The following is a 72,089-nucleotide window of genomic DNA, read 5'->3' as shown; positions in this document are numbered from 1 at the left end:
TCATCATTAGTATTATTTTTTTTTCATTAAATGCTTGTCTGCAGTAAAATGACACTTTGCTGAGAGGAAAGCCAGCTTTTCCTAGGACTTTATGTTTCAAAATGCCTGCAAGCAAAATCAAGTCAAAGAAGATAGGGAATGATCTTTTGTCTTTTGCCTCCAGCGCATGTGATTGTCACAGACAGTGAGCTAATACACCAATTCCCTCAGAGACACCTGCTGGATAATACACTCTAATGGGGCAGCATGTCAACAAACATTTTAATTCTCCTGGAAAACTCGTGGTGGTTTTGTACTGCAGACAATGTGAATGAAAATGCCAGTCTGGATCATCTGATGTGCGCAACTTCAGCCAATTTGTGTGAGGCAATTTTGCATGTGCCCATAAGTTTGTCATGGTTGACAAACTTAATCTCTTTTTACAACAAGATAACCCACCCATCTGGTCAATGGAGGCCAGTTGATGTAATCTTTTTTTGACTTCGGTAAAGCTTCTGGCACTGTCTCTCTCAGAATCCTTCTGGACCAAATGTCCAGCATACAGTTGGATAAACATATCCTGTGATGGGTGAGCAGCTGGCTCATGGGCCAGACACAAAGGATTGTAGAGAATGGGGTGACATAAAACTGGAGACCTGTAACTGGTGGGGTTCCACAGAGTCCCCCGCCTAGGGCCAGTGTTCTTCAATACTTTAATAAATGACGCAGATGCAGGACTCGAGAAGCGGTAAGTTTGCTGAGGATACAAAATTGAGAGTAGCTGTTGACTCCCTCAGAGGCAGAGAGTCCCTGCACAGAGGGCTGGGAAATCACCGACTATATGAAGTTTAACAATGACAAGTGCTGGACTCTGCACCTGGGATGGGTCAGTTCTGGACGCACAGACAGACCGACTGGGGAATGAGATGCTGGAAAGTAATGCGTGGAAGGAAGATGGGGACACTGGTCAATGGAAAGACTACAACTTCCTCATGAGGGGAAGCAGAGGAACGTGTACTGATCTCTTGTCTCTGGTGACCAGTGACAGGACCTGAGGGAATGGCATGAGACTGTGCTGGCGAGCATTAGGCTGGATACCAGGGGGTATCAGATACAGAGGGCAATTGGTCACTGCATCGGGTTCTCCAGGAAGTGGTCAAGGCACTAAATCTGCCAGAGTTCAAGAACAGGTCAGGTAATGCTCTCAAGCACATGATGTGATTTTTAGGTTTGTCCTCTGTCCTGGGTTGACTATATGATGCTTTTATCCCCAATCGTCTTGTCTTGTTTATACTGAATAATAAGTTTTACACCTTTAAGACTCTCTTCCAGAGAGTGAAGAGGGGAGGGAAGAAGCGCGCAGTTTGTTTTCAGACTGCACTCACTCCTCCACATTCCTGCTCCTGGACTGTGTTGTCTGCGGACGTACAGACAGCAGGACAGAGCTCCTCTTTTCCCCTTTTTTTTTTGCTTTTAGTTAGTTTTAGCTAGCTGAGGCAAAGAAGTTCCCTGGACTGTGATTTTTCCTTTTTCTTGGATCTGTTCAAGCCTGCTCTGGACTGAACACCCAGAAGAGCACCGGCAGCTCCACCTGAGGCCCCTTGGCCGGGCCTGGGCCGCGGCATTTCCAGCACCAGAGAGACTGATCAGAAACTGAGTGAGACGAACTGCAACCTGGGGAGGGGACTGTTCTGAGTTTGTTTTTTTGGAGCAGTGAGAAGTTATATTGTTTGGGTTCTATTGTTTAATAAACAGGTTTCTTTCCACTTTTTCTCCAAGGAGATATTTTCTCCCGAACCGGTTGGGGGGGAGGGGGCAATTGAATCTGCTTTCGTAGAGAAGCCCCTTTGGAGGTTATCTCCCAAACTTGCCCTAAACCAGGACATCCTCGATGTACTTGATGATTCTTGCAGGTCCCTTGATATTCAGGATATTCTATGATTCTGTGACCTTTTTATACTCCTTCAGAATTTAACATGGGAACTTTACTATCGTGAAAAAAGTTGCAGCTCCAGAGCCCACTGCTCCCTCCTCCCTGTGGGAAGTCAGCTACAAAGGTGGGGCAATACACTCCTGTGAGAACTATCTTAAAAATAGAACACTAACTCAGAAACAAAATATGAGGCAATTCAGGGCATTGTCTGAGAGATCTGTGGAGTGCCTGATACAGTTTAAAGTGTCTGTTCACTCTGTCTTCCCTTTATGAATTATGAATCCCATGGGACATACATACTCCCAGTAACATATGAAGGGGCAATCTGTACTCTGCACCAACATCAGTGGATCTAGTTTTCTATGGGTTACTCCACAGAGACTAGTAAATACTTTTTAATACTGCAACTTATTAAAAAACTTTTAAGATATAGCCATTGCCCCAAGGAAGTTACACTGTATGGCGAGCAGACTTATACATCTAGAAGGAAAATTGAACACCAAATCTGAAGTTTTTGAAAACAATCTTACAATTGCTTTACCAGGATGAGTAGCAAATATAAACAATATTTTGACAACAAAGTATGACATATGTACTTCCTTAACTAATATTATTTTGCATATTTGGGTAACAGTTTTACAAGGTAAAAAACCAGTAATTTGCTGTAAAATAATTTTTGTTGCAAAATCATAACCTTTTCTTGTAAAACATTTACAAAATCCATAATACTGCTGCAGTAAGAGCTGTCAGGTCAGTTTGCTTACAGGCTCTGTGAAACTTCTCAGGTCTGATTTGCAAATATGTGCAACTACATATAAATGTGTTTTAGGATTTCTTTATCCCACTATATCCATACCTTTACTGGATTAAACACATTGAATTATTATATCTTGAACTTCCTAGTACAGGGAATGACTAGTGAAATGCTCCAGAAAAGAAGAAAATAAGTTTTTTGTGTTCAGAAAAGGATGGTGTTCTCTGCTTGTGTTTCGGTTTGAATGTTTTATACTTCTGACTACCAGAAAAGACACAAATATAGTTAAAGTAAATTTTATTCTATGGAAAAGTCATAAACTTGAAAAATCTAGAAAAAAATTCTAAAAACTATTACCACAGGAAAAAAAGTCTTTGTGTGTTATCCTATTACAACAACAAGTATTAGGAAATGTATAGCAAGATTTTTTTAAATTTCCATGTTAATTTGAGAGATATTACACTGACTGGGTTAAGATACATGCCATCACTGGTTACATGCACTACAAGTGGTATACTTCCAAAATGTCTAGGGCAAGCAGAAGCTAGACACAAATGCATAATGTTCCATGCATTTCCAGCAAAAACATGGGGAGACAAACTGAGTTTGGACACTCCCCTCATACGTCACCTCAGAAACATCCTAACAATGCTGTGGTGCTGTCTCAGAGATGCAGAGAGGAAGGAGGTCTGTCAGCTTATAAATTTTGAGCTATGATTTGCCATGTCACTTTTTGTGTGCAATAAGTCTGCATACTGGAATTGAAAACGTGTTTCTGCACAGTAACTGTAATAGCAAGAAAAATATTTTTCAAAACAGACTTGTGAATATCATAATCAATGCTATTGATGCCACAATTGTTACTGCATTGTTGTAATATGTGCTATTGCACATGTTGCTGGCAGAGAGGAGGCTGGAATGGCCTCTGTCTTGGACAGCCACAGGGGCTGCTGGCAGCAATGTGCCAGCTGACAGGTTTTGGTTGCAGCAGTGCCTGGAGACTCCTCCACTGAGGCAGCACCTCACTGTTCATTGCCTTAGTGATTGTATTTCATTTGATTACTAAGACCCACTTTCTCTTAATTGTCTCCTGCTGTCTAGCCCACTTTACGTCCTGGTGTGTGCTGCATACAGCACTTGCCTGGAAGCCTTCAAGGCTAAGCTGAATGGAGGGGTAATCTGGTCTAGTGGAAGGTGTCTCTGCCTGTGGTGGGAGGGTTAGAAACAGGTGATCTTTAGGTGTTTTCCAACTCAAGCCATTCTATGACTCTGTGATTCTCACAGCACCCAAATAGCAAAAAGCCCCTTGTATACCAAGGGGAAGCCAAGCCAGAGAGGACTCTGAGAAAAAAGCCCAGCAAATAAGTGCATAACAGAGACATACCTTATGTGGAGCACAGAGATGCTCATTGCTGCTGGCCTGGCACTGTGGGCCCTGCGGTGAGTAGGGTCCCATATTGCAGCCTGACAGCAGTCCATGACAGCCAGACCGACCCACCTAGGACACCATGGCCCAGGACAAGCTCCCCAGCATGGCCAGACCCAGGGTTGGGAGAGCCCAGCTGCTGGTCCACCCTGTGTCTCGGTGTCCCTGTATGCCCACAGTATGTCCTGCCTGGCAGGCCCTCTGGCTGGTCACCTGCCTGGACCCACCACCTCCCAGTTCCAGGTACAAGGATACAAACAGAAAGGAAACTGCTAATAACCTAGACTTGTTAGTCCTTCCTAGTTTTTTGTGCACCCATGTGTTTGGAAAGTTTTGCCTGCTATTCATAAAATTGTAATTACAGTATACATCAAGCAGCTTTTCCAAAGCGTTGAGTGTTCACCTTCCTTGATGATAACAATATCACATATAGATGGCAAATTAGGACACCTGTTTATACATTTCTTCAGCATTGTAGTCTTCCACTGTATGTGTGCCAATATGGTAATTTACTCTCTCAACCTTTTTAGCCAGCTCATGCCACACAGAAAAGAGAATCCGAAACATGCACTGAAGAGCTGGAAACTGAATGTAGGCAGCAAACAACAATGGTGACAAATTTGTCTTTTTGTTTATAACTTGTAGTATACTGTTGTTTTCAAATACACATTTCAGCACTGAATATATTAACATTTACTTAAGCAGAAGTCAAGAGTGAAAGTCATTAGTACCCTCTACTGGTCTACTTTATAGTGGCAGGCAATCTGTCTGTCCTTACCTTAGTGGCTTCTGTACAACTCATCTTCTTAATAGGATCTATGGCCAATTAAAAGAGATAACTATTCTTGAATATTTTTTTTAAAAAAAAAAGGAGAGGTGGAATCATAAAAAAGAAATTAAAAGTTGAGCACAGTCTGATAGGTGGATTACTCAGAGCAAAGCTCAGCTTCTCAGCTTGGAGTCTGTTACAAAGTCATGCCAATCCAGCTGGATGTACCAGGAGAAAAGCAGACCACAGTCTCTCTGCTGCTTTACAGGAATAATGTGCCAGGATTTTTAAAACTCCCTGCCTTCAAGCCTGTAATAAAGTGCTTAAACATGATGATCATCATGATTTTCCCATTAACGGCCCATTAGCTTTTCTTGCTTTCTATAAAAACCAGTCATGACCACATAGAGATAAGGATATCAGTGCAAAAGACAGAGATGTGCAGAAAGCAGAGCCCCTAAAGTCACTGCTTGTATTGTAAAAACTACATGCTTCCACTGCCAGCCAGCCAACCCACATCAAGCCTTCTGGGTGAGCTCATTGTCCAGCTCAATCCCTGCTTCAAGGCCCTAAATTCAAGAGTGGTGGCCTTTATTCTGTGAGCCATGGTACTACATCAAGGTACAGAGATACATCTCTGAACCAGAATGTCACAGTGGGAAATAAAGGACTGAAGAGAGAGGTGCTAAAAGCTAGTGGGGAAGATACACTGAGCATTTTGTGCTACATTTTCACAGTCTGGAACATAAACAATCTCTATTCTCTCCATCGCTGATGGCAGAGGAAAAGAGTTTTCCAACTAACTAAATTATTTCTGGATGGTTTAACATATCTGTGATGATAGTCAAAAGGAAAAATTACATAATAGCCATCATTCCATAACAAGAAATCACAACCTGTTATGATCCACTGAGCTTCTTTGAAATCTCCTGCTTGAGCCTTTTGCTAAGATGTCATTTACTCCCAGGGAGCAGCAAGCCAGATCAACAAAAGATTAGGTGATTGAGAAGGAATACAGAAAAACTTTGTAACTTTAAACATCCTTCAGCCTTCACAGGTAGTTAGAGCAATTTCTTTCTGTAAGTGCTTAGAAAGAGATGTACAGAGAGGCGAATGAGAATTATATAGTTTATTCAATATCTTAGCAAAAAGCTAATGTGCAGTACCTGCTGACAAAGTTTAGGGTAACGCCAGAGGAAATACCTATATGAAACAACAATTTTAGCTTGTCAAGATCCTTCAATTTCCATAGTAATGCAGCAAAATTTTTCAAGTTTATTAGAGCAGCAAGCTCTAGGAGAGGAGAATCACACTACAGTCCAAGCAAGAGGAGGTGCCTTCTATTTTTCTAGTCTGTGCATTTATTTTAGAAACAAATCTTAAGCCTGAGTAGATCACAAATGTATTTCTGCTTTAATGTTATGATTGTGTACTGTTTGTGTTAATGACAAAAGTACCTGAAGATTCCAAAGATGGTCAGCGCACATAATTCTAGATACTGGGTAAGCACATTTAACTTAAGGCAAGCTGACAAGCCTTATTAATTCATGATGAGTTCATATTTTGATAAAAAATAGTATCAGTATCCACTGTTTCAGAAAAATCAGAGGATGCTTTTAGAAAAACTGTGAACTACACCCTAATCTTGTCCTAAACTGGTCCCTTAGTCAAGAGCTACTCTCTCTGACTCAAATGGAATTGCATTATCTGAGTACTGGCAGGGTAGACAGACACGAAGATGAAATTTTATATAGGATGTATGTTTGTCTATTCAGACATCACCTCACAATCTAAGGAGATCTGGACTGAAAAGCTTTACTTAAAAATAAGCATAGAAAAAGACAACTGAATGTAACTGAAATAAAAAAAATTTATTTTGTTTTTAATAGAGAACACATCTTTCATTAACTTATCATGATTTAAGACTCCTTTTGAGTAAAATTCACATCTTTGTATTTAGTTTGTTCCTGCAAGTCTGCAGAAGAAAACTGCAGAACTGCACAACTGCATCTCACATCATTTTAAAGTCCCTTAAAAACATCAACAAAATTAATTATTTTCCGAATGTCAAGAACTATAGTAACAGCTCCATCACCTCAAAAGCTGTGGTCATAACTTTAGAATGAAAAGTTCTGTCTGTTTTTCACAAGTATTAAAGGAACTATTTTCTTAGGGATTTTGAACTAGTGTCCATAGCTTCCTTTATCATCTGCTATGCATGTGATTAAGTGCCTTGCTTAGTGGTAAATTACAGAAGGTGAAAAAATTAGGGCAAACAGATATATAAACATGACTGGAGACAGATTTTGAGCTTGCAACATGAATTACAGAAAGTAATTTTAAGGTGAGGAATACTATTTCCATTTTAAAGAATCCCAATTTAAAGAAATTCCAGTTTTATACTTTTCCAACCTGAGAGGGTTGGAAAGTCTCTCATCTTCAGGAAAATTTTCCAATCATTGCAACTTAAAAAATGGAATTAGAGGCATACGAACCAAAATACTCTTCAGCATGAGGACTCCACCATTTGCAAGCCTTGCTATACCCATTAAACCACATCTACATTGAGTAAAATTTCAGCATGCCAAAATAAGAGGCTATGCATGATACCATCCACAACCTAATGTCATTGATCTAACAGGCATCTTAACTCATTATGAACACCAGTAGGTGTTCTTCCACTGTGTTTATTTTGATATAAAGGTGGTTTTAGGGTGGGAATATGAATTAAGCCTTCTACAAAAGGCTGTGATTGACAAGACTTTTTGGAAGGAAGTGCTCTCTGCCACAATCCAATAGGTCAGAGCATGAATCTGATCCAACACTTGGCCTGATTTGGATCAAGAACTTGTATAAATTTTCCACACCCCTGGACAATGCCTGAATTGCATGGTAACATGGACTTCCCGTTTCTCTATTTCCCTGTTTCTCCACTTGAGTCTATTTTGCTTCACACAGCTAAAGAGAATTTCCTAGGAAAATTGGTAGGAAGAAGTAGAAGCGATAATACAGTTGTTAGAGCTAGTCTAACCGCCAGCTCCATAAAATATTCATAAAATATTAAATAATTTCACCGAAGGAAAAACACAAGCCTGGAGTATCTGATAAAATGTGGTGTATTAGATCTCTTTGCCAGATCACAAAATACTTTAGAATCTAGCCCATTAAATGTTCTATCCATTAGTTAAAACAAAATAACTTTTGTATTTTACTTTTTCTAATTACATAGGATTGACCCCAGCTTTAGGATAGGGTTTACCACTGAGCAGCATTAGATGTTTCCTTCTATTTTGGGCTTAACTAGCTAATTAGCTGTGTAGAACAGGAATCACACTTTCATCCCTCTCCTTGGTATTCTCTACTTATTAGGTAAGACAGGTCTTTACTTATATTGCTGGATCCAGTGAAGTTCTGCTTCGGATTCAAACTTGCCCATCTTTGATAGAGAAGGCGCTTACTGTTCCAACTAAGCCTATTGGTTGTAAAGGCAGGCACAAGCAGCAGGAATAGCTGACTATACTGAAGACTTGTCCAGGGACTGGGAATTGTGTCTAAATAACATGTAAAGACTAAATGATCTTAACATCAGTGTCATAACAATTCAAACAAATTTTAATTCCTGAGCACATTCAGCTGGAAAATATTTGAATGTCAAATATGTTTCAGTACAATATTTAAGAAGTTGGTGTGAGATCAAATCAAGGAAGAATAAATACCACAGCAGACAAAATTTTTTGTAGTTCTGCCCAAATCAAGAAGTCACATTCCACATTGCTAAAATAGTTGTCATTAGTCTTTAATCCAAATTTTAAAAATATGATAATTTAATTTATATTGCTGCTCATATGCAAAATATTTTGCAACACTGGTGATTGCAAACCCTTTATGATGAGGTGCATATTTGGAACTAGGCTTTTAAGAGAGGTACATTTCAGTTTGTATCATAATGAATCTGATGTAGAACTGAACAAATTCCATGTGAGGCTACCTTCCAAATTGCTTAGTTAAAACTGTAAATTGTGGGTTCAGTTATACACTTTCTTGCACACCAGAGTAGGAATTTCACACTCAAAGGCTTTCTCATTTTTTGTCATGATAGCAGTTTAGACTGATCTTGCCTAGAAAAACAGATTCACAAAGTGTGTGCAAACCTTTTGGTGACAAACTGTATTCTGTTTGAGAAAAAAATCGAGGGTTATTTACACCAGTGGTCCCACTTCACATACCATTTTGAGAGAACGAGCCACACTATGGTCCCAATAAAAAGGATCCACACTGCATTACAAACATTTGAGATATGTGAATATTCAGACTCCAGTCATTTTTCCTGGGTGGAAAAGGCAAATTGTTTGTGAGAGAAGGACTGGGGACTGTATCATTGCAAGAGAGTGTCAGCTGGCTGTGTGGATAACAAACCAGGTCTGAGGAGCTGAACTCAGAAGCAATGACAGAGAAGGGCACTTGGCAAGAGGAAATATTTGGGGCAGAAAATGAGAACATGAAGAAACATGCAAACAGTTTAAGTGTCTCTGTTCAAATAAGAAGCAGTGCAGCACAAGTCCAGCTTGTAAACCACTGCTTTTGCATAACATGAAGAATTCTGACAGCAGCTCACTGACACCCTGCCAGCACCAGCTGGGCACAAAAGCAGGAAGAAAATGAGTGATTGCACAACTGCAATCATACTGAAACATAGAGTGCAGCCTCTATGGCTACCTGGCAGCAAAATTGCACAAAGACAGGTAAAATTCTGAAAAGCTGATAATTTAGGACCTGAGCCTTCAGTTGCTGACTAGGAGATTAAGAGTTAAAAATAAATAATTACAATAAAATGTAAAATCTCACAGAACACATTTAATCTGCACATTTAATTTAATTTAATTTAATTTAATTTAATTTAATCTAATTCAATTTAGGTATTGGTGATAAGGTTGGGAAAACCAGCTAATTAAGCTGTATAAAATGCATGTTTCAACTTTGCATGTTGCAGGAGCTGATGGGATGAATTGACTTTGTAAACAGTCATTTCATTCCACTAGACCCCACAGACACAGTCCAGCTGCATGCTTCAGCATTCATTCCTCTCTAAGCATTACTCAATCCAGGGAATTATATTTGCATGTTCAATAAAGGGCTGAACATGTTCCATAAAGAGCATATTGAAGATCCCAGATAGAATGAGTTCTAGTGCAAGGTGGCATTGCCTATATTAGTTGCAGAGTACAAGTGGCAGTGACATGCAAGGTAAAAAGAAATTGACTTGGTATTCAGGATAAACACCACATCTTTTTACTTGCAAATTGAAAGAGTTAGATATGGAAATTAGGAATAAACAAGAACTTCCTGCTGTGTCTTTTGGGAGTAGATTTGTTCTTTGGTTTTATTTTTTTCAATGTTTCCTTCTCTCATATATGTAGCCTGTCTTAAATGCACAAAAAATATCTACATAAGAACGATCTCCAATAGGAGATCTTGCTTTGCACCTGATTATTATTTTTTCTCATGTCTTTAATTTTCATATCACTTTGAGGCATCTCAGCAAGTAAAAGTGAGAACAGTAAAACTTTCTACATTCTATGTAGCATTTAAAATAGAAAGGTTTGGAGTCTTTCTCAGGCTAGTTTTCATCTTTCTCTTCTGTTCTGCCTAACAGAGACGTTCTGCCTAGCTTTTACTCAGTCACATTAATTCAGAATTCATTCTCTCCCTATAGGAGACTTTCACACTGCTGACCACATGTTTTTTTCTTTATGTCAACAAGCAGACTTGACAGAGTTGAAAGGTCAATGTCATCCCTGGCATATACAGTCACTGCACCAGCACATCCATCAATACTGACACCAGCACTTGGACAAGTTAAGCAAATGGTCTGCAAGACATTTTTGACAAATCATCCCAAGAAAGAATTGCCATCTTGTCAAGACAACTTGTTGCAATATTTAATAAACCAAAACTTAGTTTCCATAACATGGAGAAAAGCTAAGTTAGTCCTCACTCATGGAAATATTCTATGTCCCCTTTCACTACTGTGAGAAACTCAAGACAAAAAGTTTTCCATTTCTAGGGTAATGTAAGCATAATGGAATAGGTCACCAAACATTTCATTTTCCTTTCTCATACACTCAATTACAGTCATCAGGCTTGCAAGGTCCATGCATGCAAAATGCATCAAGCTGGACAAGGCCAAGTGTAGGATCCTACACCTGGGCTGGGGCAATTCCCAACACAAACATAGGCTGGGTGGAGAAGGGATTGAGAGCAGCCTTAGGGAGAAGGACTTGGGGGTGCTGGTGGCTGAGAGGCTGGACATGACCCAGCCATGGGCACTGCCAGCCCAGAAAGCCAAACATGTCCTGGGCTGCATCCAAAGCAGCATGGACAGCAGGGGAGGGAGGGGATTCTGCCCCTCTGCTCTGCTCTGCTGAGAGCCCACCTGGAACCCTGCATCCAGCTCTGGGGGCCCATCACAGGAGGACGTGGAACTGTTGGAAAGAGTCCAGAGGAGGCCACCAAGGGGGAATCACCTCTCCCATGAAGGGAGAGATGCGGTTGTTCAGCCTGGACAAAAGAAGACTCCGAGGATACCTCACAGCAGCCTTTCAGTACCTGCAGGTTCCTATGAGAGAGCAGGGGAGGGATGTTTTACAAGGGCATGGAGCAATACAACAAAGCATAATGACTTCAAACTGAAAGAGATTAAGTTTAGATTAGTCATTAGGAAGAAAGTCTTCACTGTGAGGGTGATGAAGCACTAGCACAGGTTGCCCAGGGAAGCTGTCCCCTGCTCATGGCAGGAGGGTTGAACTAGACGGTCTTTAAGGCACCTTCCAACACAAAATATTCTATGATTTTATTGTCAGGGACTGAAACAAGGGACAGAGTCAATCTTATATTTTGTCTTCTTTTAAACACCCAGACTTCTAACTATAAAAAGACAATACTGCTAGCAGCAGTGTGATCAGGAGCAACAAGACCCTGTCAGGCATCCAGCACCCACCCAGTCTCCAGATAATGATAGCAGGCCATTGACTTGGCAGCTCTGCACTCTTCTGCCCACCCTCTGGCAGCCATTTCCTCCATGACAGTACTAAACACAGTTGCTGTCATAATGACAAACTGGTCTTTACTGCCTTACCATGTCAGCTAACAAATCACAGAATGAAACTTGGGTAGCTGAAGTCTCCAAACCCAAAGAGTAATTATCATATTTTTCACAGAATGAGCTGTCAGAGCATTACCAACCCAGATGCTACTAGATTCCAAATTGCTTAATATATAATCTAAACTATATTGTTTGGAAATATCTGCAATACATTCTGCAGTACCTGTATTACATATGACAGCACAGCATTCCTCATGGACTGTAGAACTCCAGTTTTGCTGAGGTGTAAATTTGTACATATGTTAAGTTCCTTGCCAAAACAGAAACACAGTCAAATGTGGAGCTGTTTGGGAATGGTTTTGCTGTTTTTTCTTGAGGAAATACAAATGGGTGTTGCAGACCAAAACACCTCTTAGATACAAGATGGATTGAGTAATCAAAGCAGTAGCTCCCGGATCTAGAAAAGGCAGCTGGTCAGAGCATCTACCTGGACTTGGCAGGACAGATTCCTGGCCTTGGTCAAGAAGAGCAGGGTAACACCTGGGTTTCTCATATGCTACATTAGTCCTCTCTTTCAGACATCTTTTCCATTTTTCTGCAGAAAAAGAAATCTTAGAAGACCAAGGTTTTTTTTCAGTGTAAGTTGTCTATAATCCCAGATTTCAAGATTTTATGGAGTAAAAAATCTCTACTGTCTGGGTTTTGTAGAATATTATATACTTTCCCTGGGGTATTATGAAAGTATTTCAGTCTTAGGGGGAAAAAATTGGTTTGGAATGTTTTTTAGGATCAGTTTATTGTTTTATATTGGCTAGAGAACTTCTAGATTTATTGGTCTAAATTGCTTTCACACTGATGACTCAGTCTTTTCAATGCTTCATCTCAAGATTAGAGTTTAAAGAAAAATTTGTAGTTCCTTTCAAGGTGGCAAGTGTCCCAAGGAATGACAGTTGAGAGTTCACTGGAAATAAAATAATTTTAATTATTCAAAACAATTCCACTCAGTTTCAACCACTCCAGATTTTCAAACTTGTTCCATACACATGCTTTTATATGCAGAAAGTAAATACATTATTTGTATGTGCATAACTTTGGCTCAGTGTACAAACCCCAGGGTTAGTATGCAGCTCTGAATACACAGGTTATCCCAAAAAAATTAATTTCTAAGCTTTTAAGGCTGTATTAACTCCATATTAGTTTTTTTCTGCACTTCTGCCTCTCCAGATGTGGAAGCATAGGAAACACTCCAGGAGGAGGTTTGATGCCTGTCAGTATTAAGTGCTTTGAGCTGCAGCCACAAACTCTACTCCACAGGTAAAAATCTGAGAACCTCTGTTTGTGGGTTTTGGGCACAAGAAAAAGTGGGTTTAGACTAGACAGTGCCAATATATTCTGCAGTATACATTTCTGGTAAGGTTCAGCACGGCACCAGAAATAAAACCCAAGCAAGATAATATGTAGGGTGAACACAGTGAGATGTAAGAGATGCAACTGTCAGCTGCTTAATGAGATTGTTCCATGTACAGTTACATGAAGGAATAAAACTCTGTCTGAGCAAAACAGGTGGACTCAGTGCATACCAAATACCTGGCTGCATAATCAGTTATCTTGGTAGTCTGGTGGCCAGAAGGAGTCAAATCCCAAAATGAAATATGAGTAGAGCATTTCCAACACTAATATTCAAGTATCGAATAATGGAAGCAGAACTATTTTGAAAGTCAGTGTGCCTGAAGACTGAAGATCACAGATTTATTCACAAATCATGGAAGAATGGCAGGCTATATCTGCAGCTGACCTGCAGATATCTGTGTTAGCGAAGAAAACTGTTCAAATATTTCAGTTCCCCCAAGAATACAGATATTTGTGCTGTATAGTGTGATAAAGGGTTCATTTCTTACACAGGGAATAGATCATTTTTACAAATTCCAAACATACCAAACAAATTTCCAGGAAAACATTTCCCTGATAACAATTCATCTGCTCGTTCTGAACTGTGAGATTTGAATTCAAAAGATTTTCTACTCTGTCCTGCAGTGAAATAAACAACCTTTCTAACTTTTTCTTTAAAAACATCCCACATCCCAGCATCTAGAGCAATCATGTGGCCTTTAAAATACTCCTATTTAAGTTTGGTCATCTTTGTTGGTTTCAGCTGGAGTAAAGTTAATTTTCTGCAGAGTGACTATCATGGGGCTGTTTTGGATTTGTGTTGAACATAGGGTTGATAACACAGATATGATTTTGCTATTGCTGAGCAGCACTTACACAGAGCCAAGGCCTTTTCTGCTTTTCACACTGCTGTGCTGGTGAGGAAGTTGCTGGTGCAAGGGAGATTGAGAGCAGTCACATCCGGGACAGGTGACCCCAACTGACCAAGGGGATATTCCAGACCGTATAGCATCATGCTCAGGATGTGAAAAGGGGGAAGAAGGAGGAAGGGAGGGATATTTGGTGTGATGTTTTCTGTCTTCTCAAGTAACCTTATGTGTGATGGGGCTGTGCTCTTCTGGAGATGGCTGAACACCTCCCAGCCCATAGGAAGCAGGGAGTTAATTCCGTGTTTTGCTTTGGTTGAGTGTAGACCTTTTGCTTCCCCTATTTAAGTGTCTTTATCTCAACCCACAAGTTGTCTGCCATTTACCCTTCTGGTTCTCTCCCCATCCTTTCTGGTGGGGGAGTGAGTGAGAGGGAGGCAGCACGGGACTGGGTTGCTGGCTGGGGTTAAACCATGGCAACTTCAAATTCTCTCACATACTCTCTATTCTGGAGAGTAATATTCATTTAATATTTTCTTGTTAGAAGGACTTTACTTTCTACAGATAGTTATTTAATTGAGGTGAGGTTTGAACTTGAGTGCTGTATATGAAGTACTGTTGCCCCTTTATTGTGATTTTAATACAAGACTACATCCAATGGACTTTCTTTCTGAAAGTTCAGTCACACCTGCTAAAGCCTCATTAAAATGCATTTTGTCAAAAATACTCATAACCAACTCACACTTTCATTAAACTGTGCCTCACAAAGGTGTCTAAGATGTATGAGGGGAGCAAGGCTTGACATGGAGAGACAATACCAGAGGAAAAAGAGACTCTGAGATATTCAGCAAAGTATTCTCTGATTCCTTTGAAGCAATTTCATCTTTTCTATTTTCCTCTTAAAAATGGGGTCAAAAATGTGGAGACTTTTTTCCCTTCAGTGCCTTGCAGACATACTTAGGTATTGCTGATTGCTTCTTCTTCAAGAGCGAAAGAAATATGGAAGAGTCCTCTGGGAATGAGTCTCTCTATTCCCTTATGAAAGATAACTATATGAAACTTTTCACTTAGAGAGAAACTTATATAAGGGTATTTCATGGTGATTTTGAAAAATCATGCTAGGAAATAACAATCTGTGTGGTATTAGAGACCCATCACCTTAGAAAAGAAGTAAAAAGGGATTCCTACAGGTCTTTTCCTGATTAGGGCCAAAACCTTAGAAACAAATTAGTTATCTAAATCTCTTACACACACTGCTGAAGCACAGATTATTTCCTTAAAAACAGTCCATGCTCATTCCTTCAAGTCTTCTTCTAGCTCTAAATTTAGTATCTTTTGCAACTATAATGCCATCTTTAAATAAAACTGGAAATTCTAAAAAGAAAATTTGAAAGCCAGGAGAGGGAGCTTTAGTAGATGTTGAACAGCTCAAAACAGACATGAAGAACAAATGTGTGATTATACTGGAATTTACACCAATAAATATTCCCAAAAATAAAAAAAAAAAAAAAAAGAAAAAATTTCAAGGGACTATGAAAAGTGTCATGAAAGCCAGTAAAAATTCTTAATTCTTTAGAGATGCCTGTGATTTTTTATTTTCCAATAAAACTCTGAAGTGCAATTGACCAATATTTTTGTGAGAAAACACGCATAAAAAATTTGTGCATAGGAAATATTCTCCTATTTTTTTCTTCCTCAGGATTCACATTCCTGCACTTAAATTTTATTTTTCCTGTTCTTTTAAGGCTGTTTCAAGGCTGATTCTAGAAAGACTATTTTGGCTGAAAGACACCCATTTCCCTACCTTATGGATGACTGACTGTAAAAAGAAAAGAGACTGAAGTAAGAAAGACATTTCATTCTTGACTGCACAACTAAGAAAGTGGGGCAAATGGGAAAACAGGTCTGTGTGGATGAACAAGCACTTCAGTCACTACTCAAGCATTAAGCAGGAAATACACAGGGGATGGAAGTGCTCAGGCCAGTTGGAATGAATATAGAGAATTTGCAAAGTGGAAATTAGATGAGGAATGTGGAATTTAATGTAGCCAAGGATGTCAAAAACAAGAAAGTCTTCTTCAAACACATAAGCAACAAAAGGAAAACAAAAGATAATGTGGGCTCATTACTGAATGGAGGGGGAACCCTGGTAACAGAGGACACAGTGAAGGCAAAGTTACTGAATGCCTTCTTTGCATCAGTCTTCACTGACACAAGAGATCAGGAATCTCGGACAGAGGAGACGGAGGGAGAGGCAGGAAGGTGGGGAGGCAGGGAGGGAGGGAGGCAGGAAAGGAGGAAGGCAGGAAGGAAGGAACTTTCCCTCAGTCAAGGAGAACTGGGTTAGAGAACACCCTGGTGAACTTGATATCCTCAAGCCCATGGGCCCTAATGGGATGCATCCTCAAGTACTGAGAGAGCTGGTGAACACCACAGGAAGGTCGGCCACTCACAATCATCTTTGAAAGGTCATGGCAACCACAAGAGCTGCCTGAGGACTGGAAGAAAGCAAATGGCACCCCAGTCTTCAAAAATGGCAAGAAGGAACCACAGGAACTACCAGCCAGTCAGCCTCATTTCAGTCCCTGGAAAGAAGGCAGAGCACCTCATTCTGGAGTCCATCTCGAGCCACATGGATGACAAGAAGGTGGTTATGATCAATCAGCATGGATTCACCAAAGGTAAATCATGCTTGACCAGCCTAACAGCTTATAAATGAAACAATTTCCTGTGTGGAGAGCCATGGATATTGTCTACCTTGACTTCAGCAAGGCTTTCAACGCTGTCTTCCCCAACATCCTCAGAGGTACACTCAGGAAATGTGGGCTGGATGAGTGGGCAGTGAGGTGGATGGCAGATCACAGAGGGCTGTAACTAGTGGCACAGGATCTAGTTAGAGGTCTGTCATTAGTGGTGTCCCACAAGTGGTGGGCCCATCATTGTTTACTTATGTTTACTTATTCATCAGTGGCTTGGATGAAGTGGCGCAGTAACATCTCAGCAAGTTCCCTGATGACACCGAGCTGGGAGCAGTGGCTGATATCCCTTCATTCAGCAGTGGCTGAATCCCCAGAGGAATGTGCAGCCCTTCAGAGGGACTTTGACAGACTGGAGAGACAGGCAAAGAAGAATTATCTGAAATTCAACAAAGATAAATGCAGGGTCCTGCACCTGGGGAGGAACAACCCCAGGCACCAGCAGAGGCTGGGGCTGAGCTGCTGGGAAGCAGCTCCGAGGAGAAGGACCTGGGGGTCCTGGTGGACAGCAAGCTGTCCACAAGCCAGCAGTGTGCCCTGGGGGCCAAGAAGGCCAATGGGATCCTGGAGTGCATTGGGATGATCTTTGCCAGCAACTTAAGAGAGGTGATTCTGACCCTCTACTGTGCCCTGGTGAGGCACATCTGGAGTGTGTGTCCAGTTCTGGGCTCCTCAGTACAAGAGAGACATGGAGCTACTGGAGGGGGTCCAGTGCAGGGCTACGAGGATAAATTATTGGACGAGGAAGCATCTCTCTTATGAGGAAAGACTGAGAGAGCTGGGCCTGTTCAGCCTTGAGAAAAGATTACTAAGGGGAGACGTGATCAATATCTGTGAGTATCTGAAGGGAGGGTATCAAGAGGATGGAGCTGGGCTCTGCTCAGTGGTGCCAAGAAAGAGGATGAGAGGCAATGGGCACAAACTGGTCCACAGGAAATTCCACCTTGAAACAAGGAAGAGCGTTACTGTGCATGTTACCAAATACCAGAACAGATTGTCCAGAGGGAGTGTGGAGTCTCCCTCCTGGAGATACTCAAGAACTATCTGGACACAGTCCCGTGCCACGTGCTCTAGGATGGCCCTGCTTGAGCACAGAGATTAGAGCGGATGGCCAACTGTGGTCCCTTTCAACGTGACTCATTCTGTGATTGTTGCAATCTCAGCAAAACCCAGTTCCAGTATATAAGGTTGAAAGTCTTCCACAAAGGTGATGTGTGACCAAACCATGAGAACCAGTGCTACTTCCAAATGAAGGGAAGTATTCAACAACAATGTGCCAAAGGAAATTCACAATGGGAAAAAAAAAATGTTAAATGTGTATGTCCTAATAATTAAAGTTAAAACACTAATTCAAAATCACTCCAATTTTCTTACTAATAGGGGTAATTAAGAACTAAGGCTGGTTTCCTGTTTTTTTTCTTCTGATGAGAGATAAATGCTGACTGCTTTTCTTAAGGTCTTAGTTGCCAGAACTGGAATTAGTACACACATTACAGACAAGAAAGCAGGCTCTGCCAATGGAGTCAACAGCTGCTTGGAGTAGGTGTCTCCAGAGACCTAAGTGATCATGATCTATCCCTTACACATATATCTGGCTGCCACTGTGCTCACAGAAGGCAACAGTGGGATAGATGTTGCTGGAGAAGCTGGCCACTTACAATACAGTCAGTGAGGAAAACGCTTGATCTTGCAGATGCCTATTGCTCTGCAGGGAGAAGCTAGATCAAGCTCAAAGTGCTCAAAATTTTTCTTAGTCACTTCCCAGACCAGCCCCAACTGCTTTCCAAACTCATGGGTCTCCAGAAAGAGCACACTAATCAAAATTCACTTTTGGCTTAAATTGTTAGAAAGACAGGATTCTCATATTCTAGAAAAATTTTTTTTTTAAATCTCCCTCTGGATTTGTATGTGTTCTCAGAAAAATAACTTTGAATTCACTCAAAACAGAAAGAAAAACACCAGTTTTGTTGTTTCTCGCAGCTACAATAAAAGCTTATCCTCTAGAAAACAGACACAAAATAATCAATATGAAAACTGCTGTAGTCTGGAAAATACTGTAAGTTGATGGTTTGGTGGGACATTTATTCACAGGTGCATTATTTCTTGTTCAAGAATAAAACAGGCAGTAAAGAAGTACAGTATGAAAAGCTTGCAAATGACTATGTGTAATGCACTGGTCACTCTGGAAGACAGTATTTTTGGGCCTAGATAAATCTTAAACATCCCAATGTCGTTCTTATAGTCAGTCAAATTGCCACTCTTTATATGCAGCCAGCAAGAGTTATTTTCTCTGCTTTGTTTAGTTGTGTAGCTAAGTTAATACCATACAAAGAGCATCTTGTAGCAAAAATATTTATATGTTTAGTGTTAATAGTTTATATTTGTGGCTGACTGTTTCATGATTTGATGATAACATACTCCTCTAAAATAATAACTATGATAAATGTAGGTCTTACTATTAGCACTACTATTAGCAGTGTGAGAAAATTTCTATTAATTTTATTATCTTTTCACTTAACTTGTCTCACATTATTTTAAAGATCCCAGGGTGAGCAGAAAAGCACAAAGAATAATTAAGTCTACTAATCTTTGATGATACTCAAGATGAACAAAGCGGACCTTAATGTAGACAAAAAGAGATATTATGCAGCTTCTGCCATCCTAGAGATTAACAAAAATATCTCATATGTATTGAAAATACTACCAGAAAACCTACCCTGTATATTACTGAACACAGTTTCTAAATTCAACACAAAAATCCTTTTTCACTAAAGGGAAGGAAGAAATATTTTTCCCATCTAAATGAGAAAACTGCAGGGGAAAAAGGGACAGGTTATTCTCTACATTTTGTCTTAAAATTCACATCACTGTGATCAAATTCATTCCTGATTTCACTAAACTCTCAAGAGGGATGAATGTGGTGAATGGGATGGTTACAAAATCTTCTTCCTATAGAAATATTAAAAAAAAAATTAATCTTCCCTCTAACAAAAGAATACGTAAGACAATATCAAAGGCAAAATAATTACTATTTTTGCATTGCAAAATCAGAGTGTTATTCACAGCTGTAATAAAATCCAAAATGAATCAATACTTACAAATCTATGAAAATTTTTATTTCACGACGAATTCCACATTGCTCTCATTTGTCTACATCTCATGCATTAGAAGGAACAATATAAAACTTTCATCTGGAACAGATGAAGATGTACACTGACAGGCAGGATCCCTTCATATATATTCACACCTTCACTCAAGTTAATGACTTGGAGAGTTTAAGAGTTCAATAAAATATCGTTTGCATGAAATTTATATTTAAGTAAATAATTAGGCAAGTAGGTGTGACCTCTGGTGTTCAATTTCAAATGTGAATGCATGCCTGAATTTTTCCAGGCACAGTAAAGAGCCAACCCTCAAAAACAAGCCATGAAGTGTACCAAGTATTTTGTAACCACTAATTTCATATCTTCCAGGGTTTCACAATTACAAGCTTAATTGAAATTATGAAAAGTACATAAAATCTCCTCAGCTGCTCCAAGATAAATCAGTCCCATCAGCACCACTGACTTCCAAAAACCAAATATTAATTTAAAACAAGTGCTTCTGAAAACCTAATTTCCACAATAACCCTTAACTAATTACAGAAAATCCTTGGCAGAGCAATAGTGTAAGAAAAAAAAAAACCACAAAACCACCACCAGCAAGAACAACAAACCATAAAAAAAAGAAACCATTTTCAGTCATAAACTAATTTACTTTTGATCATTTCAATACATTCAGCAAATAAACATTAAGTAATAACACAGGTGCAAACAACTAATAAATATGAAATAAGTGAAGACCTTACAGACCTTCAAAAAATTTTGCTGACAAAGTCTGCATTTCCAGAGGAGATAAAGGGGGGGTTTCCACCCCTATCAATGCATCTTTACCCTACTTATGTGAAAAAATGTTGAGACCTCATCCTGCCATTTGTTCTTTCAGAATTTTACCTCGGGACAGCCAGGAAGCCCAGGTCCTCAGATGGCTTGTCACAACGGAAAAGCTATGAATAGACTAATGTTTTATTAACTTTGGGTTTGTGTTATGCAAGGCTATCAGCCCCTAAAATAGGATTCCTTTGCCACAGAACCCAACCCAGGAACCACACTTCAATCAATGCAAAGGATCTTATGAATTCAGCAATTTTCTACCCTTGAGGGAGGCCACAGAAGAAAAACTCCTCTTAGGAGCTGTTATCATCTCTCATATAGGATCCATCAGTTAAGCCAGTATGTTACAAATTCTAAGAGAGGAATTGTTGCCTGGTGTTTCTCCTGTTCTCCACACACTAGGTGGACACAGCTTCAAGAGAAGCTGTTCCTGCACACTGCAGGCTTGTGCTCATTCCTTCATCATAACTTAGATGTTACAACAGCAAAGGTGCTGAAAATCCTGGCCCTTACATTTAATAATGAAATAGGTTCACCTGGGCTCATGAGGTGTGCAGTCCACATTCTCAGTCTGCTGACACAGACCTTTTAATTAAGCTGTGCCAAAAAAGATTGCACAGCTCAGTAAAATACAGACAAAGCAGATGATCGGCTCTCTTCTTTATCCCACGTTACACTATGTGGAAATGTGTTTTTGAAAGTGCAATCAATATCAGTCCTTTAAAATTTAGCTCTAATAGGGAGTTATAGCCAAAAAAAAAAAAAAATCAGAAGATAATGGCATATTAAATCTTACCTCAGAACAGATTAGTAGTTTTATTCATGAGCAATTTTAGAGTAGAAGGGCAGAAGGAACTACTGAAAGTTACTGCTATGCTCCTAGGATCTATACCATGGTACAGGCCGTGAACCTAAGGGCTCACTTTAATCAAAGAACATCAAAAAACCCTAAATCTCAAACAAATTGAACAGAAAATACACTGTACCGGCTACTACATTGTTCCACAACTTTATTGCCATTGATGACAGTCTTCATTTTAAATCTGAATACATCTAATTTCAACTCCCAAAACTTGGGTCCTCTTTTACAACTTCAATCTGCTCTTCTCATATATTTCTTAGAAGACATCTGTCCCTTCTTAAATACCTGTAAATCAGAATTCCTTCTCTTTCTCTTTTACCAGCCAAATATTTCCTGGAATCTCTCAATTTACAGCAAACTCTTCCTTTTCTTGACTCTTCACTGAACCTTCTTAGACTTAGCAACTTCTATTTTGAATTTTGCACACTCAAAAAAGATCCAACATTATGAAAAGTGTTGCTCTAGAGCTAAATAAAAAAGCAACCTATCTTCTGGTTTTCTTTTTATATATCTCTGACGTCTTATATGGTGCAATTTAGTTCAAATAATTAGGGAAATACAATCAAAGTTGTCAGTACTAATAAGATGCAGAATCAAGATAAAGTGTACTTCATGAGCAGTATTAAAATGATGATTTACACTCTAGCCAATAACTTGTTAATTTTCAAATATCACAGATAAAGGTGAAAAGACAATGGACCAAGAAAAAAGAATTAAAATAATCCCAGTACCTTGGACTCCTGGTTTGGTTTTTTTTTGAGGGGGGAGGGTGGGTATGTTTGAAGTTTTTCAGGGTTTTGTGGAATTACTCTTACTAAGGAAAGAATGAATCAGCTATTCTCAAAAGTTCTCTATTGTTAACATGATATCACTCACACCTTTTTAAGATAGTCTGATAATAGTAATGAAGCACTGTAATAGTAATGAAGAAATGCCTGCTGTATTGCATGCATGTGTGCCCAGCTACAAGTGAGAAACAAAACAATCCTTAGACATGCAAAAGCACAGAGGAAGCTTGATCTCTTTTGTGGTCTGTTCCGTGAGAGCAGACTGTTCTAACTTCAAAAACCCTGGAGTATGCGTCTCAGTTTTAAGTGCTGCTACAGTTTGAGATCACTAGCATAGATTTTTTTCGACATACTCAGGAAAAATACAAAGAAATTCCAGCATCTAGAAATTGAGAAGACTTTTACCTCAGGAATCCTGATGTCAGAAACCTTTGTAATTACTATCAATTAAGCCCATTTTCAATATTAGAAAATAGAGTTATATTATATTAGTAAGAAACCTTTTCTATCAAATCACTAAAAATCTTCCTCATTAATGAAAAATAATGAGCATACTTTTCACAATTTGAGCTCCAGCTTGCTCCTTTGTTTCTCAGTAAGAACTGCCTGAAAATTTATCCAGCACAGAAAGACATGTACTGATTTAACAGTTTCCTAATTTCCTAATTCCTAAACATTTCATTAACCTTTCTAAAGGGAACAGTTTCACCTGAAAGAGAAGGCATGTTTCAGATAAAAGATAAAAGGACAGAGAGAGTCCATGATCAAAGAAAGAGTTTTCATATTAAAGACTAGTTGGCAGGTATCAATAGCATGAAAACCCAAGAAATACAGAAGTAATTAAGTACCAAAACCTCAGCCTTCTTGCTAGCAGTCCAATTGTAGTCAAACTCCACTAGGCAAATCACTGGCTGGAAGTCACTTTTTATTTTCAGATAAAAGCTTCCTATGTCTAATGTACAGTTGTACTTTTCACATATCTATTCCCTCTAAAAGTAGCAATTTTCTCAAAGCAGGGGAATATTCATGTGTAGAAGAGTCCTTTAGTAGCTGACTTCAGTCACTGTGGCCCAGATTTCCCTCTGCATTAAGAGGGTGCTGGGTCACCACTTTGGACTAGCAAAGAATTGCACTCTATGGAACAATTGGCTCTTTAGGCTGAACTTATTCCATGCTGAAGCTGACTTCAAGACATTCTCCTTCTGCACCTCTGCCTTCTAAATGCCTCTGTTTAAATGATTCTATTTTTTTCTTTTTAACAGCTTTGTCTTCACCAGAGCCTTGTTCTTTACTTATTTCTGAAGTTACCAAATGGCAGCATTGACTAGAGTAAAAAAAGTGAATACAAGGGCTGCACAAGACTATTTGATAACTGAACAAATGGCAAACAATATGTTTCCAAAAATCTTAGATATAAGAACCTCAAAACTCTTCGTGCAATAAATCTACATGAAATAATTTCTGACATGAGCATGACTTCTCTTCCATAATACTCTCAGAACTGAAAGCAGGGATTTATGTCACCTTTCTGTTCCCCAGTCTGGCCTTTTCCAGGACAAAATATATGACTTTAAGTGCAAAATACTAAGACCATTTTTTGGTTTTTTGTTTTGATTTTTTTGGGTTTTTTATTCATTTGTCTAAGTGCTTCATTCACTTACATTTTTTTAATTTTAGGAAATAATAAATTCTGACCACTGTATTTCATGCATGTGTGAGACTCCACCTAGTTGCAAGAAAGAGATCTGGCAACAATAAAAGAGTACAGTGAATAATGTCAGTGGGTGTATCTGGTGCATGAGCATAGAAATGTAGTCAGCTTTTTCTGCCATTGGTAGCCATCCTCAGTACCCTAAATTTTTGAATAGTTTTACTTGTTTGTCTCCCTTCATTAATAGTCAAAGGAGACATGAAATTATGCCTTAGGAAGCAAAGGATAGTGGATAGGCAGGAAATAATACAGCTTTAAGACATTTGAATGTGAGGGAAAGGCACTTGAAATAAGTGCAATGAAGGACACCTACACTGGAGTTTCAAAGAGCTGACAACACTGTCCAGGCTATTTGCAGATCATTAGATAAGCTTCATTTCCAACACCCTGGATGGTCTGAGTTAAGTGAAAGACATTTAAAATCAAAATTAAAGCTAAAAACACTGAATCGTAGAAACAAAAGAAAACCTATAAGCAAAGGTTATTACTTTAGAAACTATTTCTGTCCACTGCCCTTCCTATTTTCTTGCTAATCTGCACTGGAGCCTGAGCGGTGAAATATTCAGAACTGCCCAGCCCCACTGAAATCCAATTTCTTTTTCTATTTTTAAAATTAAAGGTCTTGAGTCAAACCATGATGTATTATGCAATGAATCTGTAACAGGAAGAGCTGTATAACATTGCCAGCTAGTGGTCACTTGACTTCAGAGCAAAATAACTCAATTCTAGCACAGTTTAAATATTTTTGAAATGTAATAAAACCTTTTATAGTTGTAGCTTAAGGAGATGACAAATAAATTGCAAACATATTTCAGTACCTTAGCCATCAGAACATTAAATTCTGCATCAAGGTAACATTTAGTTCATGAATATGCTAGTCCTTTGTTTATGTTTATCTTCCCAGTTGAAAATTACATTAAAATTTTAAGTTCATACCAGCACTGATTCCAATGGTGCAGGAAATGATATCATATTTTCATTAATGTTGTTTAACTTTACTATGTCATCTCTGAGCTGTATGTGCTAACACCTGGATAATAATATGGTTTTGGGTTGTTTTTTTTTTTACAATTGTTGCTGCTAAAGACTGTTTATTCATTAGAAGTGAACTCTTACAAAGGCACAGACATCAGTAAAACAAACATGTAACAGATACAAAAGAGACTAAGAACATTCGGAAACCTGTATTTATAACAAGGTGTGCATTTATAATAATTACACTTAAAATATTAATGATGCATCTTTCTGAATTCTCTCTGTAATCTAAGGTTTAGATTCAAACAAGCTGTTTTTATGAAGATGTAAAGGTACAAGAACACCAAGTAATGCACAATACACAGTAAGAGAGAAAAGGAGGAGAGAAAGGACAGATCCTAACATATATGTTATGTCCTGCAAAAACATATTGCTTAACTGTTTCTATAGATAACTTCACTAGATACAATACATTTGCAAAAATTAAGTCAGTTGGCATTTTTGTGTCAGTATGTAAAAGTCATAGAGCACAATATATATTATGGAAGCCAACATTTCCTTCAGACTAACATAAGAAAAAATGGAAATGTCAGGGAATTATAAAAGAAATTAAAGGCAAGTCTATGATGGTGTAAACAGTTATCATCAAAGAGTTCTTATTAAGTCACTGTTGATCTTAATTATGTTAAGGGTTTTATCTATGTCATCATTTGCAGCCAGTTTGAAAATTGCACTTTTCCCACTTGGATCAGAACTGGGAGCAATCATCCCCTTGCAACAAATCAGTGTTAATTCATCCTGCCCTGCAGACAGATCTATTGTGCGGATTTCATTTCAGAGCTGGCTGTGGTTATGGGACCCACACAGGTCAGAAGGAGAACACACCATGCTCATACTGGCAGTCTGCACCAGCAGGACCAATCTGGTCTTGCCTGTAAAGCACTGGGCAAACATATTCTAAAATCAATCTATTTAAGGTCCTTCCAGCCTCAGAACATCATTCTGCAAAGATTTGCATGCCCATTTAATTTAATTATGACTTCAGCAGGACTAGTCATCGATAACTATAAGCATAGCAGGCAGCTTTGCAAATGACTCTGAGAGTCAGGATAATTCTGAGGTGCAACCCAAGATACTGAGTCTGAGGGCAAGTCCTCAGTTGTCTGAAAAATTGCACTGCCATTAAAATTCATGTGAGGACTATCCCTAGAGGAACAGATCTGTCAACAAAGCCAGAGAGGCCTTACTCAGAATCCTTTAAAATTATCCACTACACTTACAATGGAAGACCTAATTTAGAAGATGTTTTTAAAAAGAGGAGAGAAGGCAAATTTCACTTTTTAATTTGAAAGAGGGGTTGAAAAAGGCAAAAGAAAATTTGTTCCCTTTAGGCTAAATCCACACCAACTATTTCAGAGTAGTTTTGAAGCCCTTCCCTTAACTCACTCTACTGAGCAGTTTGCTTACACAGGATGGCTTTCCTGTGCACTGGACAAATGCCTTGGGCATTGCAATTAGTCTCTCTTTCACAACAAAGTCTATCAGCCTTTAAACATTTTGTCTTTAGATATCTCCAAACTACCTGTGTGGTGGAGACTTTTGGCATAGGGGATCAAGCTAGACATAACTCAGAGTAAATCCCCTGAACAATAAGTGTAAACAAAAACAGAAGTCCAGAACAAGCTTCCAAATACCAATTCCTTTCTGATGTACCATATGATCTCCTAATGAAGGATATAAAAATAGGTATTGGGTAAACAAAGCCAAGCGCTTGCTACATTGTTAGTCACAATTAACAAATGTAGGTCTTGAAGCACACAGGCATCATTTGTTAACAAATTATTTAATCAGCCTCAGGAGTGCCAGGTATGGCACATCCCAAGTTTCTGACTGCACAAGCAGACTTCCTGTCCAAGCATTGAAGTTAATAACTCTAGATGGGCTGTAGTCATCCCCACAAGGGTAGAGGGATTACTTAGACTTTCCTAGCCATCACAGTGCACTGCAGAGCTTATCTCGTTCAAATTCTTAGATTCTCCTTCAATACTTGCAAAAGTACCAACCTGCTGGGAAATGTCTATTTCCACATTTTCAGGCTCTTGAATCAGTGACTGACACAGATCATCCTCCATGCAAAGGAAACTCCGCAGTTCCAGCTTACCATGAGTCAGACTTGGCAGCCTTGGTCTTGTTATGATCTATGATCTAGCTCTATATGTCATGGTTTCTTCCTCCATTTCCAGTGCAAGGAAGTTTATATTTTTGTTTTCTTGCTAAAAAGGTATTGGCAAAACTTTTCCAACTAGCTTAATAGTTACTAACTCATGCAGCTACAAGCAGCTTGTGTAAGAGCGCTTCAAGGCTGACAGCCTTACAGACCCAGTGCTGTCCGTGACTGCAGAAGCACATTTGTCACCTCTTGGATCATTCCATGCTGTGCCACCACTAGCCAATTTTACAACGTTTTATATAATCCCCTCCACAGCCTTCAGTTCTCTACAGTACAAAAACTTTGACCAGCCAAAGACTCATTGATCGCAATTTCTACTTTTCACACTCTGTCCCTCATAAATCACTACCTGATCAGGTATTCATTCTCCTCCTTCCAGCAATTGCTACCATCAATACACATACATATGATTTTTTTTTTAATAGAACTTTTGTTGATGTATGCTTTGCTTTTGTACAGAAAGCAGCATTCCTAAATCTTCTGTAATGCAGTTGCACAGCTAGATCATCTGCCGGAGATAAAGGAAAGACACTAAAACCAAACTGTTTCAGAGTTAGCATAACCAGCATTGCCAGCAATGCAAGAAATGATCCTCTGACAGAATTCCTCCTTGGTAGCACCAATTGCCTTTGACAACACAAAGCACAGTGCTCTCCAGTCATCATCCACTCTACTAAAATACCAACAGTCATGGCAAGGCTTTTAACTCACTCCTGTATTTGACAGCATTAATATTGTACGTTTTCCCTTCTTGCTATCTGTGTTGGGTTCGTACAGCCTGGTTTTTTTGGTAGCAGGGGTGTCACAAAGGTCGCTTCTTTGAGAAGCTGCTGGAATGTCCAACAGAGACAGTCCCTGGTGGCTCCAAAGATGGGCATGCCATTGGCCAAGGCTGAGCCAATTATAAATGGTAGTAAGGCCTCTGGGATAAAATATTTAAGAAGAAATCAAAACAAAAGTAGTGGCACATTTTTAATTCCTGCCAAAGAAGAGTAGAGTGAGAACATGTGAGAGGAAAAACTGTACAGACACTGAGGTCAGTAGAGAAGAAAGGGCAGGAGCTGCTCCAGGCACAGAGCTGAGATTCCCCTGCAGCCCCTGGTGCAGACCACGGTGAAGCAGCTGTGCCCCTGCAGCCCATGGAGGTCCATGGGGATGCTGAGATCCACCCACAGCTCATGGAGGAGCTCCACACTGGAGGAGGAGGATGCCTGAAAGGAGGGTGTGGCTCTGTGAGAGATCTGTGGAGTCTTCTTGAAGGACTGCACCCCGTGAAGAGTGACCCAGGCTGCAGCAGTTTTGGGAGGACTGTGTGTCCATGGAAGGCACCCACATTGCAGCAGGCCACAGAGAGCTGCTGCACTTGAAAGGGACTCACATCAGAAAAGTTCATGGAGAACTGTCTCTTGTGGGAGGGACACCATGGTGCAGCTAGGGAATGACTCCTCCCACTGTGCAGCAGGATAAACCATGGCTGATGAATTTATTTACCCTAATCCCCATTCCTTGTCCTCTTGCACCACTGGGGTACAAGGTAGAGCTTGGGAAGAAGGAAGCAGCCGGAGGAAGGTGTTTTCAAGACCTTTTTTTACTTCTCATTATCTGCTCTGGTTGTATTAGTATTAAATTCACTTTATGTCTCTAATTTGAGCCTGTTTTGCCCTGATGATATTTGATGAGTGATTTCTCCTGGTCCTTATGCCAATTCATGACCCTTTTGTTACATTTCTCTCCCCTGTCTAGCAGAAGAGGGGAGTGAGCAAGCAACTTTTGTGGGTGCCTGGCATCCAGTCAGTATCAACACATGACACTATCAGGGAATATGAATGAAAAACTATATACAGCATTCTGTAGCAATTAACACATACCATACCCTTGCTTGGCTGTTTCTAAGGCTTTAATACATTCTTCTGTTAACACTTCAGTTACACTAGTCTTAATATTTTTGGTATAAACATCTACACATTCTCTAAGTTAATTATCTTTGTTTCCATTTGTTTTTCAATAATTTAGCCATCTAACCTCACAGAGGCATGTCTCCTCCTGTGTCTGACTACTTTCAATTGCAAGTTTATTTAACACAACAGATGACTCTTGCCAAAGGTATTCTGATATTTACTACATTTAATTATAAAACAGGAGTGTATTCTACTTGCCATCACCTGTTTCAGCAAACACATTTCTACTGTACAGAGGGTATTTTTGGAAATTATTTATTTTTTTTCAGGTTAATGAAACCCAAGTTAATCTGTATACAAATAGGAGACAACTGTTCAAGCTTACTCAATTTTTGCAAGACTTGAACAAAGACAATACAAGATTGTGCATTAATAGGTGAGAATTTTTAGTCTATCCACAGGATGCATTAATGAAACTGATCTCAGATTTCACAACTGGCACTTTCAAAGAGGCAACAAGGACTTTGCACTTCCTCATCTGTCCTGGGGGTTGTCTTATTTAGCATTAGAACAACAGTTTTCTTCCAGTTGGTAAAGCTTTTTGTGGTCCTTCTAGTTTAAGGATGATGCCAGATATAATTTTATCAAATAGTTCAGTATCTTTTTGATATGACACTGGTGTTGTAACATCTAAAAGAACAGACAAGGTCTCAGACTAACATCGAAGAAGCATGTATGATGTTTTACCCAAGTATTTGAAGCTCAGTGCCTTAAGACACTTTCTAACTCAAATACCACTCTGGAGTTTGTGGATGGATGTACTACTTCCTCAGCTAAGATTTTCTTCTATGACTAATTTCTCTTAGGAATAAAGTGGTACTAACTTTTTACAATGACACCTGCACCTTACAGTACTCTTGAGACCATGATGTGAAAGCACACACTGTGGAAACAAAAGCCAAGGTTTTCTGGTATTTTTTTGCTGCTAACAGTAGGCTTTCTAGACATCTGCAACTAGCAGTGACAGACACTTTCAGTCCCTCCTGCCAATGGGATTATCACCACAACCTTGGGCTGTAAAGAAACAATGCAGGCACATCTTAAGTGATCAGCACATTCAGTGCTCTAAATAGGACTGCTGTGTCAGCCTTTCCTTAGACTTTTAGGTCTTTTTTTATGCAGGACAAAAACTACATAAAACATCACCTAACATTCCCTTGGTAACAAGCATGTGAACACCCCAATTAAAGCATGGATATTTGCTGCTAAATGCTGCCATGTACCAACTGCTACAAACCTCAAAAGTTGCATGGGGAGAAAAGAATTGTCATCTAAGGGCAAAAATAATATTGCATCATGAACAAATAAATAAAAGCCATTTTTGAAGCACTGTAGTTAAGAAATTGTATCCTACTGAAATCAGTTGCAAAATGGACACCTGAGATTTGTGGCAGTTGGAGCCTTCCATCTTAAAGAAAGTGTAAGTTTTCCTCTGCTTCCTGTAAGTTTGTGGCACACAGGGTGTGAGAGGAAAATGGATTTGTGAGATGGAGTTGAATTCTCTTCTTTGAAGGCCATTTCTTAGTTTTCAGAGATCAAGTTTACTATGCAGATTTTCTTATTAGCTTTTTACTCATAAGTTTAAATTCAAAAATCTAGGTATATTTCAGATATAACCTTCACCAAAATCATGATCAATGCCTTGTCAAAAATATTTCCATTCAAAGCTAGGTCTGCAAGGAAAACACCTTTTATCAAAATGGTATTAACAAAACTTCCTGCAAAAAATGTTAATCTTTCCTGTAGCTTTATACAGATAAACCTTGCTCACCTCATGAGGTTCTTTATCAGGTTTGAAAATTCAGTTGGTTAGAAAGTCATGCTGTCTTCTTTCCTTCTCTTTCTTCTGTAATACCACACTTCCTCAAATGCACTTTTAATACACCTAATTACCCTATCTGCACTCTGCTCTAGGTAGCTTGGCATTTCTGGTAATCATGCAAGAAATACCATAACATAAGCTGAAACTCTTAGGTTGAGCCTTTGCAATTAAGGAAAACTTTTAAAAGAGAATTTTAAAAAAATACCTCTAAGGTACACATCTTCACTGTTCCATTTTTATTGTTCTTTCTCCAACTACAACTATGTTTAACACTGAATAAAACCAAATAAATTCAAATATATTTACCATGGGCTCCTTCCATAAACTTAGAGATAAGCTTTTACTTTTGTGTATTTTGTAATAAAGTAAAAGACCTCAACCAACTGCTTCAGGCAACTGTGCAGAACTTTTTAATATGATTGCTACATGGTAGCTTGATGTATTTTCCCCCTAGAGATGGAAGAAATAGGGCAAATGAGTTGTTTTTCATACCTTCAGTTATTACTTGGAGTCATGAGTTGTTTTTCCTTTTGACAGACGCTGTAATGTCAAGGTGGAACCAGCCCACCCTTGGCGAGGCTCTATCCTAGGAAAGTGTTTTGCTCATAATAGGCTGCCTGACAGTCTGACCTTTATCACATTTTTCTTTCCTGTCACCCTCAGGAAGGGCAGCTGTGGTGCTGTTGATGTTATTTCATACACAGACAAATAATTTCAGAATTATTCTAAAATACTAAAAATTAAGTTCTTCTCTTGATCTTGCAACATCTTCTGGTTTTTGTACTAAAATTAAAAAGAAAAAAAATTGAATTTATTTGATTACTTAGTTCCAGGTTCATTAAGAGTTTCTAGTGCTCTGTATTTCCCAAGGTGCTTTCGCAAACATGCCTTCATGTCTGAAAAATGAAAGCTAACTCGTTGGTAGGAAGAGCCTACTTCTTGAGGAAAAACAGAAATCTATTGTCCAAGAAGATTAAATCCTTAACCACTCAGGTAAAATCACAAATTATCAGGTCTGCAAAGAGCTTTTTCCTCTGAGGACTGCACAGAGGCCTGCAACATCTCTCCGAGGTCAAAACGTGTTCCTGACAAGGATATGCAGAATGCAATTTCCTTTAGGTGGCATAGTCTAGTGAATATTTATACTTCTCAATCTTCTTTTTCAGTTTTATTTTTCTTTCATTGTTAAAAAAATATATAATGTACACCTTTTGAATGTATCTTTAAATATTGTACTTAAAATATGCTACTATTTTTCTTAAATACATGTTTTGAACTTTCTGGAACCATTAGATGCACTGAATTAACACTCACAATGCATTTAAGCATGAGCACAAGGCATACTAGGACTAGGTAGCTGGGCAAGTTTGATGTTTCAGCTATTTATAAGCCAGTTACAGATGATGCCAATGATGAAAAAATACATTTTATTTATTATGCAGGTATAAAGAAGTAAGACAGCAAGAAACAGCTGCTTTTGGGCTTTGAGCAACATGGAAGGATGCTTAGACCTGCATGTTTAACTTTTTTCTTCAGTGCTTAACACTTCAGTCTGTTACTAAAACAATTTTGTCTTGTTTTGGTTTTTTCCCCTTCACTGTTTTTCAGACGATGTTTGAACCACTGCACTGAGAAATGGCATTAAGTTATCAAAAATGGTACCTGCATATGATAAAGCAGACACCCACACATATGATTAAGTTTCTCTTACTTAAAGAGAACTCATCAGGACTTTCAGAAAGGACTGCAGTAAAAGACTACACTTTGACTTGCTTCAACGTGTGAAATATGCTTTAAAATATTCTTCATCAAAACTGGGAGAAGAGGAAAAAAAAATAATTGCCTATAAAATTTCCTTTAAAACAGATTTTCTGGACAAAACAATAGAAGCACTGAAAAGTTTTCAAGATCAATACTTTCCACATGTGTAGAAAAGTAATTTGTCATGAATGATGTTGCCTGCCTGTCATTAACCAACAGTTTTTCTTGCATCATCATCAAACAAGGTCCTGCTGAGCAGATTTTTGCCTACATTCAAATGAGCAGAGCTAGCAGCACAGTTTTCTTTACAGCCTGTTTCTTACACAATTATATTGACACATAAGCATTAAGGTATACATCAGGTATCAGTTAAGGGACACTACAGATACAAGCAATTTTCTGAAATCCAAGCCTAAGTTCTCACTGGGGTATGCAATCAGAAGTGGCCATTTTTTCATGTCAACAGAAAAAAAGACTATAAAAAATATTGACTTCCAAACTGCTAGCGTGTAGTGCAGTCAATTGCACTTAAATCATGCAGCTCTGTACTTCTCAGAGATTCAGCTGGTGATGCAGCATTTACTTTCAAATTAAGGAAGGATTTTAACACATTTGCTTTAAGGTGCTAGTGCTGAAAATGCAATATGTAAAGGCACTTTTACAGCAACAGAAAACAGACTGCAAGGGCAGCAGAGTAGCAGTGCTAGGCATAGGACTGTATCCTGAACCAAGCCAAACATCTTCCATTCTCTTACTGCAGTGTTCTTTCAGAAAACAGAGCAAGACTACTCTCTTTAGACAATGGGAGAAGACTAACAGCACCTTCTTTTCTGTACAACTTGTTCAAGAGAAATTGTCTAGGAAATAAAAAACTGTTTTAATTTACTTTCTTTACACCTGCTGGATTCAAGATATCACTCAGATCAATCTCACCACTAAGCTTGTGAAATGAAACCCGTGAGACACCATGCCACTAAACAGTGGATTAGAATTCATGCTCAGTTTCCTCAGTCACATACATGCTCAATTTCCTCAATTTCAGCACATTCAGCTGATCTACTCATCCTGCTTCACCAACTTTTTCAGGTTGACCAGGAAGTGTGTCAGCTTAGCCAGCTGAGCTTGGAAGATCCTGTGAGTGAAAGCTTTTGGACCATAACAGGAAAGTATGACCAAAATTTTTAAACAACTTTTAAAATTCTCTTCTTGTTAGGAGACATAATGATGCTAGTATATATGTAACAGATTGCTTAACATGCCTGTTAAAACAATCTAAGTAATAAGTTCATTTGTCCCAGGTTTTATTATGATCTTCTAGCATATTATAATCAAAATACAGTAGCATCATATTTTCACAATAAATGTATGTACAAAACAGAGCAAAATCTCTGAGGACAGTGGAAAAGGAAAGAAGTTCCCCAAAGTTTTCCAGATCTTTGCATGTTAATTCATGTCTTTCCCTGTTTTTTGGTTGTTTTTTGGGGTTGTTTTTTTTTTTGGGGGGGGGGAGGGGTGTGTTGTGGGAACTGTGTTTGACTTCTTCTGAAGAAAAGAAAAAAACGAAAAAACAAGAAAGGTAAATTTTATCAGAACTAGAATTTTGTTTCTCTGGATCAGAAGCACAGCTACACACAAGAGAGATCAGCAGCTGCCCCAAAGAAGCATGCCCATGACCACACTGAGGAAGTGAAGCACAGTCTTACTCTTACTGCATGATGTTACATTGCAATAAAACATGCTCTGGAGCAATGATCTCCTACCTGGAGACTAGGTACGCCTCAGGGGTACAAGGAGGAAAGCTTTAGAAATTGTTTATTTTTTACCTAAAATAAAAGTACTTTATTTACCACCTAAAAGTATTAAGAAAGAATTACAACTTTACAAATAAATGTCTTGACATTGCACTCTCATCTGGTGTGTATGCCAGACAGTCACACTTCAGGCACACAGAACACAAGGTACCCTTGAGGAAGACTGGGTGTTTCACAATGCAGAAGGCAGTTGACAGCAATGCCCTCACTCCTTCTTTCATTTTCAGTATACTGACATTTACAAGTGCCCAGTTAAGCACATCTGTGGACTGTATTACCTATTTGCAACTAAATTAACCCTTACAAAATGACCCATTCTCTCAAAAAAGGTCTGGAAAAAAAACAATGCAGAACGAAAGTAACACAAATGATACAAGCACAAACAGACACGTTCCAGAGGTGATACTTCTGCTCCTAGTGCAAGTCCTTCATCAACCGCTTTGCATGGTAATATCACAGACAATGTAGTAAAATTTGAGAAAAACTTGGCCAAAAAAATTGAAAGCAATCAAAGTAAGTATTTGAAATACAAATTTACAAGTGTTATTGCTAACAATGTACCTCTTTTTGAGCGCATATTGTACCTTTAGGCAATATCTAGCAATCATATGGAGCCACAAGGATTAACAGGGCATTTGCAAATTAGCCATCCAGGACATGAAGAACCACATTTTTAAGTTTTTTCAGCAATGTTTGAAGTCCTGTGATATTCAATCCATTATTTCACAAATTTCACAGAAAACTCTGAAGTTTGAAGAAGAACACTGAAGGTTTGAAGAAACAAATATTAGAACAAGTTTTTGTTCTGGGAGATTTGAAACTACAAGTGCTCACAACCTGTCTCAGTTTAAGGTATTTGCTAGATCTTTACATGACTAAATACATAAAAAACAACTTTTTAGTCAATCCTTAATAAAAAGATGTAATAGGAAAGGCAGCTGCTCAACAGTAACCGTTCCTTTATTTAGAGTTCTGTTTTGTGAAAAAACTGTACAAGTGTAACCAGTGATGAAGTGGCTGCTTTGAATAGAATCTCTTAGAAAAAAGGGACCTAAGGATAAGGTTACAGCAAGAGTGAAATTTATTCACTGGATCACTCATGGGCAAGCTAGTGCGGCAAATAAACTGGAGACAAAACCACACAAAGTCCTACATTGCCATCAATGTGGCAATTGTATAAAAACAAGACCTTTCAATATTAGAATCTTTACAGTACTTTGGAAACAGATGCTGTGAAAGTCTTTTATACTACAGGAGTTCACTGGTTATCCCATGTCAAACTTACATTTTTCTTTCACAGAAAGAAAAGCAGTTGTTCCACATTTCCTGACCTTTTCTGTGACGAAAAGCGCCTGCCAGTACTATGCCAATATTTTTGAAAAATAAAAACATTCAATGTGTCTATTCAAGATAAAGATGTTGTTCTAACAATAAGCAAGAAAAATTTCTTTTTAAAATAAAGGGTTTTTTTTATGGAGGGAGTATTTTGAAAACAGAAGTTTGAAAAAGTTTCCATCATCATGCAATTTTGTTGCAAAAAGAAGTGTAGAAGTTTCACCCATAAAAACCTCAAATATCTGTATACTTCTACAGGGAAGTAACTTTCTAACCTGTTTAAAAAAATCTTCCAGAGGGAAGTTTTTCATTCCATTTGTTAACAACACAAAAATTCAAGACCTTTCAATTAGTTTGCAAATCCAGCTGACTGACATGAGGGAAAATGGAAACTTATTAGTTGAGTGTTAACCTGAATCTTAATACACATTTGCATAAGTAGTGGGCATGACTGAAAAATGAGGATCATGATTTAATAGGCACAGCCTTTAACACACTTTCCATTTGGATCAATGTCTTTGTGAGGTATCTTTTTCAGTAATGACATATACTACAAACAGATATTAAACACATATTGAAGTTTAAAATCAAGATAAACTGAACTTAGAACCAAATCTCAGAATCTCTGTACCACTGTGTTGAATAAAAATTCCTAAAAATAATGAGGCATCAGGTATTTCTGAGCATCATTTAATAATTTTTTTACTGGGAACAGAAAAATACTTTACACTACTCATAAAAATATTTGAAAATTGTTTACCTAATCTATAGTTTACCTTTTACATTTTTATTGTCTACTTAATTAGCAGAGTAGCACATATAATAATTTATATAGAGTAAGGGTGCATGCCTAAAATATTTTTTTTCCATCCAGCTCTGGATTCCTCAGCACAGGAAACCACAGATTTGTTGGAGTGAGGAGGCCACAAAGACGACTGAAGGATTGGACCACCTCTCCTGTGAAGACATGCTGAGAGCTGGGGCTGTTCGGCCAGCAGAAAGGAAGGCTCTGGGGTGAGTCCTTCAATATATAGAAAGGACTTTTAGGAAAGGAGGTGGCATTTCACCAAGGCATGTAGTGACAGGACAAAGAGTAAGAGTTTTAACATGAAAAAAGTTTAGATTGAACATAGGGAAGAAAATCTCTACAATAAGGGTGGTGAGGCACTGTCACAGGTTGCCCAGAGAAGCTGTGGATAACCCATTCCTGGAAGTCCTTGAAATGTTCAAGCTCGGTTGGACAGGGTGGCTCTGAGCAACCTACTCTAGTGAAAGATGTCCCTGTCCCATGACCTTTAACGGTCCCTTCCGACCACTCTGTGATTTTGAGATGCTACTGCAAAAATCTGATCCATTGCTGGGATACTATAAGCAGTAATAAATTTGACAACTGCTACTTTTAACAATAACATACTGTATTTTATTCCATATATCAAGTTTAAGACATTCTAAGCTGGGATCACACAAAACCTACCCAACTGCAGTCTGGCCTGCAGCAAAAAAAGATTATCCAGCATAAAAGCCCAGGCTTGAATTACAAGAAATTAAAAAAAAAAACTACCTGAGCCTCTTCAGAAAGAGCATATTAATTCTGCAGTAGTGTTCAGAAATTATTCTTGGGGGTTTTTTGTACTTTCATTCTTCACTTCTCCACCCCAGTGGATACCATGTCAGATATCCAAGGAATTTCTAAGCAAAGCATGCTTTTCACCACTCTTGATAACACAGACACAACACAACAAAACAGGAATTCAGGTACTGCCATCCAAAACTAGGATAAACCCACTTCTGCTCTGAAGCAGCAAAGGCACAACAGTGAACTTGGAAAAACAGACACTTACTCACACAACCTAGAAAGCTTGATATTTATATTTATTATGCAATAGGAAGCTTATTAACTTAAAAACCAACCTGCATAGTACAAAAGGTCTCTTATCTGTGCTCAACATGGAACAAGTTTCAAAATATATTTTTTTTTAAATTTGTTCAGCCAATACACAATCCTTTAAAAAAACTGTATAACTGTCTGTACCCTCATTACATTTATAAATACATGATTTACACAGCACCCCATCTGGAAAAATTAAAACTCCTTACAAATATCTACATATATTGCATACATATAAAACATTCATAGGAGTACTTCATCAAAGCTGGGTTTAATAGTCCATTTGCACTGCAGCAAAATACATATAAATCTGTCTTCTTCATAAAATGTCTCTAAAAATTAGCACATTTGTTGTAATTCATAATTCCTTTGAAGCATCTTTTAGAAAAAAAAAAGATATCAATATATCCATGATATTCTGCAGGTAAGACAGTGATATGAAGGCTGAATATGATTAATAACTGAACACTAAGAAGCAGTTAAGGCAGCGGTGAAAGGAATTAATAGGAAAAATTAGTTTATATGGCAGATAAAGTGACAAAATACAGTACATACATATATATTTTGATGTAAAGTACTCTGGCAACCACTCAGAAGTGTCTATTTCTGACACTGCTCATTTTAATATTAAAATTTTATTTTTATAAGCAAAACATTAATGGGACCTGGCTCTTGGGTGCCATCTGGATTTGCTTTAACTGCACGCAACTGATTATTCCAGAATATGAGTTTAGGGCTTCTGTATGACCTTCATTTATGGATAAGTACTATCCTGTGTGATCTCACACATTCACAATTCTGCCATCTGTTTCATCACTGCTTTCTGGTAACTACTGGACTTCTTGCTAGTAAATAATATTTGAGAATTTCATTGATAACCACCATTTCAGGTACCAAAACTATACAGGGATCAGTGCCTTCCATACTATGAAGACTACATGTGGTATAGATGCAGACAAAAAGGCATAAGAAATGCAAAACAACCTATTATAGTGATGGCTGAAATTGTTCTGACTCAAACCTGTTTATTTTGCATTAACTTGCAATTTTGGGAACATTCAAACTTTTAAAAAAAATCTGTCTCTGTATTCAGGTTTTTACCCAATATCAGAATTTGACAGAGCATTTGCAGTCCAACACTGGGTAGAATCACACCAGCTTGTGACCTGCTATTCTAAAAAAACCACTCCTGCATGCACGACATCAACCTCAAGTAGCACAGAGCAAGTGACCTCCTGTCACAGCTGCCTTCTTCTCAAAGGCAAGATACTCTAGTACCTCCCACCAAGCTTCCAGAGCCACAATTCAGATGAATTTGTTCCATCGGCCCCTCAGAATTTAGTCTTCATAAACTGCTATCCTGCAGCAATGGTTCAATGTCCTCTTCATTACTTTGATCTCTGTTGTTACTCAGACTGCTAGTGATGCTGTTGCTGTGTTTTTTGGTACTGCTGGCTTTGCTGTTCTCAGGAATAAATAAGGCGACTAGGAAAGCCAGAAGAACAATGCACGCTCCAACCAGGAAGGGATGACCAGGAATGATCGCTCTCTACAGGAAAACAAGCATAATAAAGAATTCACGTTTCAGACATTGACTTCTGCATTATGAACTACACCACTAAGGCAGGAGATCATGAAAGACATATTTATGGGGACTATAAAATTTTTGCAAACACGTTCATATGTGCATTGTAAAGTGAATTTTCTACATCTAAAATCCCCACAAATTCCTCCTTTGATCTCCACACTGATCTAAAAACGAAAAACACATAAAATTCTCAATTGAAAGTATGATTGCCTAGCTAATGAAACAGATGTTGACTTGATGTTTTTTGGTAGTTTTTTTTGCTTTAGGCAACATGGCTGTTAAATCAACAAGACTCCCGTGAACATTAAGAGAATAAGATTTCAACATCTAGAAGTACAAGTACTCAATAACCTTAGCTTCACTTTTCCATGGCTGAGATATCTAGAATCAAGTTAGCCAAATAAACAAACACCCCAAAAAAATCAATATATGGGTGAGCAAAATAACAGTGAGATCGTTCTCAGTGCAGAGACATGTTACCCATGTATGATAACCTAGTATTTGGAGTTATTGTCTCTTGCTTCTAAGCAGTTTATTTTAAAATTCAAAACCAAAACTTACCCATATTTCATAGCCGCAAGTAAAAACAAACACCAGAAAGGTTTTAAGATAAATTTTAAATCAGCCAGGTTTGATGAAAAACCTCTATCAAAGAAAAATGTCAACAACCCAGCTTTTTTTTTTATCTTTAACAATTATTTTTTTTTTATCTTTAACTGTATCTGGGTAAACTAAAACTAGATAAAACAGAAGGTGAAACTTGTCAATATAGTGTACTTTTATTCTACCAAAAGGAATGTAGGAAGTTATGCTCAAATAAAGTGGGAATATATCTGAACATAAGTATACAGTAACCGGGTATTTCCCTTGTCTCAATTCTTGTTATAATCAGAGGCCAATTACAATCTTGTTACAATCAGAGGCCAATTACAATTTTCAGCTCATGGTCTGGACATATAAAGAATATAAACATATCAAAAATATATTTTGATGACATTAAATCTCCATGAGGTGCTACATACACAAATACTCAAAGAAGAAATTAACTTCCACAAATTAATACACCCTCATTTGCAGTATAACAGCTAATTCATCTGAGCAGTTTTTGAATATTACATAATTGTGGTTTCACTGAGAGGACTAAAAATCTTTCAAAAGCTGCTCTTTTTCATTGCATTGCCAAGTGTTACTATTACTTTCCAACACAGCTTACAATACCTCTGTTTGCTGGAAGCGTTTCCTGTGGATAATCATAATGACGCAACCTCACTCAAACTTTAGTTTTGGTAAATTACATCAAAAGAAGTTACCCAGTACTGTTACAATACTGAAACCAACGCTGCTACTACTGTAAATCTAAATATTTACTATTAAATTTAAATTATGAGCTATCTTAATTATTTAATAAAATTGAAAAGCACAAATTAAGTCATTTAAGAATAAGATGTGACGATTTTAAATCAACCAAAAAGACAGATTTCTGGCCCTATGAGTTCTACACAGCAAACTCCACACCCAATTTTGAACTAACCTTATCACTTGGATTCTGCTTTGTTTTTATTTCAGAAGTGTTATCAGGTAGCAATTCATTGAGTTCCACATGGAAGAGAAAGAAAATAAAGCCATACAGTGCTGGTCCCAGGCCATTGCACAGTCCTCTTACTCCAGTTATTATTCCTTGGACAACACCTAATGAGGAAAAAAAAAAAGCAGGATTTTTTTTAAGCAAGGAGGAAATGCTCAAAACCAAGAGTTCTGAGTGTATTCTAATAATCGCTCCAAAATAGAGCATATCATAATTATTTCTGCATTCTAAAATGTAAGAAGTATATTGAAGACAAATCTGTTGGATTAAAATAATCCTCTGCACACCATAGTTCTGCCACTATACTTGCAGATTACGGGAAGAATTACTGTTTTTATTATTGGATAATATTTCATTATTATGATCAAGAAATTTATGTGCATGTTTAATTTTTAATACTAGGAGTTCTTCCACTCTCACCCAAAGCTTGCAATGAAGATAACGAAGACAGCAGAGTTTAAATGTGGTCCCTATTCAATTTATTTTCAATTAGAGTAATGTATCTAAGTATTAAGAACTGTGATTGGGAAAATATGCACAAATTGTGACCAGTATTTATTTAAATACCAAGTAACTTACTCAGGGCAGTAAATTAAGTCTACAGCAGTAAATTCAAAATACTTGACTGACTGCACTTTTACACTGGATTGTTTTTAAAGCTTGATTAATCAAAGGGCTACAGGTATATTTCTGTTTCAACTTCATTAAGTAATTGTGACAACAGAGTAAGAAGTGTTTTGATGATATTAACTTCACATAATAAGAGTCTAAAAAATGCTATTTCGCAATATTGATAATCTGCTTCCTTCTTAAGGCAGTAACTTGTAAATTGGGAGGAAAAGAAAACATGCAAAAAAGATAGCTGTCCAAGTTTTTACTTCATAGGTTGATGATATGAAAGTTTAAAATCTTCATACCACTAGGTGGCAAAACCTCAGTCTTGAAAGCCTTAGCTATTAACACCAATTTCCTCTATGTAAAATCAAAGTTCAATGGCTTCTGTCAGCTTAACTAAACTAGTCATTTCCTGATGTAAACAAAAAACAAGTCCTTAAAGATCTTTAAAATGTCTTGGAAAAAAATGGGGACAAGGGCCAAAATTATAAAAACCCTTGTAAAATACTATCTTTTGGATCTTTCAAGAAAAATCCACCTCCTGGAACAGCATCACCTTGGTACTTCTCAGATTTCCTGCATTTACCTAACTTCATGTTGTACAATGCTAAAGTATAACTGATACTTAAAATTTATATGTACAGCATTTTTTAAAAAAGAATACGAAATTCATGTTCAATTCAAAAACAATATTAAGTCTTTTTACCAGTGATTTAATTTGTGATGACTTCTCATTTCATTTTAAAGGAGGAGTAATTCCTGACTGTACATTGCTTTTCACATCAAAACCAGTAAATTCTGTGTTTTCTCAGATTAACTGGTTACTTTGGCATCCTTTTCTATTCCTTGAAAATCTGAAGTATTGTATCAAATAGGGCCAACTTTTCTACAAAAAAAAATAAAGCTTCTTTCCTACATTTATTTCAATCTGGTAAAATGTGTAATTAAAAAGGTAGTATTGTTACATTAATCCTCACTGTCTACTTAGAGAGTACTGCATATAATAAAAGGAGGAGAAAAAAAGAGAATGTTATTGTTGCCTTCGTAATGCTTTTACAGAAAAAAAGACAAGAAGTAGCTCATCAGAAATTATGTATTCTTCCTCTCTACACAGACTAGCAGACTTCCACAGGTACTACCAAGTGAAAACAAAAAGAAAACTTGAAAAGTACATCTAGATAGCTGTTCTGCATTCTAGACAAAAAAACAGTCTGATGCATAAACAGTAATTTATCCAATACTCACCTTGTTGATCTGCCTCTGAATTTCGTGAAACCAGAGCACTAATTGCTGGGAATGTAATGCTTGACATAGCTGCTACAGCTCCTGCTGCCCACATCATCCTGTGTTAAATACATAATTCGAATTAAAAATTAGACTGACCTCATAATAATCCCCACACTCCTACAAGGGCACCCTTATTTAACACTTCATTCCCTTTCAAAACATTCTTACTGAAACACCTAAAGAACTGGAAATTATTTGATTATCTTCCTGCTCTCTTCCCATATATTATTCTGAACTTGTTGGAACATTTGATTTGATTCTACCCTAACAAAGAAAAAGACTGGAACAGAAGTGAAGTGGGCTTTCCTCTCCAAACACTGTATGAAGGAACAATTTCCCAGGGTGTCCCAGTGACACAATTCTCTAGCTTCTACAACTGACTAGGAAGTACTCTGATAAACGACAAGCAGTCATCCCTCTCAGTAGGACACACTTTGTAAAGAATACGTTTTTCTAGCTTATGATTCCAATTGTCTCTATTTAAAGACAGTTTTTCCAACAGAAGAAACTCTAGGACTCAATTTCTAGGACTGATTATAGTTGGAGTAAGAGAATATGTTACAAAAACAAGTGTAGGTCCAATACCTAATGGGTAAAATAGATCTAGTGGAATTACTAGAGAGAACATGCTACTTATTAGCTTGTGAGTTTAAGAAAATGTTTTACCACATTCATAGACTTAATACTCAGTGGAACAAAACACTCCAAAGACTCCCTTTTCGAAAGGGCTCTAAGTACATGAAATTCTATCATTCCGACATATGCAAAATACAGACCAAATTTTGGTAGTGTAATGAAAATGGGAATACTTAATTCACAGAACACTCAAATACCCATGATAACAGAATTAATAGTAGAATTTCTTGGGGGAAAAAAACCCTTTCAGTTCCTTAACAAGTGTGTACATAGCAAAATGTATGCTTACCAAGACTGAGATCCAAAACCATACCAAGTCAGCTGAAAGATCTGAAAGCCAAGACCAAGGAGCACTGTGTTTTTATTCCCTATAGATCTCATCAAGATACTGAGAAACAGAGTCTGCAAGAGAAATTATTTCAACCAAAAGTTGTTTTAAAAAGTCAGTCTTGCTAAAGTAATTTCTCCCATGCAAAGACCTTTGAAATTATGAGGAAATTCATACCATTTGTCCTCTTTCTCCTCCAGTATTAAGTTCAAAATACAGATAAGTCATTTCAACATTTAATGTACAAATATTCTTAACACTTAAAGGGTTACTACTTCAGGACATCCAGAAGCATACGTATTGCCCTCTCTATGTATATTAGATGACAGTGCCTATTTCCAATGCAAACAGGCTTTCATTTGCACCTCTACAAGCCTAATGTATTACAGAATACAGCACTCCACAAAATAAAAGCTGTTACCAAGCAAAGACAGTGCAAGCTGGACACAACTTGAATTTACTGGTATCTTCAAATACTAGAGAAAAAAACATTGCTTGCTCAGAATAATGTAAACTCCTTAGGTCAGCTGAATTGTTTTGCAAATTTACATTTACATTTACAACTAAATCCTGCTGCTTTGTCACCTTCATCACATACACTGAAATTTGGCCAATTCCTAGGCACCTTTAATTACATTTTCTACTGCTTCTTTACACAACTGATATGACCTTTTCATTTGCACATGGAAGCTAATCCTAACCAAAGATCAGTATTTCCATTTGTTAGAAGTGTTACTGCTGAGGGGGAAGGAGATCCCAATTCAGACACAACAAGACACTCAGGGCAAGAAGCAGACACTCCTAGTAAAGTAAAGTCAAGTCCACATGGACAACTTGATTCAGTTAATGGACCACATATTTTTCTTTAACATGAGAAACTCAGCAACGCTTCAGTAAAAATAAAGAGAAAAGGAACCAGGACTGCAGAGCAGAATATACTTCCTCTCTTCTCTTGTCTCTCTTCCTGATTGTATTGAGTTTGGCTGAGATGGAGTTAATTTTCCCACAGCAGCTCTCACTGGTCTGTGGGAGTAGGAAAGGTGTTGTTAACACCCCAGTGCTTTGGCTACCGCTGAGCAGTGCTGGCAGAGCAACAGCACTGTCTCTCAACATTCCCCCCACATCAGTAGACTGGGAATGGGTAAGATCCTGGGAGGGACAAAACTTGGCCAGTTGATCTAAACTGACCAAAGGGATAACTGATCTCATATGCATCAGCTCAGATATAAAAGCTAAGGAAAGGAGGAAGAATGGGGCATTTGTTATTTATGATGTTCGCCTTTCAGAGCAACTGCTACATGTGTGGAAATCCCGCTTCCCAGGAAGTCGCTCAACACTACTAGCTCATGCGAAGCCGAAAATAAACCTTTTTTTTTTTACCTGGTTGTGCACGCCTAAACTTTTGCTTTTGATTTAATAAACTGCTTTATCTCCACCTAAGAGTTGTTTTCTACCTTAATTTTTCTTCCCTGTCTGGCTGGGAAGGGCAGTGCTGGAACAGCCACGGACAACTGTTCACACTAGCTTTCTTGTTTCTCATTTCTACTTTGAATGCTACATAGAAAAAAATACAGTAATTCCACCTTCATGTGTTCAGTTCTTTCCTATCCAGCATGCCAACACAAATCAGTATTTATGAAGCAAAGATTATGTCAATAAGCCTAGATTACTTCAGTAAGCTGTACTCTTCAAAGAGCTCAAATATCAAAAGATTTCCCTCATTTTAACACTGAAAATTATAAACCAGTAAGAAAGCCACCTTACAGATTTCTAGCAAAAATACTGGTCTGCATAAAGTATGACTGGCAGATGTTTGAGGCACAATAGCCTCAAAACAAACCATAGCACAAAGATTAAAATAATTTCTTGAATTGCTAATGAAGGCCACAACTGACACCAGTAAAACTGTCTTGTTTACATCAAAACAGTAAGACCTTCATTCTGCTAAGAATGGCAGCATGGATACAATATACTCTACATGCCATTCCTCCTCTTGTCAATCAGAACAGGAAGACAAACTGTACCCATAAAGATATCAAAGATCACATCATAAAAACTCAGATTTACAAAAGACAAAGGATTTGTTGAAAAATCAGCTCACTGTTGCCAATTAAGAAATATGAAAAGAAGATACCAAGGCCTCACAGCTCCTCAGCCTCCAAGCTGAGCCTAAGTAACCCACGAAAGACTGCCTGTATGCAAGTTTGATAGCACAAGCCAAATGAACAGGTGCAAGTAGCATGACTTTTATTTAAAATAAGGCATTTCCCTTTCAGAATGCCTTGCATTTAGTAACGAACTTCCAGTACCATCTTAATGATTTTAAGTGAGAGTTCCAATGAATTTACGGATCAAGTTTAGCAAATTTTGTTTTTCTGATGTCCAGATCCAGTATTACTACGGAAAGCTTATACAAAGTAAGAAATTTACATGGACTGGATCATGAATAAAACATTTAATGAATGCAAGATACACTGACACATTAGAGCAAGTAGAAAGTATTTAGATAAGCTTAAATGAAGCACTACAAAACAAAGCTTACCTGAGCTATTATGGACAGAATGCCCACCACAGCTATAAATGCTGCAATGCTAGCAGATCCAAAGCCTATAATCTGCAGAGAAGAAGAAATTACATTAAACAAATGCCAAACACAATACAGGACAATTACTAGCAGTGAATATCTTCTCAATGAAAACACTCATCCTTGTTTATAGTCTATATAGATTTATACAGGATCCATTCAGAAAGTGTCCACTTTCAAGAATAATCCCTAACTTGACTCTTTGCCAAGAAAAGTATAAAGGGAAAAAAAAACCTGCCTTAAAAAAAGGAGACAGAAGACATGGATCAGGAAACTGAAGTTCTCTCTCCCTCCCCAAACAAAACAGATCTTTGACAGGCAAGATCCCACTTCAAGACAGACTCAGAAACTACTGTACTGAATGAGAACAAAGGCCTGCTTAAGGTAAACATGTGCTTAAGATATTGCAAGGTTTATGCATCAGGAGTCAAGTATTACTCAGTTCTTGGCTTAGCAAAGCACCCTGCCTTTAATTTTAAAGTTTTACATTGTCAGAAAGCAGGTTTCTAAGCAAAAGTCTGTAACAAGAAGGAGGTCATAGGGAATACTTAAACATCCTTAGTAAGATGTGAAGAGACCAACATTTACCTGTCTCAAGTACAGAAAGAAACTAGAATACTGGCCAGCCTCAGGCAGATATGAGAGAAACACTGTAATGCAGATGGGGAGAACAGTAGGATCTTTTCTAACCTTCTTCAGAGACTGTAAAACAAAAGAACAAGGCAGGTATTGAAACATTTGTATAAAGTCTAATGAACGCATAAAGAAAGAATGTAGATTCCCTTTTTCTGTGCACTCATACACATCAAAACAATTACACATGGATACTGTTAAGCTGAACCTTAAGTGACAAACAAGCTCTTTATACGCAGTTTGGGGAACCCAACTCTTCAGCAAAGTTTCTATCAAGGTTTTGAAGCTACTGTTCAGAACCAAGTCAAAACTACTCCTCAAAAACAGTATTACACAATTGTGGAAAACAAATTCTGTAACTGCAGTCTTTCAAGCATGCCAATCATCTCTCAATATTCACAACCAATTCCCAACAGGACAGATCTTGTGAAGAAAAATCACTTCTTCCTTTCTTAAGATACCAAGGTGTAACAAAAAGATAAAATAACTGAGTAAGTGTGAGTGAGTGAACAAGTTACTACAAAGACTGCATGGTATGTTTTAGCCCTTCCTATATATGCCTATAAAAAGATCAGGCTTTATAGAGCCATTCACTATTAGAAAGAAGTCACATATAACCAAAAGTGGAAATCAAGAGAGCAGAGAGATACTGCCAAAAGTAAAGTCATAAAGTGAGTATGTAAAATCTTAAAATATTGGCTTTTGAGGCATAAGAATTCAGCATTTTTGTGTGCAACAGCAGAGAATGGAGACTACTGTATACCCAATAGTCAAGCTACCAGTAAGGCTAAAGACTTCTCAAGCTTAACAAACTGCAACTGATAATTTCTACTTATTAATCACCAAATATTTAATAACTACATATTGAAGTGCATCTTACTGCAAAAGGATCTGCCTGTTCCCACGATATAGAAGATCCCCACGAAGCAGGTCTTATTTTTTCCGGCAGAGATTCTGGTACAGCTAGCAGGATGAAGCAGATGTCCACAACAGCCACCAACGTGGCCACCAGCACAACCAGACTATCCCCATAGCTGGCAGACAGGTATGCTCCAATGGCAGGACTAGTTACCAAACTTGCTGCAAAGGTGGCAGATACCTATGCACAACAGTTTACAAACCCATCAAAGTGGTTATTCTCCCATTACAGAAAAAGGAAGTAACTTGCTCACCATCACCACCCCTCCCTAGAAGTGTGATTTAAAAAACCCATTCAAGTAAAAAACCCAAACCAAACAAAAAAGTAAATAAACCACATACCATTTACAACAGTAACTATGGGTCCCAAATACAGTTTCTACAGCCGTCTCAACAGCACACCACACTAGACAGGATCTGCACTCCAAGATCAGGTTTGGCTCAAAGGAAAATGGCTCTTACTTTCAAATAGACTAAAATCTTTATTTTGTTTTCTAATTATGAATTTGAAGTGATTTGACTGAAAAAGTCGTCAGTACATTTAAATGCCTGCCTAAAAGCAGTTTAAAAACTAAGGACATCTAACAATAGACCTCCAAAACTTAAAGTAATATAGATATTAGGAAAGCAAACTAAGCAGGAATAATATTACCAATGAATGGACTAGTTTGTACTAACTAAATTATTTTCCTCATCTTTTGATCATTAAGAAAGATCGTGTCTAAGTTATTAAAAATTCTGTTTTATGCATTTTCATCCTTACTTACCATTCTGACATTAAAAAAGGCCATTCTATACCAAAAAGAAGTCATATGAACTAGATGTGCAACTTAGAGGTGATGGAAAACTATTGCTAGATTATATTATTTGCATTGTCTTTAACATTTAATGTTCTGTTTGCAAAACGTAAAGATATTCTTTCTTACACATGCCCTCTATGCAAGTTGTCAAATATTAATTCTGCTCCCATAAGCACACAGCACTCTGTTCATTGCCTGACCTCTAATACAGTGTCTTGAGCCATGGTATATTCCTTTATCAAACTCTTTACATCAATCAGGAAACAATCTGTACATCAAAACACAAGTTCAATATGAATGTCATAATCTGACCTTTTTCCCCAAATTGAGCATATCTTACCACTCCATAGGCTGTAGTTCTTTCATGTTCCTGTGTTACATCAGCTACATAGGCAAATATTACAGAAAAGGTAACAGAAAAGATTCCAGATACTGAAATCATAGTGAAGTACCACCTAATAATTTAAAAAGCAACAATTAGAAAATTTGAACTAAGATCGCTTGCTTTTTATCTTACTAATAAGCAAGTTTGTGTTTAAGCTAGGAGGAAGCTAGGAAAGCTTCCTCCTAGCTTCCTTTAAGCTAGGAAAACTAACACAGAACTTTACTGGAGATGAATGAATGACTGCACAGTCTCACTTAAATACTGAAAAACAGAATTTAAATTCTTTTATATTCTTCTGTTTACTATACATCAACCTCAAAGAAGAAGTGGTCCTTTGAGGACATGGTACCCGCAGATTTTTATACTCTTGAGTTGAAGTCATGAAAAATTAACTATCTTAGAAGTTATTTCATCAGCCAGCTAAGGAATAAACTATCATACATATAATGCTGTCGAACCTGAACTCTGAATGCATTCAGAGTGTATACAAAATTATTTTGCAATTCTTCCAATTTTCATAATTAATGCAAATGCAAGTGAAGTCTTAACTGAGCAGTACTGACTTGGTTTCAAATTCCTAACCAAATAGTTAAAAGATCTCACTTGAACCATTACACTTTTCTTTAGCAAATAAATCATAAGGTTCATTTAGCTTTAAAAACATTTTTATTACTGTCAGTCATTAAGGGAAAAAATTAAAAGCTGATCTTAAAATTGAGTTAGACAGCATTGTTAAATCCTTACAAGAACTGCTTTACTTGTATGAATATAGTTCACATTCCATTATTTCTACTTTTATGATACAGAGTTTGAATACATCTTGAACAGAAAAGCTCCAGAATAATGCAATCATGTCTTGAAAGGAAAGCTGCTTTCTTCTTGTCTTATTGTCCCTCTCCCATTTCCCCAAACATCTCCTCTGAATATCTGCTCTCCTGACAAGATTGCTACTGCCATTTGTACCACTTACCATGGGCTTATTCGCATTAATGGAATTGGGACACAGGTGAAGAAAACTGTAAGAAGAAGAAAATATTTTCTTCCCCAAGCATCTGAGAGAGCACCTATTAGTGGAGCACTGAGAAATGACAAAAAACCCTGTGACAGAAGAAAAACAATTAGTATGTCTGCATCTACATTTCCAAGGCTCACTTTAACTACAGTATAAGGAAAGAATAAAATTGAAAATTGATTTGAAACTATACACTAAGTTGTAGATAACTGAAAATTCACACTATTTGTTCTACAATCTAGTTTTCTGTGATTCTGATGTTTTATGTTTCAAATCTATTAAACCTGAGTGAATTTAGTTTTAAAAAAAAGAGCATACATTTTTTCAAGTTCCATTTGATTCAACATAAAAGTAACACAGACTGCAAAATCTTTAAAATCTTCAAAATACAGTCTAGCTCCACAAAACACATTATCTTAGCCTCTATCAAGAGACTCAGCACTAGATTTCAAACTCAAGTTGCTCTCTAATTTGGACTGTCTTAGGAGAGAGCTTTGGGTAACATAACTGCTCTCAGAAACAAATTAACAGCTTAAATTAAATTAAACACTTACTGCTTTATACTACATATTCATGCTTTACCTTACCTCTGTTGTTCAAATGTAGTCACAAGTTTAACACATGCATATAGACTTGCTGTACTAATAACTGTTCTACCAAATCCTTACAAACACACCTGATTTTCAACATTTTCAGTAAGCAGATTGAGAACAAAAGCTGTAAAGCCAGACTACCAGATTCTCAGAAAGTTAGATGTCTTACTCAGTTGAAATTAAGTGTTTCTGTTCCCTAAAATCAGATTTCAGTGCCACGAGCTAACATGTTTTGCTGTCAAAAACACTTCCAATGTTTCACAAACAATATTTTAAAGAAAAAAGACACGTAAGTACAAGCTCTCCCTTAGTCTTTGATCCCCAGTTTATTAGACCTGTTAGAGCAATTCAAATATTCATTACACTACTGCACTTTTCTACAGACATGCTCTGTACAAAATCTATGGGGAGCCCTCTATTTACTGCTTTTAATACACAGTTACATTGCAGTGTGAGAGAAAAACTTAGAACAGGAAGAAGAACATGAACTTTCTTTTTCTATGAGAACAATGAGAAGATAACTTCCTCTTTCAGTCTGAGACAAACATCCCAAGTGCACTGTGTTCTGCCAATTCACCATGAAAGACAGCAAGACAGCAAGCCGATCCTAAAGGCGTTACATTCTTACAGCTAAAAGCAATGCTTTAGATTTGTTAGGTGACAAAGAAAAATAATTTCTGAGCGCTACAAATTATCTTAGTCATAAGTTTCAGTAAGGGCTTTTCATCCTCTCAGCACAAGAGTTATCAAAGAAAAGACTTTACATTAGGTATGTTATAAAACTCTTGCAAGCTTTTTTGTGGCCACAACCCACCATAACCACTGTGTGAATGCAGTGGTCTAAGTAAGCTATAAATTCCCCTGAACATCTTCAATATCACAGAATATTCAAGAGCTGATTAAAAAGCAGGACCAGAAAATAAAACAAACCTGATGAAAACTAGCTCTTATGCCACATTTTAAGACAAAATCACATTGACGAAATGCTTCATTTTCCATCTCAATGGTATAATCATGATTGCATTAATTTCCCTCTGATATAAATCATTTAATGTCAGGAAGCAGACAACAAAAACCTAGCTTTATTCTCAGACAGATCCTTATCAAAATTACAAATAGCTACAAGTGGAACCCATTCAAATGAGAGGAATTTAAATTTCTGAGAAACATTCCACTTGTCTCAAGATGCTGCCACTTCTGCAGTAAGACTTGAATTCAGCCCAAGAAACAACCAATACAGTAAAACAATGGTTTAAGAATTAACTACTTTCTCAGTGTTTTGTAAGTTCTTATGGAAAATGTAGTTGAGATAAGTCAAAATATGAGAACACACAGAATTTTTAGGTCAGAGGTTTAAAAAACATCTTACCTTAACTCCTTGAATAAGACCATTCATTAAAAATGTGTGATAGGGAAATGTTTCATGTAAGACCTGATGGGGGGGGAAAAAAAACATTATTTTAAAAATGAGACAGGAGAGAGCTGGTTCCAAGTTTAAATTTGATTTGTAAAACAGGATAGCTCTATGAGAACTTGTTACAAAAAAAGGATCATATTCCAAAATAAAAACAAACAAACAAAAAAATACAAAACTAAAAACCCTGGAACAACCAGAATAAAAGTATCTTCTACCTCTTTTCTGCCATCACAAGAAAATGTAAACAAGATCTAATATCTATTTATTGGCATAAATTCCTATGCTGGAAAAGACTGTAATGCGGAGATAGTTGGTTTGGGACACTGCTCAAAAAGAGGATCAATGTAAGTAAAAATCATCTCCAGGCATTACAAATTACAAAATTTTTATGTAGCTACTTCCTTAAAAAGGTTGACTCACACACTGTCAATAGTTAAGAGTGAAAATGAGATTCTGCTACTTTACACTGACAAAGAAAAAACAGTGCTATATTCACAACTGAATACACAGCAGCTATTACATAGCCATACAGATAGAAACAATTCCAATTAGTAAGTAGATGATTATAAATACCAACAGGAGTTCTGAGTGTTTAAATACAGCTACGAATTCATGTAAGGTGCTTTACCAGCAGTCCTAATTCAAGGGCAAGAATGTTAATCTATGCTAAACAGATTTACCATAAATATGCGAGAGAGTTAAGGGGCCTCACAGGTGCTACCATGTTGACTAAAAAAACTTATTGTTTTTGATGTTCAAAACACATTGTTTTGTTCAAAACTTATTGTTTTGAACTTCATGTTTAAAACCCATATGTGCAAAAATTCATGTTCAAAGAAAACTCACATTCATTTACTCCCGATATTTATAGATAAGTGTCACCAATTACAAAAATTACTTATGTGTACACTGAGAAATTGTCACTGAAAAGTATCAGCATCAATTTGATAGGAAAACTTAGATTCTCAAATCATAGGTTTAATCAAAGTGGTGGCTCTCCTACTAATTACTGGTCAGATAATTCTCCTTATTTACATCACTTTTCTCTCCTGTTATCGTCCTTTGATCAGGTATTTAAAACAATTTTTCACCTGTTAGAACAGTGATCTTATGAGCTGAGGGAAAAAAAATCAGAATTCAAATTACAGATCTAAAAGTAGATGTCTTCTAAATTAAAAAAAAAACAGAACAAAACAAACAAAAATAGGAAACTCAGAGTCAAATCTAATTACCTGTGATCTCCTTTCTAGTATTTTTTTCCTGAGAGGCAACAAGTTCAAGTTTTTTTATATTAATTTTTTACTTCTTACACAAGAGAAATGCAAGTGGACAAACTGGTAGAGGGAAATGCTTTACTTAAGTTCTACCAACAGATACATATTTAAAATATATATACATTCACTGAAGAGAGAACATGTCACTAAGTAATTAATATTGCTTATGGTAACTTACTAACACTGGTTACAAGTCCATAAATAAAAATCTCCACAAGCTCTGGGCAGTCTTTGACTACAATATCCTTTGTGCGCTTTATAAACATTTTAAATCTTTTCTTCTCCAAGTATAGTGTCATGTAACAAACAGTACAGCTTTGCTAACAGATGTCAAAATAAGTGAAAAAGCAATTTAAAAAAATTAACTTTAAATAATCTCAGCCATCAAACTGTTTATTTTCATAGTATGCAACATTTTGATTAGACTGAAAGTGGACAATGACCCACAAAAAACTGAGTAACCATGAGCTTCGATCAACAGGCCAGATATTTCCATTTCTGCCCTTCCTACCTGACAAACCTGCTTGAGCACAAGTAGGCAGCTGGCAGTTCAAAGGCTGAACTTTGCTCATAAGATATCTCTACATGACATCTAGTACTACTGCCTCATAAGCAGACCAATGTAAGCTACCACAGATACCCTACAAGACAGGTGCAAAGTATCAAACCAGTCTTGAAATTATATAAACCACACAGCAGCCAGTGTTTACAAAGCTGATTACAAATAAAGACAATCACCCTCAGCTATGGACCTATTCTAATGGGAGTATGCTACTGGGCAACTATTGAAGAACCCACCTAATACACAGTTTTATTAAAATTGGTGGGGGTTTGCAGATCTGTAAGACTTATGATTTGCACATTTATCCTTTTAAATGAGAAGTGACAAACCTGGGCAAGTTGAAATTGAGCACTTTGGTTAATGAAAAAAAAGCAAATAAAAAGAAAATATAAGACAGACCACTCAGTAAGCTTCCCTATATTTTGACACCAGCAAAACAGGACGAGAGGACAGACACTTTGTGAGACAACTGCTTTATGGAAATGTTTTAATTGTATATATGAACTTCTTTTTACTTCATATTACTAAGTTATGTTAAGAAGCTCAGCAATTGTCTTTAGAAAAGTTAGGCAAACTCATTCCAAGAGTTATGTACATTATCTTACTTGGAGTTTGGAGAAGGAAAAAAATTAACTCTTTCAATCACACAAAACTTTGCTTGCCATGTATTCAAAGTGGTCTCAAGCATTAGGCAATGAAAACTTGGACTAATAGACCTGTGATTGCTCACAGGCAGGACCCACTAAAATGAATGAGATCCATGCCTTCAAATGAAATGCTTCATATCCTATTACCAAACACTCCAATTATCTGTTAACCTGTAAAATAACCAGAACATAATAAATACTTATGAAATCCATTTCTTACATGAATGCCTTTGCGCTTTACTTGAAGTTACATGCCGACAAAACAGTCAGCTCATGGAAGTATACATAGTTAATGAAGGTTGCATAGTTTATTCAATTGTTACAATGGGAAGATTAATGAACTATGAAGTTTTGAAAAAGCCAGAATTTCCAGAGATACTTTAATCAATAGACTAATCTGGTGTTAGTCTAAAAGGCAAACAACAGTTAAAGAGTAGTATAGCAGAATTTATTTATTTTTCTTTATCTTCTAGTCTTCCAGCAGTCCAGATCTCAGCTGCTTAGACTTCTGGAATTGAGGTAATGAGATATGCATTAATATAAAGAAAATTAAACCCCCAATCCCTAGAAATTAGCAAATTAACATTTGTCAATGCCAAGCCAACAGCTGATGAATGATACTTACTGTTAGCATTGGAGTTGTCAACAGCCCCCAGGCAAAGAATTCCAGAAATATGACCACCACTGCATGGTATACACTTGGCCGACCAACACCTTGTTGCTGAGAAAGAAAAACAAATGCAGTGGTTGTACACATCCAGTTCATTACATATGCAAATATCTCTTACAAACATGTTTTGAGCATAACCACTTTTCAGCATGACCTACTAACCAAGCCCTTGGGAACAACAATAAGCCAAACAAGGGAGGAGAAATTGTTTTGTATTACAAAACAATTAAAGATCTCTAGGAACTTCAAGTTTGTTCCCTTGAACACCTGCTGATTGAAAAGACTTATTGGCCTTATTCCTGACAATTGTCCTGTACTGTTCTCACCTCCAACATGCCTTTAGGCTTTCTCCCACTCAAGCATTATTCACAACCCTTCCACAACAAGATGACAAAGGTACACCTCTCCCTGCTTCCACCACAAGTGACAAGACACATCCACTTCATTAAGATCACAGCACTGCTTCAATAAAACCATGATAATGTACATAATCAGAAGAGCAACAATTTTTATATTTGAAAATGCCTAAGTATGAGAAAATAAGGAGCTGCTTATGTCATCTGTACAACTGTTTTCTATTGATTGCTGACCAACTGATTCTATGCTTGTGTCTGCAAATACAGACTGCAGACTGAGGAACTATTCTACTGGTCAACAAGTAATTCCAGAAAGAATTAGCAAACTATCAAAGTACTCATGATTCTGTGAAACTGCTGGCATTCAAGATCAAAGTACTCATGATTCTGTGAAACTGCTGCCATTCAGGATCAAAGGATTTGATCCCAGATGAGATTAATGAAATCTTTTTACTTAGATTAAATGGACAGAACCCTTGGGAAAGGCGTATTTAACCAGAACTCTTGCTTGCTTGCTTTCTTCCTGAAAGAAATTTAAGCAGAGGTGCTGAACAATCTACTGGGTTTCACTGCAGCAACAGCAATTGTTGACAAGAGGAGACTGACAGATGTTATTTAGCTAGACTTCTGTAAAGCCTTCAACACAGCTCCATCTGACACCCTTACCTCCAAACAGGAGACACATGGATTTGAAGTGTGAGCTATTTGGTGGATAAGGAACTGGCTGGATGGATGCCGCCAGAGAGTTGTGGCTCTGTGTTCAGGTGGAGGCTGGTGATGAGTGGTATCCCTCAGGGCTCTATTCTGGGACCGGTGAAGACCAGTGGTCTTCAATATCTTCACTCATGACACAGACAGTGAGATAGAGTGCAGCTTCAGCAAGACTGCAGATGACACACAGCAGTGCAGTACAGCTGACACAACGGAACAACAAGCTGCCATCCACAGAGAGTGGGACGAACTTGAGAACTGGGCCCACAAGAATCTCATGAAGCATAACAGGTCTGAGTGCAAGGTGCTGCACCTGGGTCAGGGCAATCCCAGACAGGAACACAGACTGGGAGAAAAATTAGCAGCATTGAGGAGGATTTGGGGGTTCTTGTGGATGAAAAGGTGGACATAAGCCAGCAATGTGCAATCACAGCCTAGAAGGCCAATCACATCCTGGGCCACATTAAAATAGGAGTAGCCAGCAAGTGAAGGGAGAGGATTTTTGACCCTCTACTCTGCCCTCATGAGACCCCACCTGTAACACTGTGTCCAGCTCTGGAGCCATCAATACAGGAAGGACATGGATCTATTAGAGTGGGGCCAGAGGAGGCCACAAAGTTATCAGAAGGCTGGAGTATCCCTCCTATGAAGATATGCTGGGAGTGCTGGGGTTGCTCAGCCTCCAATAAGAGAAGAGAAGGCTCCAGGGAGACCTCTGTGGCCTCTCACTGCTTGAAGGGGTCTTTTGAAAAAGACTGACTTTTAAAAAGAGAAACAGTGACTTTTTGCTTGGGGAGAATGAGATAGGAGAAGGGGGATGGTTTTAAACAAAAAAGGAGAGATTTAGATTAGGTATGAAGAAGAAATTCTTCACTCAACAGTGAGGCACTGCATCAAGTTGTGGATATTTCATACTTGTAAGTGTTAAGGCTAGCTGGATAGGGCCCTGAGCAACTTCTCTAGTGGATGGAATCTTCTCCACTAGTGGAGGGGTTGGAATTAGATGATCTTTGAGGTTCCTTCCAATCAAAAGCATTTTGTGATATTTTAATTTCTGACTACCCCTTGGCATAGTAACTGTTTTACATAGTTTATGTGTTCCAAAATTACTCTTTGCCTTTCTCCTAGCAACTGTTCTGGAGAAGACTGTTTTTCAGTGTTTCCAGCCAATCCAAGGCCATTTCACTCCAACAGAAGAGTGAAATTTCATAACGCAGAATTCAATTAAAGGGACATTACCCAGTGATGAATATCAACCTGACTCATTTCAGCAAGTGGACACCAGGGCGAGCATGAAACTCAGAATCTCCCACTGAACACAAAAAAAAGTCAAGACAAGCTACAATGAAGGTAGAGTACGGACACCTTTGGTGTTTCTCTCCCGCTCAAGAACTTTTGCCCTAACTGGCAGAAATCACAGGTTTTGAAAATGCTTGCATTACAAGATTCATTTAACCTGTCTCTAGTAAAAACCATGAAGAAATTCCTATTGTTTAAACAGTAAATGTACAGATCTGTAAGAATTTTTAGATCCATCAGTTTATCAAGAGCTGCAGCAGCAGTGTATTCTAGTTAGTAAGATTCAATTTATTTTCCACATTGCAGTTTGCTTCCAAGCATGACGACTTGAAGAAAACAGTTTTCCTTCTCCTGGGAAACAGCATCATAAGTCAAAGATTATCTCTGGAAGGCTAATAACTTTGAAGAATTATTAACATTCAATTTTTAATTTCTAAATAGCCAAGATTCCAAAGGCTGGGAGGGTAAAAAAAAATCCTCCTCATATAAGAAGTCTGTAGTACTTCTATATAAGGTAATAGGATAACAATTTTATGAACTTTTTTTTTTGCCAAGATGTCTGTCAATGAGACTAGCACTTAACACTCATTACACTGAAGTCTGAAGACTCCTTCCACAGCAGTTTCCTCTGAAAAAAGCAAATTTAACAGTAGAGTAGGTAAGGGACTCCCCAGATATTCCCCCACCTCTACTTTACTTCCCTGCTGCATCATAAATATCTGCATTTAGCAAACATTTCTAATGCCATAGAAAATTAAGTTTTGGAGTGTTTGGGAGTTTTTTAACAGTGTTTTTATTACTCACAAATTTGATCTGAGACTTACATTGGTTTAGATAATGTACACACACACTCAATGACAAGCATGGAGACTAAAACAGTCTGCAAATGACTTCTGGCAGTATCACACAGCTTACAGTTAGCTGCACTGACCTACTAAAAAAAAACAGAAAACACCACAGCCTACTGGATTCAAGCCATGACCTGGAAAACTAAAATTCAGATCTTGAAAGGAACATGTACCTGCTAAAAATAAGACAAGCATTCTATGCCAAATATACCACCGCTGGGGCGCTCGGGGGACGGCAGGCACTCCAAATCCCGGGGAGAAACCCCCGAGCATACACGAAATGACCCATGAACCACAATGAGTTTGAACACAGGCAGCCGAACTGCAGCCGCAGTCAGCTGGCGAGCCATGCCCCCTCCATGGAAGGACAGGCTGTTCGCAGGGTCTGATGCGCGGGATGGAGCTCCAGTAGCCGTCGGGACAGCTGGGGTGGGTGGTGCGGGCGGCACGGGTGCCAGTTCTTGAGACGGTCCCGCGGGCTCAGCACCGTTCTCGGCGTGCTCTTGCACTGCCGTTGTGTTGGCTGGAGGCAGCGGGACAGGCGCGGGCGGCGGGGACGCATCCCCCGCCAGGCTGGGCGCAGCAGCCGAGTCTCCTCCGGGGTCTGGACACTGCAGCGCGGCCGCAGCCATCAAAGCCGGCGGAGCCGCGGGGTCCGGTGCCTTCCACGGGGCTGGCCGAGGCTGGATCGGGTCCGTGCCCTCCCGGAGTGGGGGGAGCGGAGAATGCCGCGGCGAAGCGGGCAGAGGGGCGCGACCGCACCACCGAGCCCCGCAGCTTCCCTCTTCTTCAAAGCACGGAAGAGAAGTTGGGACCCCGTACACATTACGGAGGGTTTAACACCCTGGTCCTCTGTCCACACAGAAACAGATTTCATGAAATCCCAAAGATCTAAATCAAAGGAGTACACTACATTTGTAAAGAAGCTATGAAGTTTTGCCCATCTGAAAAACGCATCACACAGTTCCTTCCATATTATTATGACAATTCCGTCCTCGTGTCCCCATCTGTGCCAGAGCTTAATTACTTTCTCCTCTGACGCAGTAAACGGAACCTGAAATTGAGGACTCTCCACGTGTTGAGACACGAGGCTTCACTCCATTTCAGAAGGCTTATTTATTATGTTAAAGGTTATATTAAAATGCTACATTAAGACTATACTAAAAGAACAGAGAGCAGAAGGCTACAACAAGAACAGAACAACAAAAATCCTGTGACTCCTCACAGCCTTGGCACAGGTGGCTGTGATTGGTCATCAATGGAAAACAATCCACATGGACCAATCACAGATGCACCTGTTGCATTCCACAGCAGCAGATAGTAATTGTTTACATTTCTCTCCTGAGGCTCCTCAGCTTCTCAGGAGAGGAAAAATCCCAGCAAAGGATTTTCATAATATCATGGCTACAATACCAGCACTACCAATATATGATCCACATTGAAAGTAGTTGATTATTTTCTTTCAGTTTTCTTTACAATGTCCTAAATCTGTAGATTAATTAAAAATCTTGTGCTAAGGACTGCATTGGAAAACTAAGATCATGAAACAATGAAAGTTTATTGACATTATCAAATGGACTGATGAAGACAGTTATTTCTGAATGTTCATCTTTACCATAGCTCCTAAAATCTCTATCACAGAAGCTTCTGATTTTTGATCAAGCATCAACTTATTTTTTAAGAAAGCAAAATAGTTTATGACTGATCACGTACACAGCCTGGTCCACATATTAAAAGAAATCAACGAAAACTCTTTACTCAGTTCAAAATCAAAGAGTTTTCTAAAAACACTTCACACTTTCCTTTTGCATAAAGCTGTATCAGAACTATTGGGCAAGTTTCATTTCTGCACTGAGAAAACACTCTACAACATAACTCCATGCAATTTACACAAAGAATTTTGAGTATGCAAAAAATGGTTATACACCTTGAAACACAAGGACCTTTAGGCTTCTTGAATAAACAATATTGGAACGACCTACTAAATTCCTTACTATTAAAAATATTTTTAAAGGATTTCAGAAATAGTGCAGATATGGTCAACACAGAAGATGCTTGCCTCATTCACTGCTCTCAAAATTGAAAGTGCTTTAAGTAAGTGCCTTCAGGAAAGTCTTAAAATTGTTAAGGGCTTATTTTTCTACTCACATGGATCATCTTAATGTGACAGAACTGTATGTGGGCTGCAAAACTACGTATGAACACTGTAACAGCCTTCAAACACAGCTGTTTGTCAAGGTTTTACATTTGCACAATCATTAATGAGCAAAACATTTCTTAATTTCAAATGCTTAACAATATTAAGTTTTAGGCTATCATTGTAAAATCTGAAGTCCTAAAAATTCTAACAAAACATCTGTTATTTCTCCAGTTTTACATTTTAGTCCTTCAATGCCTCTTTTCACGGCCCAATTCTAAAAAAAAAAAAAAAAAACCGTTTTTTTTCTTCTGTCTTTCTTGGAGTCAGAGTAAATCTGAAAGTTAATTTGAAGGAAACTGGGATAACTACTGGGAGACAGTACAATCTTTTTTCTAAGTGAAACAGCTGTTGAACATTAAAAAATCCATGAAAGAATGTCAAAATTATAAATCCAGCTGGTAATAATTGCTCATAGAAAAGGAGGAGGGAAATGCATTCTAGTATTAGTAACAATACTTTATCTAAGACATTCTGAAGAACAGCTAATGCAGTTCACCCCAAAATACTCTGCAGCAAAATGCAAGCTTATAGCCAGTCCCAGATCTGCAGAGCAAACCAAGAACAGGCAGTATTTATTATTCATACAGTTTTTAGATAACTACTTATCTGTTAATTCAAATCCATAATGTAATAATTGAAATTGTTTGAATGCCTGCAAAAGCACCTTAAAATCAATTTCAAGAATGCCTGTTTATTCCTCTGAAGAAATATGCTTTTTTGAGAACGAAATCACTTCTCACTGTTCAAATCCTGAAGTCCTCCAGAGCACCTTTTCAAATTTTTTTCTATTTTGATGAAGGCCACACAGTCCTGCTAGGCGAATTAAGCGAAAGATTCAACTGGATAAATACAGTAGACTTTCTTCCCTCCCATAAGGGCGAAGCAGCAGAGCTGCACATGAAGGGCTTGTTTCAATATACACCTGGAAAAGCCCTGGGCAACCTGCTCAGGCCTCACAGTGATCGTGTCCTGAAGAGGAAGGTATCTCCCTAAAGTGCCTTTCCAGTCACATAATCCTATTATCTTTCAGGCAGATAACAAACTCAAACTGAACTTCTGAATTGACAACCATGGGAACTTGCTTTTGTCCCCCTACATCATCCTCTGGGAAATTCCTTCCCACCAGGCATTAAGGTCCCTCAGGAGAGTCTGCTAGTTGCTTGTTCTGCTTGCTGTACAGACATACATTTGCAAAGAGCACTCACTGTCCTACAATATGTAAAACAACATTCAAATTAATTAGTATGAGTTTAATTAATTTTTTCTAAATACCTACAGAAACATTTTCCACTACAAAAATTAACTGATTCAAATAGTCATTTTTATACTACCACCTGCGCTGCAGTCCCCTATGTCTACTCTGATATTTTCAAGAAAAAAAAGAACTGAACTAACAGAACCAGTAAAACATTCCAAGAAACATGCTTTCATGTATCAATCATTCAAATCTTGAAGTTCATGACAAATTATAAAATTCATTCCCTTTACACACTTACCTTCATTACTATTTTGTTAGTTTCCTCCAAAATACAAACTCCTCAAAATACAACCATTTCAATGCAAATTTCTCTTGGTATGTCTCACTACAAGACTATTTAATCATTTTAGCTTATTCTTGCACAAGTATTATGCCACCAATCCATCTCACTTCATGATGGAGTCTCTTTCTTCCACACATATTACCCAGGTAGTTTTCTGGGGATACTGCATGTTTGTCCCTTTCTAGTGACTATTTTCTTTAATTTTCAAACAGAAGCATTTTGGATCTACCTTAATTCCAACTCACCACAAATGCTCTACTTGTTGGAACTTTCAAAAATTCAGTGCAAAAATACACAGAACACAAATGAAAGTGCTTTCCAATCCAGTACAGCATTTTAGGTATGCCTTGTGAGCTGCAACATAAATCGTAACTGATTCAGATTATACACTGTCCGAACTTGTATTTCAGTTGCAAAACAAATACCTTAAGCAGATCTGTATCTGGACGGGAAGATCATGACAGACTTTCTCAACAGAAAGCTAGGCTAAATCATACTGCACAGGTCTAGAGTATCAGAACAACTCATTCAAAATGGAAAAGCCTGTGAAGATTTTGCAAAGAGAAATTGTACCTTATAAAGTTCCTGGAGTTCTCAAAAGCACATGTATAGATAAGGCAGATCATATCAATAAGCCTTCTGAAAATTCAATAAACACACTCAGAGAAGCTCACTAAAGGCTCTAAAAGCAAGCAAACTTTTCACAGGAATTGAAAACACGCAAACACACACACCCATACATAGGGCAAAAAAACCAAACAAACAAAAAAAACCCTAAACCACAAAAAACCCCAAAACATACACAAAAAAAACCCAGGACAATTGAAAAAAAATAATAAACCAACTGCAATCTGTTCATACAGCACAGCAACATTACCGAATGACTCCTACTGCTCTTAATGCCTGTGTTGTTCAACACATTCAGAAGTGAGCTGTAAAGAAGGATGAAAGTGAAGTGACGAAGTTCATTGATGACAAAAAGTAATTCACTTTGGAAGAGTTATAGGGCAATGGTAAAGAACAACAAAATTTTGTGAAACACATAGAACAAATTAAATGGCAGATTGAAATTAATGTATATTAATTTAAGCAATGCAAACAAGAAGAAACAATTTTAATTCCACATATAGGATGATTACAACATTGTGATCCTGGAAAAAAAGAGTTCAATGAAAGAAATGAGTCTAGCATTCAGCAGCGACTTACTAACACATGTTCAAAAGAACTTACCCTGTTAGGAGAAAATTATCGCTATATTACTGCATTAACATGTGATGTGCCTGCCTAGCTAATCCTCTTCTTCTGATGTTCTGACCATTTTTATTAGCTCTGCATAAAGATCCTCCCCTTATCCCATGACTGTTTCATTCATAAGCTTTAAGCAATATTCATTGTGGAATAATCTATTTTACAGAATCACAAGAGGCCCACAGAAAGAAAAAGAACACTAACAAAGATACAGAGGAATGCTGAAGCAGCTTCCTCTAAACTGCAATAAAAATATTTGCGAAAGCATTGAACTGGGAGTGACATGACATGAAGGGTGTTAAAACAATTTGCCACTACCTCCTAATACTAAAATAAAATAAAATAAGTGGCACTTTACACAATCTGTTCTTGAGGTCTAAAATGTCTTGCCATACTGTATTTCCTGGTGGGAAGACATTCCTGTTTTAGTTTAGACTGGACAAGTTTAGAAGCAGGAATCTTCTAAGGCACGTAAAGCATGAAAACCATTTCTGGTTCAGTCTTCATGGCTGAAGCTGCTGAGGTAGGAAGACCACCCAAGAAAACAACTGCCATACATCCTGCCACATTCTGAAAGCTCCACTACAGACAGTACCTCATTGCTTAATTAAAATACTTCATACAGCATATTACACTACAGCAAGTTGGAAGCCAAATTATCTGTTTAGATTTTCTTCATAAAACTTAGAAATATGTACAACACTGAGAAATTCCTCTAAAAAGCCATGGCTGCTTAGTTGATATGCATGCTTCTTCATAGTGCAGATAGTTACTCAAATGACTTGCCCAGCAGGCTAGGTTTGGCTCTTCATAACTAATTATCTAACTGATGTTGTGGTGTGATGTCATGATTTGCCTCAGTTTCCCCTGGGTTCTTCCTGAAATCTCCTTCCCCAGGTGGGTTGTCAATCATCCTTCCTTTCCCCACCCTTGACCCTGGCTGGGCACTGTCTATCAACCCAGAAATTCCAAGGAGAGCGTCGAGCAATTGGCAGGTTCAAAGGATGCTCTCCACCCCCTGGGGGGCCATCGGCCCACCCAGGTGTCCCTCTCACCTGAGACACCCTCCCACTGTACCTGGTTGGTGTTCCCCGGGTCCCCTCCCCTGCCACTCTGCCCAGGTAAAAGGGCAAGCAGACCACGCGGTTGTGGTTCCGGTAGAGAGTTCTGGTAGAGAGTTATTGCAAGATTCAGAGACTGTACCATCAAAATAAAACTCTGGATTAAAAACTCTCCATAGGGACCCACCCACTCCTTTCTTCACCTCGCCTTAAAGGAACCTCCATTTGGTACACTCCAATAAGCTACAACTTGAAAATTTAAGTTTTTACTGATTTAGTCTACAGTGCTTCTCTTGGAATGCAACATCATCCACACTGATAGAACCCAAACCATCAGTAACAGTAGACTTGTAACAGCAGAAGTGCCCTCTCAGCAAAAATATAAACCAGAGTGATTTGTTTTTAAATAGAACAGCTAAACATTCCTGGTAACAGTTCAGACTTAATGTCAATCTAACAGGATGGAAAGATTCAGAATTACATTGGCAGTCTTGAGAATGTAATATTGTTCATCTCTAATTATTCAGATTTAACAGTAAAAATAAGCTGTGTGGGAGAAAACAGTGCTCCACAAAGGACTTAACACCCAACAAATTAACTATGTTTTTACCACCAGCAATACAATTTAAGTTCTACAAGCAAGAAATTTAAGAAACCAGCTTACTGAATTCAGACCTGTTTCAGTAAGGTCTCATAACATTAAATCATGCTGCCTTAGTTTTACTGTGCTGTATTTTCTATGGAGTATAAAAAAGAAAAATGGTAACACTAAAGGCAAGAACATGTAATTCTTTGGGTACATACAGTTGTGCTTCACTGTGTAAACCAATACTAAATTTAAATAATAAAGGCTGGAAAAATTCCAAGATGTACAGTTCAGAATGTTTATATTATCTTTCCAAAATATATAAAGGTCTCAGGCTTCATAAAAGCTGAGGCATTTTGCAGTGTCCAAGAATGTGAAATTAATGTCTGATTAATTCTCAAAGACGTACATATGTGCGACTTTTTTTCATACTCTATTTAGGACTTCTCCCACAACAGCACTTCATTTAAACAGTGTGACACTATTTTGCTGAAAAGTTTCCTTAGTGTGACATTTTACCGACAACAAGCTGCCCAGAATGAAATGCATAGCACAAATATTCTGAATGCCATGCTAAGCTTTACACTACTACTAGCATTCATAATTCAGATGTAACAAGATTGCACAAGAACTAACAAAATGTCCCATGGCATCATTTACTTAAATTTCTGAGGCTCACTGAAGTCATGGTAATACAGCCAACAAAAATTATTTAATTCCATTGGAATTTAGTTAAACATAATATTGCTGTTATTAATTTCAAGGTAGTAACTCAATTCATAAGAAGTCATTTGTTCAGCATTTTTATTTCAGCTCTTCAATTCAGTGAAGCCAACGCATTCAGCAAGCTGAAGTTAGTTACAGCTACATCAAAAAACAGAAGCTTCTTACACCCAAGCTGGAGGGGTAAAAGCAGAAAGCCTTGCACAACCTGACAGACTTGGTCATACTCTTCCACTTTGTCTTAATTTTTCATTTTTAATTTTACTCTTTCTTCAGATCAGTAAGACATTTTTCAGAGACCAAAGAAGCAGCTCACAAAAATTTCACTTCTGCATTTATTTCTTCAGCAGCAGTCCACGCAGCAAGCTTCCTCTTCCAAATGCCCACTGAAATCAAACAGATCACTGCAACCACATCTAAAGCCATGATCCATCCCCTCATATTTTACTGTGAATAAGCTTTTTCAATAAAGTCTAGGCAGAGAGAGCTGTAGCAATATGACAACCATGTGAGAATCACAGGGATGTGCAGGAACTGCAATTACAGAACAGACTGTTCAGCCAGGAACAGATGCAGACCCTAAAGTGATGTAACTGCACTACTGAGATAAGGCTAGAGACCCATGAGGTCTGTCTTGTATGAGATGCTTTAGAGGATCCAAAGTCCTCCAAGGGCACAACTAAGAGGGAAGGGACAAAAAATACACTCAGAAAACCAAACCTCAGATCATTTTACAAAATTAAGAATTTATGTCATTTTGAAGCTAAGTTTTCAAACTTACAGATGAGCATATATTAAGTACTCAAAAGCACTTTTTAACACTTGATCCAATTTTATCAGATATTCCATCCACTAATAAAAAAATGGGTTGGTGCCTTTGTCAGTTATGGATTTAATTTCCATCTGAGTTTACAAAATTAGAGAAAGAAATCAGTTCTTTGATTTCTTTTTAAATTTCCCTACCTGTACCTTCCATTTCCTAGACTCTGTTCATACACCAAAAATTTCAACTATTTTTCTTTTATATAGTTAGGAGATCAATCCTCTCTTTCTTTCACACATCTTCGGAGCTGATAAAACTGAAACCTTCTCTTTCACTAACTTTTCAAAAGTCTTTCAGAGATATTTGTGTAGTCTGACTTCAGACTGGGTTACTGCATGCCATATACTCTAGACTCTTTAATGGGAGATACTGCACACAAACCCAAACAGCAATTCTATCATACAGCAGATACCAGCTGCACTTCTTGAAGAGTCCACCCTGATTTTTGAAGAGCATAACCATTTCTAAAAGACAACTGAAAGACTCAAATACAGAAGTCATACACTATAAGAAGTGTGAAGCAGTCATTTTGGAATTAACTTACATAAAAGAAATTATTATACTAATGAATTCCACAGAACAACATTTTTCTACATCTCCTCTGCAATAATCATCTACTAAAAGTACCTTAAGATCTTCATCAAATACAAGTAAGGTAGAAAGAATGTATGTGCATCAAACAGATGGTTTCAAGATTTTTTTTTTAATATTCTTCAGCTCTAGTAATGATATCACATTAATGCTACACTGTTAACGTACTAAATATAACAGCTAAAAATACCTCTTCACTTTCACATAAAACAGCCCACTATCTTCTCTCTGATAGCACAGATGCTTATCTGTGGGAGGACAGGTAACACACAAAGGAGATGCTGACTCCCTGACACAAACCTAGCACTGTTTTATAACTTTTGGCATATGCAAAGCTTTCAGCATACCAAACTTTGTGAGCAAACTAATACTAAATTATTCAGGTACACATGAACATAAGTATATCTCAAGAGAAGTTATTAACAGCTTGCAATTCAGACACAAAAAAAATGTATGCGATTTCAATTTGCTGAAAGAGATTCGGCATGGTAAGGCATTGCCCTGTTTTGCACTTGTACCCCTTCAAAAACTGTTAGTGCCAGAATCACCTGTTTTATTACTTTGTGCCTTCCCCTGGGTTTTTCTACTCCATCTTGACCTCTGGGTCAACTCCAACAAGACAGGATGAGTTATATCGCCTCAGCCAGTACCATCCTGCCTGAAACAAGTCACCTGTCATCTACTGCAGAAAGCTCAAGGGATGTGATCTCTGATCTGGCTTTAAGGCACCTTGTGAGCACACTGACGTACTGAAAGAAAGGCTTAACCCTTTTTCTTCAGAAAGCAATTAGTCAGGACTACCACATTCACAAACACAACTTTCATGGATCACTCACTCCCTTCCAGCTCCTTTTTTTGCACAAGATCTCAGTGTGAATACACGAAAAAGAAAGCACAGCCACTTATAAAAACCGCATATGGTAACCCCGTAGGTTAGGTTCAACACGGAGCAACTCCAAGAGCTCCTAAGGAAAACTTAAGTTCTACCTTTCTTCCGGATTCATACCTGCTCACAGGTGCTGTTACTCAGGTTACTTCGCCGGGGACAAACTCGTAAAGAATGTAGCGGGCCTGTCAGGGACGGGCAGAGCAAGGTATGGCAGGGCCGATCCGAAGAACCCGCCGCACCTCAACTTCCATAAGGCATCCAGGGGCAGGATGCTCCAGAAAACATCTCGGCGGGCAGCTGAGGGCGAGCTACCTCGCACGGCCGGGCCGGGCGCTGATACCCGGCCTCACGCCCGGCCCAGCCCGCAACGCACGGCCGCCCACAGGGCCGGCAGAATCCGCACGCAGCAGCCGCCGCCACCCCGGCGGAGCCCCCGCTCCCACCGTGCACTCACCGCGCCACAGCCGCCCGCCGTCAGGCCGACCCTCTTTCCCAGCATGATGCAGCCGCCCCACCTGGCGTCGCCGCCGCCCGACGACGACGACGACGACGACGGCGGCTCCTTCTCCTCCTTTGCCTCCCGGTCCCGGGGTGGCTCCGGCTCGGGCTCCGGCTCGGGCTCGGGCTCGGGCTCGGGCTCGGGGCTCATGTCGCTCCCACCATGGCCCCTCCCGGAGCGGCCGGGCCGGGCCGGCGGCGGCTGCAGCGGCCGCCTCCGCCGGGCTCACGTGACCGCCCCGCCCTCCTCGCGCTGAACCGCCCCCCGCTCCTGAGGCGGGTTTGAACGGAGGCGCGCGCGGCAGCCGGCTTCCCTCCGGGAATCGGGGACACTGAGGCTGGAAGGCGTTCCTGAGGTCATCGAGTCCAACCTGCGACCGAGCACACACCCTGTCACCTAGACCATGGCAATGAGTGCCACATCCAGTCTTCCCTTAAAAACCCCTTCAGGATCCGTGACTCCACCAGTTCCCTGGGCAGCCCATTCCAATGTCCCGTCACCCGTTTCTGTGAAGAATTCTTCCTAATGTCAACATAAACTTGTCCCGGCACAGCTTAAGCCTGTGTCGTCTTGACCTGTCACTAGCTGCCTGGGAAAGAGGCCGGCCCCCACCTGGCTACACCCTCCTGTCAGGTGGTTGCAGAGAGTGATCAGGTCAGCCCTGAGCCTCCTTTTCTCCAGGCTGAACACCCCGGCTCCTTCAGCCAGCAACAAGTTACTGTGAACTAAATGGATGCATGAAAATATTTTTCTTTATATAGGGATTAGTAAATCAATATATTTTCTTTACATTTCCTTGCCAGCCCAAGCCAACTCTATGTAGAATTTCATGCTTGCTTTCCACTTTTTTTTTTTTTTAAGTAGCCAAGAAGCTCTTACAAAACTTTTCATTTCTTCAAAAATAGTCACCATGAAATACGGTAATATTTTCAAGATTTTACCATTTTTCTACTGACTTGAAAGGCAAGGGACTTTACCCTGTACAGTTTTCAGTGTTGGCTTTTGTTGTTGGTTTGTTTTGATTTTTGTATTGAGGCTTCTAAGGGATGATAACTTTTTAAATTCAAACAGATTCCTCAGTCAGAAAAGTATGAATTTATAAGCTTAATGTATCAGCAAGAAACCTGTCTACCACGTGAGTTCATGTCAAATGTATTACCTTAATTCATCACTGTATTCTGAAATTTTCACCATTAAAATATTTACATATATCAGTAAAGTATTTAATCCACTTTATATACAAACCACTATCAAATGATCAGCTGTAATAGCTATTGATTTGGGCTAGACAAACCCATTAACTACTTTATGTCTTGTTGCATACAGAATTTAAAGTTAGAACAGTTTTGTTCACATGCTGAGCCACAAGTATAATCCTTATTAGGAGCTGGTTATCCAAAGAAGTGGCAACAAGGCAAAGGAATAAATCCTAAGTTTGTGAAGAGACATCACTAGCACAGTTCCTCCCAGTTCTGTGCTCTATGTTTTTTAGAGTATTCTTAGCAATATTTTTAAGCTATCTGTAAGGGGTCATTAATAACAAAGATATAGAGTTTATTAGAGAATGCTATTCAGTTTAATCAAAACTATGAAGAGTTGTAAAAATACAATAAACTTGAGTGACTGTTGAAATGTCAGCTGAAAGTGTTGGTAAGTGAAGATAGGTCATCCTGGGGAAAATAATTCTAATTAGTCATTGGGTTTGCAGGCTTCTAAGCTAGGTATTTCTACTTTAAAAAGATTCTAGAAACTGCATAGATAGTTTTCTGAGATAATTCTTATATCTGCCAGTAGCTAGTCACCTACTAAGAGATAATAAAAAATATTCTCTGAAATTTAAAATTGTACTTTGTCTCAGCTTAGGTACCTGCAAGTTTTATTACATTATAATCCATTTTTTACAGTTAATGGAGTTAAATTGCCTGTTTTATTGAAGAAAAAGCATAAAATATTGACAAAATATTCACGGTAAAAATATGAACCAGATTTAATGGTTTTTTTTCAACATAGTTTAATGAGGTTTTGTGAAGTGTGAACCACCTGCAACACTGTTTGAACAAAATATTTCTATGCAGAAGAATTAGATCCTGGATTAACAAAACTGTCTGAAGGTGAATCATAAGTTGATCTCAATAAATCATGGCCAAGAGTATCCCAAGGAAGATGCCCTTGGGATCCATCCATGCCATGCCGCCCTGTGCTGCTGTCTCACACTGACACTGCTGGTGCTCGGAGCAGTCATCTCCAGGCTCTGGCACACTGCTGGCAGCCAGGCGCTGCTGCTCTCATGGACCTCAGGTGCCAAGAAACCCTGCACACAGTCCCAAGTGCCCTCCTGAACAGGGAGCGCTGCTGCTGTCCTGGCAGGGCGTTAATGCCAAGGGGCTGGGTGGCACTGAGGGCTCTTCCCAAGGAGTGGTAGATATGGTGCATGGCCAGTGTTGGTGTGCGTGGTGCTGCTGGCCTGAGCTGGATGCTGCTCTGTGGGACAGCTGGGCCAGGCCTGCCCTTGCTGAGGCAATGCTCAACTCTTGGATGTATCTGGGTCATCCTTTGTGTCCTTGGGACCACCCACAGGAGGGATATGCTCTGAGGGTTGCTACTGCCTCTCTATGGGAGGCTGAACTGAATTGGGGCCACTGGATAATGACTCAAAACATTCCCCATTTGTGGAAACCAGGGAGCTTTGTTGAAGCTCAGCTTGAAGATGGAAGAGTTGAGCTTTTGATTGTGTAGTGGCTAACCTCTGATGTGATAGGGCAGAGAGTGGCAGATAGGCTATGAGTGAGATAGGAAACAATCCTATGGAGACAGGATGGAGCCTCTTGTTATGCTAAGTTGTCCTCCCTTGTACAAACCACCAATACTCCCCATGCCCCTGCCTCTCCCTTTACTTTCCCCTCCCCTCCTTCCTCTTCCACCACCCCTCCCCAAGTACCAGGGACAGTTCATATGTGGCCTGGGGGTCATATGGCTGATGTGCCATAATGGGCCGTAATCAGCTCAGCTGCTCTCGCAGGGCAACTGTGTTGTTTTAGAAGCCCATGTTGTCTTGGGCAGCTGTGTTTTCTCTGACTGTGTCAGGGGCACCCAAAGTGTCCAGTGATCCACAAAATGACATGAAGCTCCCTGC

General features: G+C 38.4%; 1 protein-coding gene across 1 annotated transcript; it reads right to left on the bottom strand.

Annotated features, from left to right (window-relative positions):
* Positions 1-38,039: 38,039 nt before the first annotated feature.
* MFSD14B (major facilitator superfamily domain containing 14B) lies at positions 38,040-69,165 on the bottom strand. Its single transcript, XM_041398466.1, has 12 exons — positions 68,912-69,165; positions 55,537-55,632; positions 52,381-52,443; positions 50,377-50,504; positions 49,362-49,476; positions 48,184-48,402; positions 47,259-47,372; positions 46,629-46,700; positions 44,048-44,160; positions 43,081-43,178; positions 41,167-41,324; positions 38,040-39,596 (listed from the first exon to the last, which is right to left on the bottom strand). The coding sequence occupies exons 1-12, from the start codon at positions 69,104-69,106 to the stop codon at positions 39,393-39,395; spliced, it is 1,575 nt and encodes a 524-aa protein (XP_041254400.1). The 5' UTR covers positions 69,107-69,165; the 3' UTR covers positions 38,040-39,392.
* Between the last annotated feature and the right edge of the window lie 2,924 nt (positions 69,166-72,089).

This window comes from Onychostruthus taczanowskii, unplaced genomic scaffold, assembly GCF_017590055.1.
Source record: "Onychostruthus taczanowskii isolate IOZ18803 unplaced genomic scaffold, ASM1759005v1 scaffold149, whole genome shotgun sequence".
Classification (NCBI taxonomy): Eukaryota; Metazoa; Chordata; class Aves; order Passeriformes; family Passeridae; genus Onychostruthus; species Onychostruthus taczanowskii.
This window is presented reverse-complemented; position numbering and strand designations above follow the sequence as displayed.

Bases quoted from the DNA above. Each gene is read 5' to 3' on its own strand.
- MFSD14B (XM_041398466.1), bottom strand. From the start codon at position 69,106: ATGAGCCCCGAGCCCGAGCCCGAGCCCGAGCCCGAGCCGGAGCCCGAG. The intron at 47,373-48,183 runs GTAAGATGCACT...TTTGTTTTACAG, and splicing joins AACAGGCAGATCCTTTTGCA to TCTCTGAAGAAGGTTAGAAA. The intron at 41,325-43,080 runs GTGAGTATTGGA...TTTCCTCATTAG, and splicing joins TTCAGAGGCAGATCAACAAG to GTGTTGTCCAAGGAATAATA.